Source organism: Rattus norvegicus, chromosome 7 (genome assembly GCF_021556685.1).
Source record: "Rattus norvegicus strain SHRSP/BbbUtx chromosome 7, alternate assembly SHRSP_T2T, whole genome shotgun sequence".
Lineage (NCBI taxonomy): Eukaryota > Metazoa > Chordata > Mammalia > Rodentia > Muridae > Rattus > Rattus norvegicus.
This window is the reverse complement of record NC_141540.1, coordinates 142,626,433-142,696,000: the sequence shown is the minus strand read 5'-3', so window position 1 is coordinate 142,696,000 and position 69,568 is coordinate 142,626,433. Positions and strand designations below refer to the sequence as shown.

Sequence of the window (69,568 nt, the reverse complement as noted above, 5' to 3'; positions counted from 1 at the left end):
GTAGTCCTGGAGTCTCAGGGTGCACAGTTGGGGTCATGCCAGAGTGGGAGCTTAAATGTCTTGCTTTCCAGTGTAGTGTGTGTCCCTCCATTGTCTCAGTAGGAGCACACAGGAAACCTGAGCGTTAGGGCCTGCCTGATGTGACCAGAGATCTGGAGGGATCCTTTCTCTGCTGCTAAAAGTAGCCCAGTTCCTATCAGGATCCTTGAAGAAACCACGCACCATCTGCTTTGTGGCTGTGTATGCCTGACCCCAAATATGCTTCCAACGTCTTGCCTGTCCATTCGGTGGGCATTTGGACTCTCAATTCAGATATGACCTTCCCTGACAGTCCCTGGAGTCTGTACCTGCATTTCCTGACTCTACCACAAGGCCCTCAACCCTTAATCCACACTGAGCGAGGTCAGGACCTGTGTCCCTGTGCCTGGCAGGGGAGGGGTGGTCTTGAATACCTGATGTCTAAATGGAAGGGAGGCCTGTATGCATTTCCTTTGCCCTCTGAAGCGATGGCTTTCCTATCCACAGAAGCTTGGCAGGGAGTGAGTGTGCGTGCATGCGTGTGCAGGTGCATGAGTACTCACATGCTTTTGAGACCAGAGGCAATCTTCTGTAGAGGTTGTATGTGCACAGGCACAGACAGGTAGAGGCAGGCACAGACAGACATGCTCGCACTGAATCAGGAAGCATGAAGCTCTGGGAACAACGGCAGATGTGTGAGAGAGACATTTGTTGATGTGTTACTTGCACAGAGAGAAGCACTACATGGGGCACTACCAGGAGTATGATGTTACTGAACCCAGATCCCGAAGGGGTATCCAGCCCGAGGCCTACAGTGGGGCTGCTACACTGTGTTGCTTGACTGACAGTCAGCACTGTGGAGGGCAGAGGAGCCTCACACTGTTACCTAGTGCTGTTCAAGGGACTTTCCTGACTCTTGAAAAACGTGTTTGTGTGTGTGTAAGTGCATGTGTGTGTATGTGTGCACATGCACACGTGTGAATGTGTATTTGTGTGCATGTGTATGAGTGTGTGTATATGTGTGTGCCTGTGTGTATGTGGGTGTGTGTATGTGTGTGAGAGTATGAATGTATGAATGTATGTACGTGCGTGTGTGTGTATATGTGTGTACATGCATGTATGAGTATGTGTATATGAATGTACATGTGTGAATGTGTGTGTATGTGAGAGTATGAATGTATGAATGTGTGTATGTGTATGTATATGTGTGTGAGTGTGTGTATATGCATGTGTATGTGAGTGTGTTATGTATGTACATGTATGTACGTGTGTGTGAGTGCGCGCGTGCACACATGCACATGTGCCCATGGAGGCCAGAATAGGGCTGTTGGATCTCCTGGAACTAGTGATTGAGAGCTGCTTGATGTCTGCACTGGGAACTGAACTCTGGTCCTCTGGAAGAGCAACAACTGAGCCATATCTCCAGCCCCATTTCTTGAATCTTGAACCCAGCCCTTTCTGATTCCTCTTCTATCATTCTGTTATTGTGTGTGTGTGTGTGTGTGTGTGTGTGTGTGTGTGAGGGTGTGTATGTATGAGTGTGTATATATATGTACATGTGAGTGTGTATATATGTATGTGTGAATATATATGTGTGACTGTGTATATGTGTTATGTATATATGTGTGTATATGTGTGCATATGCATGTGTATATAATGTATATATGTGTATTGAGACTGTGTATGTTTGTAGTTTGTATATGGTGTGTATATGTGTGTGAGCATGTGTATATGTGTATGCAAGTGAGTGTGTGTATATATGTATGTATGTGAGTGTGTGTATATATGTATGTATGAGTGTGTGTTTATGTGTGTGGGAGTATGTATGTGTGTATGTAAGTGTATATGTGTGAGTGTGTATATGATATCTGTGTCTGAGAGGGAAGAGAGAGAGAGAGAGAGAGAGAGAGAGAGAGAGAGAGGGAGGTCGGTCGGTCTCGGGGGTTAATTTTACCCATTAAGTCATCTTCCCAAGTACACTTTTTTTTGTTATTCTTAGGATTTCTTCATGGCCAACTTCTTGGGCAGCAGGTCTCAGCAGACCTGTTACAGTGCCTTGGTTCTCATGACTCTATGCTTCTCCTTTTCCTGGTCCAGCGGCTGCTGGTCTGGGACAGGACATTGCTTCTGGAGGGATGTCTCCTAGGCTTAGCATAGCTTTGAGTGTTTGTTTTCTGTTACCAGGGAGCTTCTTGAGACTGGGGTGGGGGAATCAGCATTAGTGGAGAGGGGTCAATCAGAAGAAAAGGAAGACCTCAGGGATAGGGGAGTTCTGAGCTGAGTGGCTCCTTCCTGTGGGGCTAGTCAGCATGGCTTCTCCTTCAGGCCCCCAACCCTGCTGTCAAGGACTGTTTCCCCTCCCACCACTGGCCTGCTGACAAGGGCCAGCCCATCTGGCCCAGGCCAGATGCTGAGGTGGCAGGCAGAGGAGGGGGTGGGACTGGCGACAAGCTGGAGCTTGGGCAGCCTGCCCAGTGCTGAGCTGGCAGCTGGTCCTGAGAGCAGGTGGGGCCCCACCCAAGCAGGCCGGGGCAGGTAGGGCAGGCCTGTCTCCAGCAGGGAGGGAAGAGAGGTGATGGGGCAAGTCTGGGCTCTGCTTTGGCAAGATGGAAGAAAGGTTGTGGGGGCAGCAGTGTGTCCTGTAGGGATCCCTTGTGTGTGGGGATGAAAGGCTTCACGTCTGCAGTCTATGCCCACTCATCTTTGTGACTGTCCATGCACTTGGTTCACATGTGTGTCTGTAGTCTTCCTGTGCTGTACCCAGGCACCAATGGGTCTAGGCAAGGAATAGTGGGTGTTATGTGAAGGTCTGGAATGGATGCTGGTCTGTGGAAGGCCAAGTACCCAAAGGACTGTCCTGTGTGCCTTTCCCCCCCCAAAGACATATGTGGCTTTTGTATGTAGTGTTCAGTGAAGACACCCATGGGAGCCAGTGCTCAGATGGTTTTTCTAAAGGCATGTGTGTGTGCACGTGTTACACATATGTATGTTTGTATTCGAGTGTGCATGCATGTGTATACATGTATGTGTGTGTGTAAGAGTATATGTGTGTGAGTGTGCACGTGTGTATGTGTGTGCATGCAGACCTGTGTGCCACTCCAGAGGCAAGAGCTGGCTGTGGTCTCTCATGTGAGTTATCTGGAGAACAGAGTATAAGATTTTAGGCTGAAGCTTGAGTGGATCTAGCCAGACACAGGACCAGTTTATTCCTGTGATTTCCAACTGCGATAGTCTGTCATCCTTCTGCTGGCTCTGTGTGTGTGTGTGTGTGTGTGTGTGTGTGTGTGTGTGTGTGTATGTAGTCAGAGGTCAGCGGCAGGTATTTTTCTCAACTGTCCACCTAGTTACTTTTTGCTTTACCTTTGTATGCAGTGTGTGTGTCTGTGAGGTGTGTATGTGTTGGTGTGTGTGTGATGGGTGTGTGTGAGGTGAGTATGTGTTGGTGTGTGTGTGATGGGTGTGTGTGAGGTGTGTATGTGTTGGTGTGTGTGTATGTGTGTGTATGAGGTATACATGTGTTGGTGTGTGAAGTGTGTGTGTATGTATGTGTATGTGTGGTGTGTATGTGTTGGTGTGTGTGTATGTGTGTGTGAGGTGTGTGTATGTGAGGTGTGTGTGCATGTGAGGTGTATATGTGTGGTGTGTATGTGTGGTGTGTATGTGTTGGTATGTGTATGTGTGTGTGAGGTGTGTATGTGTTGGTGTGTGTGTATGTGTGTGTGGTGTGTATGTGTGTATGTTGGTGTGTGTTTGTGTGTGTGAGGTATGTGTGGTGTGTATGTGTGTGTGTGTTGGTCTGTGTGTGTGAGGTGTGTGTGTATGTGTGTGTGTATGAGGTGTGTGTGTGTGTGCACTCACATGCATGTGTAGTCAGAAGTTGACAACACGAATCATCCTTGATTTCTCTCCACTTTGTTGACCAAGGCGGGGTCTCTTGCTGAGCATGGAGCTTCAGTCAGGCCAGCCAGGCCCTTTGCCTCACGGATCCCCGATCTCCGCTTCCCACAGCCTGGAGGGATCCTTCCTGGGGACTGATGGAGCTGGGCTTAACATAGTCCACCAAGACTGTCCTCTTTTCTTTTTTAATGTAGGTTCTGAGGATCTAAACTCTGGACCTTAAACCTTGCAGGGGGCATTTTACTGGCTTTCCACCTCTTTTTTTTTTTTTTTTTTTGAGGCTTCTCAGTGAACATGGTCTTGCTAATCATGCTAGGTGGGCTGTCAGGGGGCTCCAGGAGCTGTTTGTCTCCACTTCCCCTACATACTCTTGCTACAGCCAGTTTTTATTTGTGCTCTGGGGATCTGAACTCAGGTTCTTTGCTCGGCAAGCGCTTTTCCCACCGACCTCCCCCTTCTGCTTGGTCCCTGCCTCCCATCAGGGTTTCCCTTTGTATCTTAGTCCAGAACCTAACAGCTCTTAAAACCTCTGTGTGTCATGTGGAACATGCATGTGCATATGTACTTCCACACGGCCTCTAGACACTGATGTGTGTGTGTGTGTGTGTGTGTGTGTGTGTGTGTGTGTGTGTATAGGCTGAGCTGAGTTGATATGTCCTCCCTAGCTGGAGATTGGGCACATCCTGTCATCTCCTCCAAAGACCGCATAAGCTGGCAGGTGGCTTCTTTCTGTCCCCTACTCCATTCCCTCCATCCTCCCTGGGCATGGAAAACCAGGGTAAGGCTGAGAGTGGTGTCCCCAAGCTTGCTGTAGTGTGATGGGCTGGCTTCAGATGACCACTAGCTAGGAACCTGTGCAGCCAAGGCAGTGAAGGAGTTGTGCTATAGAGCTTTGTGGTCCTGGGTTAAAACTAGACTTCTCCTTCTCTTGTTTCGTGTGGCCTGGGACGGCCACCTTCTCCAGCTGAGTTTGTGAAGTGGGCCTGGTTCTCATTCCAGTGGGAAGATAGGATGTTCGAAATGTACCACGGGGTTTGGTGCCGAGTACCCAGGGCAGTTGTGAGTCCTTTTCCTTCTTAAGTGATCCCCTGTTGTTGTGCTTTGAGATTACATCAAGATGTTTTGGAGTCTTGCAGGACTGGCTGGCCATGAGACTGGAACGGACACCTTGACTCTAGGTTATGGTATACAATCTGGCGTGACCTACAAGCGCCCTGGCAACCCGGAGGGAGGTAGAGTCAAAGCAGAATTCCTCAGAGAATTCCTCCGAAGTAGGCAGAAAGTCGGTGTTATGGTAGAGAGTGCAAAGTGAATCTGAAAACTGAGGCCATGGAGCGGCCACAAAGGAACCATCTGTAGACTCCAGAAAGCCAGCCCGGGCCTGCAAACCTCAAGGGGGCAGACCGAATACCTACGGTACAAGCCCACCCATTTCAAAGTAACTGAAGCCCCGTTCCCCACTCCCCAGAGCCACTGAAACCCTTTACCCCTCTCAAGGGTAGGTTAAACTCTCCCCTTCCCCCAGAGGTCCGGACTCGCCACCCCCACCACCCTTGGGCGGCTCCCTGCTGACTCAGGCTGGCTCGGCTTAGCGGGCGGGCCGGAGTGGGAATATGCCGGGCATAGGGCCAGAGCGGGGTGCGGCGGCGGGTGAGTCATCCGGATCGGCGCAGTGGCGCCGCCCGGCCCCGGCGGCCGTGGGAGCGCTCGGGCACAGCCAATGGGTGACTGCCACCCGGCCCGCTCCGCCACGCCCCTCCGCGGCATGCGGTCTCTGGTTCCCAGCTCCTGAGCCCCTCGACAGACCCCCGACCCTGGGGACCTGCAGATCTTGCAGGACTCTGCCTTCCTGGGGCGGCTGCAGGGAGCAGCGTGGGGCTAGGGAGTTGAGCGGAGAGCTGCTTCTGTAGTCCTTTCTGCTACAAACCCCGCTGGTGAGGGCTACTCCAAGTCTCCAGGAGGCCCTGCACCACATGGGGGCTCTGGGTTCTTAGGTGTCCACAACATCACTGATTAGTGCAACCTCACGTCCCCAGGAGGCCCTGTCCCACTTGGGGGCTCTGAGTCCTTACTGTGCTTGAGACACCCTCTGGTTAAGGCCTGCTTCCCCAGGAGATCCTGACCTGAATGGGGGGGGGTGTCAGAGTCCTCACAGCACCCCTCTGGATCCTTTCCGGGTAGTGACATTGGGGTACTCATTACCTTCTCAAAGGGGACAGACTCCCTTGTTTCCCAGACTGTGCTGGTTGAACCCTGGCATAGTCTCCTTGGCTAAAGTTTTCTGTCCCCAGACAGCCACACCACCGACTACTTTCTGCTTCAGAAAATAGACACTGTACCAAGAAGTTTATGTTCCTAGAACTCTAGTGACCCCAGATGTTGGCCAGCCTTCTCTGGCCTACACTGATACACACACACAGGCTCATCAGCACAGAGTCCCAGGCAAGTGCAGACGGCAGGCCCCTATTGTCATATGCTCTATACAAGTACAGGAGGCCCATAACACAGGGAGAGACAGAAGACCTTTCTCTTTTTCCTGTAGATTCCTATGAAGGTAAAGAAAGTGTCTGGTAATTGGCAAATCTTCAAGAAATGTTAGGTATGACTCTCTCTCACACAGATACAGCCCCACAAACACAAACACACCCCCCCACTGAGAACCTCAGACACGCACACACGCTCAGATACACATCGTTACAGACACATCTGCACAGATCTGCAGACACAACTAACCCCCCACCCCCACCCCCAAACCAGGAAAGCAGCAACCCCCACAGCAATCATAAAATCAAGTTTTACTGCCCAGGGTGTGATGGGAACCAGCAGCCAGCTGGGCGGGGGCAGGAGGCCTCAGCGTCTGGGCGGTGCCTGATCTGCCCCAGCTCCCACTCAGCCCCAGGGTCAGGACGCCTTCAGTTTTTTTTCTGACACGCCCTCCTCTGTCCCCAGAGCAAGTCACCCCATCCTTTCTCCACTGTTGCCTAAAAGCACTCCACACCCTCTTGCGACAACTGAGCCCTAGGCTATCTCCCCCCTTCCACCTTTCCCCCTGTGTGTACCTGCTAGCAGGGCTTGACAGCTTTCTGGGTAGGTTTGGGGTCTGCAGAAGTATTCTTTCCCTGACAGTCCTCTGGGCTGAGGGTTCAGCTCTGAGGACTTGGCTGCTTAGCCCTCTTCAGCTGGAAGGGAACAGAAAGGACTTCAGTCCCTGCACAGTTCCCAGGTAGCCTCTCTCCATTTTGCCTTGTAGTCCCTGCCTGTGGGGCTGCAGAAACTTTAGAGTCAGAGAGAGCTAGGAGGAAGCCCCGAGTCTGGGCCTGGATTAGCGCCTCTCTCCTGATGAACTTAGGCCACATTGGCCTAGTCTTCCATTTAGTATTTCCCCATTGCTCTCATACCCACCCCCGCCCTGCAATGGGCACCAGAGTCTGGCAGAATGGCCCCCACCTCACTGCTGGCCCCTACCTCACAGCCTGGCCTTGTGAGGAAGAGACTCACGGGTGTGTGTGTGTGTGTGTGTGTGTGTGTGTGTGTGTGTGTGTGTCACACAGAGACTCTTTGGGAATCGGCTGGGATTAAGAGCAGGGCTCTGGTCCTTGTGATTAGTAAAGTCCTGAACGCTAGCATGTGTCTGTTCCTTCCCAGTCCCCGGCCATTTTCCCGTGAACAGATCTGTGTCCCCTGTGGTCTGACTTTGCTCGGGTCTGGCACGGGAGATGAGATCCAGAAGGACTCTGGCCTTGACTTCTGCACCTACTAAGAAATGAATGTCAGATACAGTGATAATATCAAGTGTCAGGGGACACAGGTCCTAAGAGGTTTGCTAAGAGTCACCTAGAAAAGGGTTCTGAGGGAGAGGGGACAGAGCAAAGGAATGCCTAGTCTGCATGGCCAGGGGCCTTGAAGAAGGGGACAGTACTCATTCTGCCCCCTTTATGGAGCACTCTGTGGCTTCTAGCCCTATGGGCTGGTTCTGAAGGTTGACCACAAAAGGGGCCAGGTGAACTTTTGATTAGAAAGCTGAATAAAGGTGAAAGGGCCAGGTGGAGTGCAGACGCCATTCTCACGCCTGGTCCTTGATGTTTTATCTATAGAGCAACCTCCAGGGCTGGCTGGACACTGGTCAGGGTCTGGACTCCCAGAGGTTCTGGGACTTGGAGAACATTCGACTTTGCTCTTTTGCTTCTCAGCCAAGCTCTGCCAGCCTGTGGACCCCTGTCCTGTCCTACCAAAGGGCCCCTGGGGAGCTAAGAAGGCCCCCTCCAGTATTTGGACCCTAAGCAAGCCCCCTTCTTTTTTGCCTTTAGATTTTCTGTCCCCCCCACTTTGCCCCAAAGGCTTGGATGAGCCAGAAGGGTGGGGCTCCCCTGTTGGCAAGACTCAATTTTGCTGGCTGGGAGATTTTCAGAGTGCTAATTAAAAGGAACCACCCAGAGAGAATGACTTCACTTGTTCACACACACACCCTTCTGCCCTGCCCTCTCCAGTGGCCCCATTCACACACGGGAGCTCACTGAGGTGGAGGAGCCCACGGCAAAGGCAAGATCCTTTGTGTCTGTCCATGAGCCAAGTGCAGGCTCAGAGCATTTTTAGCGTTTCCCCTCCTAGTCCAATGTTGCTGTGGCTGCATTTCCCTAGCTCGTCCCCTCCCAGGTGAACTAGACAGGCAGAAACTGACTTTAGGTGGGAAAGAAGATGGTGTCTTCCTAGGTCACACGCACCCCCCTCCCGCCCCGAACTCTCCCAAGAGATGTGCGCCTATGAGGAAATCTTCCCCTGGTTGGGATTCTGTCCAGCTCTCGGGCTTCATCCCCATGTGGAGTGGGCCTCACTGGAGAGAACTTAGTAGGGCTACCGTGTACTGTGGTGTGAGGATCTCTTTCCGAATTACCTACTCTCTTCTCTGCTCTCTAAACTCTTCCCAAAGTGTGGCCACAATTCCTTCCGCTCTGGACTGCCGGGTGGCCACAGGAGCCTAAGGTGGGCTCTAACACCCATGTTAGAATATTTAATAAAGGTTCTTAGAGCCCAATGCTCCCAAATACTCTTGCATTGCCTTTTGGGAAGACCACACTGACTCACTTGGTCTTGGTTATTTAGTGGAGGGGTGAAATGTAACTTTCTGGGCTGACTCCGGATCCGGGAGATCCTCGGTGCTAGGCAGCGTTAGAGCCACTGGGAGGCGAATAGCCGCCATGAGCAACCCTTGAGTGGGGAGAGAGGAGGAGCCAGGTCTTTATTTCTCAGTCTCCCTGCATTCTGGGATTGCCCTGTAGGGGTCGCCCTAAGCCAGGTTTCCACAGATAGCGGACGCCCATTGCTTCTTCAGACTCTGGGTCGCATTTGCGACCCTCTGTCCCCCAATTTGAACTCTTTCTTTCCTCCGGGGTCCTCCAGCAATCAGGAGCTCAGGACAGGGCATGAAGCAGGGACGGAGAGAGCTTGTGACTTAGAGACTCTGAAGTGACAAGAGTGACAAATGTCGGTGGCTAGAAAGAGTACATGCAAATGACATGCAAACGAGCATCGCTGGACCGCCCTGGGTAGCACCCGCCAGTCTGGGCCCAGGCAGGCAGCCTTTTCCTAGCCCTAGGTGAGGATAGAAGCGCCTGATTCTTTCCTGACTGTGTAGACATGTGCTAAATGCTTCGTTACCCTCCTTAATTGCCACTATAACCCAGGCAGGGGCTATCGTCCTCATTTTACAGATGGCTCCTGTGAATGTTTTTGTTTTCTCCCCTTTCTCTCCTACAAATCTGATGGCAAGTGAGTTTGGGACTAATCCAGCAAGCAACCCTTCTCTTCCAGTAGGGTCTTCCCGAGAGAGTAGGAATGAGGCTTTGCTCTCCGGGGCAGAAATACCGAGCACCCCCAAAATGCCGCAGGAAGGGGAGAACGATGTCGCAAGGGGTGCCAGCTTTAGTCTACTTGGGTCCTCTGCCCCACTGCTTGCTGACTTAGTCTCTCACAACGGTGGTCACTTGTTCAACTTCTATCCCTTTGCTGGGTCAGTTGTACCTTATTCTTTGTGTTTGTGGTGGGGTCTGGGGTTTGGAATTGTCCTATCTAACTTATCAGACTTGTCTTCAGGAGTCCCAGGGGCTGTAGGTGGCATTCCAGGGAGGGAGAAGGACCTGGTGGATTTTGGCATTGCTTTTTCCTTACACTCGGATGGGCGGGGATCTCAGCCCCCATCATAGTGAACTTTGTTCTACCTTGGCCTTAGTGAGGAGTCCATCTTTGGTCCTTAACACCATTAAGGTCTCTAGCATCCTCCATTTTCTGGGCCCTGTTCTTTCTTCCCCAACAACCTACTCAGCCAGGTCCCCCTTCTCAATGCCACTCCTTTGGTTGCTGAATTCCCCTGAGTGTTTTTTCTCTCCCTAGGATTTACTGTTCCTGGGGACAGGAAACCTGAGGTGCATGATGTCTGAATGTTACCAGTGCTTGGGCCTCTATAGGCCCTAGACTCCTGCTCGAGCGCAGCTGTGAGGATGTAGGCTCAGGACTATTTGGGGGCAGAGATGTTGCAAGCTGGCTTGAACAGCTGCATGTGTGTGCACGCACATGTGTGTGTGTGTGTGTGTGTCTGCGCGTACGTGTGTGTTAGGCACACACCCGCTTTCCATTTCTACCCTGTCTGCACCCTACACAAGCCCCTGTAGCCACTGTTCCCACAGAGGTGACCAGACCTTGCCTCCTCAACCGTCTCCTTCATTCACACACCTCCGTCCCTCCTGAGGTCATTCCGTACACCTTTGTCCACTGCGCCACCTAATTCTCCCCCAGGTATTCCATCTGGTCTGAGCATGGCTCTTTCTTTGGGCTTCCCCCAGCTCCCCAGAGAGGGGAGCATCAGTGCCAGTCAGAGGGCAGACAGACGTAGGATTTGGAGAGGAATTACAGACAACTGCAAACTCCAGCTCAGCCCCCTTTGGTTGTGGGGATCTAGGACAAGACCTTTAGGTTTGCAGAGCCTTAGTTTTCCCGGCTACCATACCAGGCTAGCCAGAGGTGTCCTACGCAAAGCGCCTGGCAGAAGCTAGCTTCACATCCAATGGTGATCTTCATGCATGGTATCAACCCCAAAAGTGACTTCCTGGAAGAGAGGCCATGAAGACTGCCCCTCCCCCCCATGTCCTCTTAGTGCCCTTTCCTCCTTGAGGGTGACTCCCTTAGCTCTTTTCTTTTCTTTTTTTTTTTCCTTTTCTTTTTTTCGGAGCTGGGGACCGAACCCAGGGCCTTGCACTTGCTAGGCAAGCGCTCTACCACTGAGCCAAATCCCCAACCCCCTTAGCTCTTTTCTTACTTTGCTTCTGGAGATGTGGGTGGAGCAGAGCCTGCCCCTGGAAGGGGATGGTGGTGGGCTCTGAAGGTCCCGGCCAGTTGCCCGTAGCAGGAAGTGGTCCTGCCTGAGTAGATGGTCTGAGAGGTTTTCACAGCCTGGAGGGGGCCTGAAACTCTCAGCCAGTCCTTCACAGAAGCAAGGGTGGAGAAAGGGCACCAGCCTACGGGGCTTACCCACAGAGAGCATCCCATGCAGGCTGGCTCTGGTCTCCTTCCAGTTTCGATCAGAGGGCGGTGTGAGGCTGGGAGGGGTGGAGTTGGAGGCTTTTCTTTGGAAACCCTCAAAGCTTAGGAGGAGAACAAAGTCAGGTCAGGGATTGTCTTACAGCATGGGACCTTGCTGTCTGTCAATGACAAAGCCCTCTTGCCAAGTGCTATGTGTCTAGGATGTGTGTGGGGAGCCCGGACCTCCACACACAACCTAAGATACCAGCCCTCGCACAGTCATAACGTCTGGCCCTGACATGGCCCTCCCACATGCCCTCCATCCCGCACGCCCCTCTCACACTCTTTACACTCCCAATATGCAACTGAATGCTGCACACACTCAGGCCACGCCTTTATATATTTTCTCTATTTTATTTTATTTTTTTTCTGGAGGCAGCTGGGTGTGTAGCCCCGGTTGGCCTCAAACACCTCATCTTCCTGTTTTAGCCTCCTGGGTGTTGGGATCTCAGGTGTGATCCCACCATGCCTGGCTACCCATTCACTTACACTCTCATGAGTGCACACACACACACAGTTTCACACACGCACAACCGATATCATGGCATGTCCCCATTCATGCTTCTCACAAGCTCCCTCAGAGCCAGAGGAGTCCCGGGATGGCTGGTATCAGATAGGGCAGGCCTGGTAGGTGAGTGAGGGGTAAGGACTTGAAGTTAATGACCAAAGCAAACAGCTCAGTGTCATTCTGAGGGCTCTGCAGGTGTCATATACACTGTGTTCACAGGAGAATTGTTATTCCCCTGGTCACAGACGGGGAAGCGCAGGGAGGTCAAGCCTTTGGCCGCAGACCCCACTGTCATTGCTCTGTGGAGACAGTACCTGACCCTCATCCTCGGACCACGGAAACCCGTTCTGTTGACACTCAGCCTTACTTAGCTCCTTGCTTGAAATGCTACTAGGATCCCTGGCTTCAGCTTCCTGAGAATCTAAGTCTTGTGACTTTACCCAGGATCAGCTGCGACAGTTAGGTCCTGAGGAGAGTTACCTCTCTCTTAGGCTCCTTTGTATCAGTGATTGGTTCTGGTATCAGGCATCCAGGAGCCGGTGGGGAAAAGGGTTCTCTGGAAGACCTTGCTTCATTCAGGCTCCCAGGATCGGTTGGGTTGCAGGAGCCTAGGCTACCTGCAGGGGGAGTCGAGTGTGGGAGAACCCTGCCCTAGTTTGGAATTCTGGGAATGAGTACGGCCCGGATGGCTAGGACCAGGATGGGATTGGGACTGTGCTGCACCGCCCCCACAGGCTCCCGTCTGCGTGCATGTCTGCGTGCGTGTCTCTGTGTGTGAGAGAACACTCAGCCATGCGCTGCGATTTACACGACACAGCTAGGGAAGCCTGCGGAAGTCTTCATGTGTGATCTCACTATTCATGATGGTCCCACTGCATGAGAGGTGGTACCACTCTAGACATATATGCACATACTTAAGCACAGGTCATAGGCGTGATTATAACACGTAAGACCCGTGCCGGCTCTCTTTCCTTCTCTCTACTTTTTCTTATTTATATCCAAGGTCTGGTGCATGCTGGGAAAACACTACTCCCTGAGCTGTGGCCTCAGACCAGGCCTGGCTTTACAGCTGTACCTCCAGCTCAGGTAACATCCGGCTCGGAGTAAGTTTATAAAATAAACGTGTGTCAATGGTAGGACGTCGATAGTTTGCCTTTGTGAGTTCCTGGAAGGCTACCTTCAGGGGAATCTAATCTTTGGAAGAGTTTTGTTTTATTTTATTTTTTCTAATTTTACTCTTAATTATTAAAAGTGTATGACAGTTATTTATGTTGTTTTTATGCATGACTTGTTGAGTGTATGTGTGTGGGCATCCACAGATGGAGGTCAGAAGACAGTTTATTATCTTTCCTTCTACCTCGGAGTTCCTGGGATTGAACGCAGGTTTTCAGGATTGGCAACAAGCTCTCTTTTGCCCACTGAGTCACCTCTCCTGCACCCCCATTTTTTCAAATGTTATTTTATTGTCTGTTTTTTTTTTTAGAATGTGAACAATGGGCTTGTGTTATTTGTATCCAGGACAGGAAACACAGGCTTAGTCCCGGGTCCCCTATCCACATTTAAAATGATACGACTATACTTAAGGAGTCAGGCATTGGGGTTGGGGATTTAGCTCAGTGGTAGAGCGCTTGCCTAGCAAGTGCAAGGCCCTGGGTTCGGTCCCCAGCTCCGAAAAAAAGAAAAAAAGAAAGAAGTCAGGCATTTCGGGGGAACTGTTTGTCCCTTCAGCCCCTCCACCAACTTCATCCTTCATCAGTTCCTTCCAGGCTCCTGCCCACAAGCTGAAGCTGGTTCACCTCCTGGAACCCTAGCAGGCCATACAACAATGGGTTAGCTGAGTCAGGAGTTGGGAGAGGGCCCGGGGTAGCATAGGCTGGGCCAGCAAGAAAGCAACTAGTTCTTGGACTGAGAGGAATCAGGCTGATGTTGCAGCAGGAAGGATTAAGGTTAGATAGGAGAACTTCCTGACTGGAGAGGAGGCTGTGCAAGCTAGTGAGGTCACAGAGCTGTCCCCACTGCTGGAGGCAGCAGGTCCATTCTACCTCGGTCACTGGAATTGAAGGACCCACAGTGCTTAGCTTCCAGATGGTGATGACAGTGAATTTGTCCGAAATAGCGGCGCTGAGGTCCCCCTCTGTGGACCCCACCTCAGGTTCCTCCAAACGGCAGGATGAAGCAGACCTGGTCTATCAAGTGCTTGTTTGATTCTTGCTATGGGACCTTAGCAGGCAGCTGATTCCCTCTCGGGGCCTCATTTTCTTCTGCAGTGAAACAAGGGCACTGCCCAAAGTCATTTGTTGGGTCTCTCTGCTCTGTCGCTTGGCCACTGGCACACGTCAGGTTCTCTGGGACAGATTTGCTGCCAGGTGGGCTCCAGTTATATGGTGTGTTAGACCGGATTTCCTAAGGTCAGACATCGTGCCTGCCAAGATTTTAGGTAGCCACAATAGACCCTTGGTTTAGGGTGCCGCTGTCTGCTGCCCCAGTGCAGAGTCTTCCCTGGTCGTGCCGGTGACCTGACTACAGGTGTGATTCAGCTGGGGAAGGAGGGTGACTGGATGAAGAGCTCATGTTTGCCCTTTGAGAGAGTGAGTGGGTTAGGGGTTACTTAAGAAATTCGGCGGGTTATTTCCTAACGTCAGAGCAGTTTGGAAGCAGTGCCTCAGCAAACTGTTCCTTCAAGCCTGTTTCTCTCTGTCTCTGTCTCTCTGTCTCTCTGTCTCTCTGTCTCTCTGTCTCTCTGTCTCTCTCTCTCCCCCTCTCTGTGTCTCTCTTTCTCTGTTTCTCTCTCATATTAATAAATAACAATAACAATATAATCATAATAATCATAATAAATTTGAGACTGAGTCTCAATATGTAGTCCTAACTGACTTAGAACTCTCCTTATAGACCATCAGGCTGGTTTTTAATTCCCAGAGATCTGCCTGCCTCTGTCTCCTAAGTTCTGGGATCAAAGGCATGAACTACCACACCAGGCCTTCTTATCTCTCTATGAAGCCTGCTTTTAAACTTTTTCTTTTCTTTCTTTTCCTTCCTTCCTTCCTTCCTTCCTTCCTTCCTTCCTTCCTTCCTTCCTTCCTTTTTCTTTTTCTTTTTCTTTTTCTTTTTGAGATAGGTTCTTGTAGCCCAGGCTGCCCTCAAAATATGTAGCTGAGGATGACCTTGAACACCTGATCTTCCTGCGCCTGCTTCCACCTGGGATTCCCGTGTGTAGTGCTAGGGACTGAACCCAAGACATGGGTTGTACCAATTTTACTATCCCTTAGGCCTTTGCCCCAGGCCTGTCACCAAATACTGCTTTTATGTAGCCCAAGCTAGACCCAGGGTCTATCTATACCTGTTTGCTGAGTGTTAGGGTCACACTTGGTCCAGTTCTTATTTTCTAGGGTTTATGTGTGTCAGGGGTACGTCCCTTCACCTCTATCAGAGTTTCCCAAGCTTTTATGGGACAGTGACACCAGTAATAAAGTTATTTACATCACAATTGTAGGCTTACTTTTACAGACGCACCCCAGTGTGCCGTAGTGTGGCGTCATCCTTCGCTGGCTTCATCCTTTGGACACTCGACTGTGTCCGTTAGTGAGCTGTGGGTTGCTCTTGTAGTTTGAGTTTCATGCCATGACAAGACGGGGCCCTTTGTATGGCTTAGGGGGATGTTTGGAGAGCTGTTGGGGGGGGGTCTATCCCGTGGTGCCTCAGCTCTCTCCTAACCATTTTGGTCATTCCTATGTACAGGAAGATTAGGGACATTTCCCCAGCCGCAGCCAGGCTGCCTCTGGGTATTGGAGGCTGTCCTTGGTAACTTGCCTCACAATATTTACTGGGCCAGGGCTGTTGCTAGCAGTAGGGCACTCAACCGGCAGAACCTGATTGGGTCACCGGGGCAGCACTGGGGGCTGGGCCCACATGGGCAAGTCTGGGCCCTCAACTTAAGTCTTGTGGTCTGTGGTCTGAACATGCTTCCCTCTTCCCTCTCAGGGGCCTCCAAGTTTTTTCTAAGAACATATGTGATGTCCCAGCCTCCCAGTCTGTCTGGGACAGCCATCCCGCCCTTCTTTCTCTCTCTGAGTGTGTGTGTGTATGTGTGTGTGTGTGTGTGTGTGTGTGTGTGTGTGTATGTGTGTGTGTGTGTATGTGTGTGTGTATGTGTGTGTGTGTATGTGTGTGTGTATGTGTGTGTGTGTGTATGAGTGTGTGTGTATGTGTGTGTGTATGTGTGTGTGTGTATGTGTGTGTGTATGTGTGTGTGTGTATGTGTGTGTGTGTATGAGTGTGTGTGTATGTGTGTGTGTGTATGTGTGTGTGTATGTGTGTGTGTATGTGTGTGTGTATGTGTGTGTGTGTGTATGTGTGTGTGTGTATGTGTGTGTGTGTATGTGTGTGTGTGTATGTGTGTGTGTATGTGTGTGTGTGTATGTGTGTGTGTATGTGTGTGTGTGTGTGTGTGTGTGTGTGTATGAGTGTGTCTGTGTTTGGTGTAAGGAACAAGCAGAAGAGGGAACTGTGGCCTTACTTCCCACCTCTGCCTTCAGTGGCATCAAAATATTCCACAGTCAGCCACAGTGGACACATTCACGGCAAACAGACGTTGTGCTTCCCGCTGTATGGCAGGCTGAGCCAGGAGGATTGGGAAGTTAATGCTAGCCTGGGTTTCAGAGTGAGCTCAAAAGCAAGTCTGGGCAATTTGGGTAGACCTTGACCCAAAATAGAAAGAGGAAAGAGGGCTGAGGGCACAGCTCAGTGATACAGCATATCACAGCACTCGAGTGGCTTTAGCTTGGATCCCCAGCACTGCAAAAATCAAAAAGGAAAGGAAGAGAGAAAATGGCAAGTTCTGGGAATGCCTCAGGATGCCTCACAGACCAAGAATGAGGAGAGCTAGCTGTTGGACTGGAGTCTGCCCCTGCCATGCTGCTGGGCACTATAGGGCAGAGGACAACACTGTATTCTCCCTGGGCCTTCTTCCCCAGAAAGCACAGGGGCAGCCAACTGCCTCAGGAGGCACTGGGTCCCTGGAGGCTTCCCAGATTGAGTTTGGAAGACCCTTACCTTAGGTCTCTTGGGCAATTGTTCTGATTTCTGTGTAGAGTGGCTCGTCCTGCTTCCTCGGGAGAGGGATGAGGATGTGGAGGAGCATTGCTGTGAGGCAGCCTGTAAATGTGTGATTATCACCCCAAAGTTGGGTATCAGCCCTCAATCCCACTGTCCCTCAGGACGCAAGTCACGGGCTTACTCTCAGTTTTGCAAATCTCTTCTTGAAGCGTCCATCTTGGGAATGCTCTCCTTGGTTTGGGGCCTTGCTCTGGTGAGGGATGGCACAGACCTCAGAGGGGCTCCCTGAAGTACACCTGTTCCTAGTTGCAATGAATCCATCCCCTAGGGATTGCTGCCATTTTCCTGAGGTGAGGACAACATGGCTTCCTGTCCCTGGTGAGGCAGGAGAGGAACCAGGGCAGCCAATGGGAGCTTTGCTGTCCTGCCTAGGTGGGTGAGCTGTACCAAGAGGACATCAGTACCAGGCTAGAAATGGGGAAGTAGTGTCAAGGGTCAGAGCCTGGATGGCATCCACCATAAGCCAGCTTTAGTCATCCGTCCTAAGGCAATTTAACAAACCAGTCTTTTCCTGCTCGTTGACTGTGGGCCATGCTGGGAATGTGGGCAATGATCCCCTGGGAATGTGGACAACCATCCCCTAACTTCGTCTTTGGGTCCTGGCATAGGTTTAAGTTTAAGCAGGGTCTATGCATCACTAGTCCGTCCTGGCTAGTGTGTGGTCCCATCCCTGAACCAACATTGTCTAGAAGCCATAACTCTTAGGGAAAAAGACTCCTCCCTCCCACTCCACACCTTGTGGCTGGCCCAGGTTTTAACCCTTTCTTCTCCCAGCATGAGACTCCTGGGAATTCTAATTTCTTGGAATTCAAGAGTCTGATAGCCAGATAGGCTGGTTATAGGTAATAACATCTTGCCTGGGCGGGCCTTACCGCCTTGGGGAGTCTTGGAGCCTTCTGGTACCTGTGTAGCTATATTAACAACACAAGTGTGTGTTTCCCCACAGGAGACCAAGGTGGCCATAGACAGACCTGTTACATATTAACAATCAAACTCTGTTGGCATATTCATTAAAAATTAGAATGAACTCCTTGATGTGCAGCTTGTGGGGTATAATTGTTTATAGTCTGGCCAGGAGAGCAAACTGGCTTGAATTCCATTCAGTACTTGGGAAGCAGGAGAACTGGGGAGGGAGGTCTCTCTGGGTAGCTTGGCTGTCCTAGGACTTGACATGTAGACTATGCTGGCTTCAACCTCACAGAGATCTGCAGGCCTCTGCCCCAGGAGGAGTGTCTTGAGTTGAAGACTGGGCTACATAGGATACCCTGCCTCAAGACAATGATGATGTTGTTGTTGTCGTTGTTGTTGATGATGGTGGTGGTGGTGGTGGTGATGGTGGTGATGGTGGTGGTATTGGTGTTGGTGGTGATGATGATGGTGGTGGTGGTGATGGTGGTGTTGGTATTGGTGATGGTGTTGTTGGTGGTAGTGATGATGATGGTGATGAAGAGTGCCTGTAAGAACTCCTGGCAAGTCCTCAATGACTGATCAAAGCTGGGGCATTCTGGTACCGGGCAGATGCAAATGATGGGTGTTCGGGAGAGTCAGGATAGCAAAGATTAGAGTCTGGCTCGTTTCTCAGCTGCAAAAGTCAAAGTCCAGACCATGGTGAGCAGCGAGCAGAAGTCACAGCACCGTCCATGGTGGATGGGAGGAGATGGCCAGGGAGAGGCAGGATGGGGGTGGGTCCCTCAAACAATAACCAGCCAGGGAGGGGAAGGGAGCCTAAGTGAGTGGTCTAGCCTCTAACCAGGCCCAGCTCCATTTTCACTGTCTCTGCTCACAGGATCTGAGGCTCTACCCTTGAGAAGACCTGGGTCTCCTGGATGTGGCCAGGAGCAGCACCCTCTGCTGGTGTTGCTTTAGGAAGACCCTGGCTCCTGCCAGCTGGCCTGCTCTTGCTCCAGTGACACTCCTGTAACTTATTTAAGCACTTGTTCTATGTTGGGTCTCCACTCCCTCTTCTTTTTCATCAGAGACTGTCACTAATCTGCCCTTGACCTGGTCTGGCATGGTGTCTTGAATGTGCTATGTGCTTCATAAATGTTGCCAGAATGAATATATGTTGAGATGGGATTTCAGTTTTGGATCTGCTGTGTGGTCTTAGGTTAAGTTGACCTGCCTCTCTGGGCCTTTCCTGGCTAAAGTATCCTCCTTCAACACTGATATTCCTGGGTTCCTGGGAGCAGCACTGTGTGGTGTTAGGAGCAAAGACTTGGGGACCCAGCGACACAGAAGAAATTCTGTCTGTGATTTATAAGCTGTGCAGTCTTCTGCAAACCAATTGTTCCCATAGTGTGCCTCTATTCTGTAGGTTTCTCTTCTGTGAGATGGTGCTAGGAATAGAAGCTTCTTCCAGGGAGCAGGGACCAAAGAGTTGTTGGCATGTTAGCCCACATGTGAATGCTTAATATATGTGAAGTGCTATGTAGGCTCATTAAGTTTTAGTTGTTGGAGTCAATAGCTCATTGATATTCTCCTCCTCCCCCTTCTCCTTCTTTGCAAGTAGTCAGTGGAGGTTTCCTTCCTACAGTTTGGGAGGCTGGAAGTCTGAGAACGGGTTGCTAAGGTGCAACTCCCCCATGTTGCAGAGCATGGCCTTCTCATGCAGAGAGCAGTCTTCTCATGTAGAACACAGTCTTCTTATGAAGAATGTGACCTTCTCATACAGAGCCCGGCCTTCTCAGTGAAGCTGCACATGGTGGAGGGAAAGCAAGGTTGCTCCTTTACTGGCCCTGAAGAGCCAGGACAAACAGATGGGCTAAACAGCACAGGAAGCAAGTGTGGGCCAGCAGGCAGGAGCTGGGATCTTCCTGAAGCAACACCAGCAGAGGGTGCTTCTTCTGGCCCCATCCAGGAGACCTAGGTCCTCTCAAGGAGGTAGAGCCTCAGAGCCGGTGAGCAGAGACAGTGAAGATGGAGCTGGCCCGGGTTGGAGGTTGGACCACACTCACTCAGACTCCCTTTATGCCTTTAATTCTTCTATTTTAAAATCCTGATACCAAATGTTTTATGCATACACCTGTAATTCTGATACATGGGTACAGGAGGCAGGAGGATGATGAATTTGACTCCAGACTGGTTGACTTTAATTTTTCCTTTCTGCAGCATTGGCTTTTCTCTGTCTGTAAGATCAGCCCTCTTCTACTCAGCACATTGGAAGACTCATTTGCTTTTATATAATGAATGCTTGTCTACTTAGTCCAGGGGATACAGTCCAACATGGGTGAGGAGGAAGGGCATGGTGGCCTACTGTGAGGCACCTAGTCAGGAAGTAGAGTGACAGAGGTAGCTCAGACAAGGGTTCCCTAGGATCCAAGAAGCCAGTGACTAGATGTTGTCTTCTAGGCGAGTTAGGACAGCATGGCTGAGTAAGACCATAGCTGGGTGAATCCCGGTGGGGAGGTACCTAGTGATGTGGTGCCACAGGGCCCTGTTCCCATGTTCAAGATTGTGTTAGTAGACTAACCCCTCCCCCTCTCCCTTCTTCCTCCCCATGCCCCTTCCCCCTCCTCTCTCTTCTTCCTCCCTCTCCCCCTCCCCATCTCACCTTACAAACAAAGCAGTTCCACCCATGCCCTTTCCACTTTTGATATTTTATGCTCATGAGTGTATCTTCTGTGGGGTCAGATATTCTCTGGTTGCAAAGAGGCCCTATCTATCATGCACCCATGCACAAACGCACACACATGCACACACATGCAGATGCACATTTGTCCACACACATATACAGGCACATACATGTATATATATGTACATATGCACATACACTCATGCATGGGCACACATATGCACACATGTATGAATGCAAGTGCAGGCGCCCACGAATGCACACACACAGACATGTATGCAAGGGCTCATGCTCAATCACATGTCTCATGTTGGGGTTGCTTCTCTGCTCAAGAGGGTCGGTGGGGTCTGGGAACAAAGTTAGGCCCTCAGAGTGAGACCCTACAGGTTGGCAGAGGCTAAAAGATACATGGAAGTCACAAAACGAGACTGGGTTGGGATTTCTTCAGTCATCAAATTTTTACTGAGCCCTTGCTAAACATCAGCTGCTGCTCTAGGTGCAGCTACAGAAGGGAGCTACAGGCAAATCCCTGCCCCTGTGGAGCTCAGGGCTTCACGTCAGGATGTTGAGAAACAGACGGAGTCAGTTTGACACAGGATGTGGTAGGGAGCAGGGAGGACACAGGAAGTGGGCGAGGGTGGATGGGCACAATGCTACCATTTTGCTTCAGGCTGTGCAGCCAAGTAGGGAATTCCTTGAACACAGGACTGAAGGCAGCAAGGGAGCAACCGGTGTGGCCATCTTGGGAGGGGCCATCCAGGAAGGGGAATAGAAGGTTCTGAGACACAGTGATCCTGGCATATTCCAGAGTAAACGAGGGGACAACCTGGCTCAGAGCTTTTATATGTTCTGTTCTTTCCTATTCATATCATAACTGTACTCGAAGACTTGTTTAATTACCTATTTAATGTCTGTTTCTTCATTTTGGGGTTTCGGTCTCAGCTAAATTCTCAGCACAGGGCTTGGCGCACAGTAGGTGCCCAGCCATGTTTGCTGAATGAATCCAACTGGGAAAAATAAAACAACGACGACGACGACGACAACAACAACAACAACAGCAACATCCCTACAATTGCATCAAACCAACGCCACCCCAGTGTCTGGCCTGGAGCAAGGGAGGCAGAGGACAGATGTCACACCACCTACGTGTGGCTGCACTGCTGGGCTGGGCTGAGCACCATGGTTCAGTTTGGTGATTCCAGCCAGTTTCTATTTTGCTGCTGGTGACCCAGGAGCTTCTGCTGCATCTTGCCCCTCCTCCAAACTTTGTGATTTTATTTTCTCCTTCCGACCCAATACCCTCTCTTGTTCCCTTCTCACACCGACGGATCTCTTTTCTCTTTCAACTGGTCTCCTTCCTTTCATGTCTGTTTGGTGGTGTTTCTACCCACCCCCTAACTTGTCCTACCACCGTGTACCATGGACAGTGCCTGGTCTTTAAACAAAAGTTAATTATGTGTGTATGTGTGCATATGTGTATGTGTTATGTGTGTGTACATGTGTGTATATGTGTATATGTGTGTGCATCTGTGTATGTATTATATGATGCACATGTGTATATATGTATGTATGTATGTGTTCATATGTGTATATGTGTACATGCGCATACATGGGCATGTGTGTGGGCACATGTGTATATGTTTATATGATGTATCTGTATCTATATCTGTATCTGATGCATGCATGTGTGTATATGTGCATGTGTGTATGTGTGCACTGGTGGAGGTGGGAAATTAGCTTGTGGGAGTCAGTTCTCTCCTATCCAAATGGGTTTCAAGAACAGATCTCAAATTTTCAGACTTTTGGGCAAACCTGTATATAAAGATCTGTCTAATAACTTATTTAATGTCTGCTTCTCTGCCAGATTCTGCCTGCTGAGCCATCTTGGTGGGCTTGTATTATCATATAAATGCCTTCCCATTTGTCACCGGGGGATTCTAGAAGGTCCCCAGTGTGATTGTCAAAGATCAACATTTTCTAGGCCTGGCAGTGTAGGCTGGTAATCCAGGCTACTCCAGACACGGAGGGAGGATGATTGCCAAGTTCAAAGCCTGCATCTGGACTACAGAATTCGTTCAAGGTAACTTAGGCAACTGAAGGAGACTCTGTCTCGAGATAAAATAAAAAAAGAGGGATCAGGCTGTAACCCAGAGGTTGAATGCTTGCCTCACATTTAAAAAAGTCATGTGTTCTTGGTATGAAACACACACACACACACACACACACACACACACTTCAACTCTTCAAACTAATACTGTCGGATGCCTAGTGAATGCTACCCCTCATCTGGCTGGAGGGCAGGCTGGCAAGCATGGTGGAGTGGTAGGGCCTTTGAGGGTTTGGTTTGCTTCATGAGGCAAAGGCAGAGGCTCACTTGAGCAGTTTGGAGGCTCCTGGAATGAGGTGAGGAGGTGCGCTGGCTTCGTTCCCTGTTCTCGCAGTGTGGGTGTTGTTGGTTAAATCCCTTAGATCCTAGAGTGAGTCCTAGAGCAGACATCATATGAGTTCAGCTGGTGCAATCTCTCTGGTTACTAAGGAAGCATGGCCTATGCCTGCCCCACACCCTCAGGAATGTGGGCTCAAGCGCAAAACAAAGGTATTAGATTCTGTGACCTCAAAGCTTCTCGAGGACTTCATGTTGCATAGCATAACAGGCACGGGAAATATCACAGACATGGATTTGACCCCACACTTGGTGTGACATTCATCCTTCTTTAACATAAAGTGAGAAAAGGATGTTTGATCCCAGTCCCTGTGGGACCCCAGAGGTGTACTTAAGCAAGGCCCACTGAGGAGCCAGGCAGGGAGGCCCCAATTCTTTTTTTCTCTTTAAAACAATTTAATGTCATTGGGCATGGAGACACACACCTTTATTCCCAGCACTCAGGAGGCAGAGGCAGGTGGATCTCTGAGTTTGAGGCCAGCCTGGTCTACAGAGTGAGTTCCAGGACAGCCAGGGCTACACAGAGAGTCCCTGTCTTGAAAAACTAGAAAAAGGTTGTTTTGTGGTTTTTAGTTTTTTCTTTTAAATTCATACAAGAACATCATATCTTCGTCACTTTCGCCCCCTCCGCTCCCCCTCCAACTCCTCCCATGTCAACTCCACATTCATCGTTCCTTCTTTAGTCATTATTGTTAAATTGAATTGATTTAGCTCTGTTCATGTGTACAGGTGTTCAGTGCCAACCCCTGGGGACTGGACAAACTATGTGGGGCTCACTTTTGGAGGGGCATGAGTCCCCCCTTTTAGCAGGCATTGACAACCCGTAGCTCTTCATCTAGAGGTGAGACCGCATAGAATTTTCTTTTTTCTTTTCTTTTTTTTCGGAGCTGGGGACCGAACCCAGGGCCTTGTGTTTGCTAGGCAAGCGCTCTACCACTGAGCTAAATCCCCAACCCCAAGACTGTGTAGAATTTTTCCTGTCTGCACTGCCCACACTGCCAACTGATGTTGTCATGGTGCTGTCTTGTTCAGGCAACTGGGTGGTCGAGAGTTACCGTGCAATGTCCTTATCACATAGAGAAGATGCTACCTCATGGCAGATGACCTGGTCCCCTGGCTCTTACAATATTTCTGCCCCTTTCATGGCTTTCCCCAAGCTTAGGGATTGTGTTGCAGACATATCTGTTAGGGTTGGGCACCCCACTGTTTCTTTTTCTCTGCACTTAGACCTCTGGTGTACCCCTGTAATAGTTTTCACCTCTTGCAAAAAAGAAAGCTACTTTGACGAGGGATGAAGGCTACATCCCTCTTTGTATATAAGCATATGTATTTAGAATACAGTTAGAATTAAATGGGCTTAGGAACTGGCAATGTGGCCTTTCCAGCTATGGGTTACAATTCCAGGTATACGTTCCCTCCTGTTGAGTGGACTTTATGCCCAATTAGACAGCGTTGGTCACCCTAAGATAAAGGTGTCCCTATTGCACCATCACGGAGATCTTTCTGGTCCAGTCATTGTGATCGGAGGCTTTACAGCTGGGTAGGCCTGGAGATTGCTTTCCCCTTGGTGGCATGTGTAGCATTCTGCTGACACAGGAACGTCCAGAAAGTTCCTCCAGGTCCCGTGCCCTGAGCGTGCGAGCGTGTGACATCTTCCTCAACAGGGTCTTACCTCATTTATTGCCTTCTGTGAGGCGACAAGGGGCAATGCCGACAGCCGGTGCTGTTTTGAGAGTCTCTTGAAGTGCCCTGAACAAAAACTCAGAGGGAGGTTTCCCGAGCTTGGCACCATCTTTTTTTCTCTAGATGGTCTACGACTCTCAAACAGAGCCACAGTGTCCCCATCAGCGTCATAATTCTGTTTAGTTACTTATGTATGCGTACAATGCACTGATGCATCTTTAAATAAACGTAAAATAGTGCTTCCCTAAGCCTTTTCAACCATCCTTGGTGTTTTCTCTCCGTCTTCTCCCCGCCTCACTGTTTTCTTCCCTCTCCCAGATGAAGTTCCCCACCCCATTTTCCCACTTCGTGGAACTGATATCCTACTATCTCCCTCGCTATAGCCTCCCCTACCCCCATCCCGGCACAGACCCTTTTTATTTTCCTGACTCCTGCGGTTACTCCAGGTTCTATACATGTAAAGATTCAGAGCTAGATTCCACAATGAGAGGGAATGTGGCATTTGTCTTACTGGGTCTGGGTTACCTCGGTCGGTTGAAAGTGATCCAGTTCATCTGTTTCCTCGGAAAGTTCGTGGCCTCAGTTTTCTTTACAGCTGTGTAGTATTCCACCGTGTCTATGCATCACCCACCCACCCATTTGTTGTCTGCTGTCTCCTCGATTTTTCACATCTTATCTGTCTGTCTATCCATCTATCATCTATCAGTGTCTGTCTGTGTATCTATCTATCTATCTATCTATCTATCTATCTATCATCTATCTACTTACCTATTCATCCATCCATCTATCCATCTATATACCTGTCTATCCATCTATCCATCACATATCTATCCATCCATCCTCTCCCTCTCTCTTTCTCTCTCTCATCTACCCATCTATCCATCTATCCATCTATCCATCCATCCATCCATGCATCTATCTATCTATCTATCTATCTATCTATCTATCTATCTATCTATCCATCCATCATCTATTTGTGTATGTATGAATGTGTGTGTGTATGTATGTGTATGTGTGTATATGTATGTGTGTGTGTATGTATGTATGAGTGTATGTATGTGTGTGTGTATGTATGTATGAGTGTATGTATGTGTGAGTGTGTGTATGTGAGTGTGTGTTTGTGTCTGTGTGTGCATGTGTAGCATGCATATACAGAGGGAGAGGGCAACCTGTGCGATTTGGTTCTCCTTGCTGCCATGTAGGTCCCAGCAATTGAACTCAGGTCCCAGAGCTTGGCAGGACCACCTGCTGAGCCATCTCACTAGCCCCTCAAAATGGTTTAATTTGCATTTCTCTAATTGCTAAAGGTGTTGAACACTTTGGGATATTTAGTAAGCATTTTATCTCTTCTTTTGAGACCCCTCTGCAAGGAACCATAGCTGACTTTAAATTTTTTTTTTCTTTTCTTTTTTTCGGAACTGGGGACTGAACCCAGGGCCTTGCACTTGCTAGACAAGCGCTCTACCACTGAGCTAAATCCCCAACTCCTTAAATTTTTTTTAATGGGCTCATTTGTTTTCTCAGCTCTGCTTCTTTAGGTCTTTATTTTATACATTCTGGGTATTAGCCCTCGCTTGGATGTATGGCTGGGAAAGATTCTCCCCCACTCTGTGGGCTCCCTCTTCATTCAGTTGATTCTTTCCTCTGCTGGGCAGAGGCTTTTCAGTTTGGTGAGGTCATATTTGTCAACTGTTGGCCTTAATTCCTGAATGGAAAAGTCTTATTTAGAAAGGCCTTTTCTACACCCGTATCCTATAGGGTGGCATTTCTGTTTCCTTCTAGCTGTTCAGAGTTTCAAGTTTCACACTGAAGTCTACTCGGGGCTGATTTCTGTGCAGGGCGATAGACATGGATCCTGTTTCACTCCCCTACACGAGGGCAAAGCTTTCTTTTACAGTGCCTCTCACCGTGGTGGGGATATTTTGGAGATGAGGTTTTAGTGGGATCCAAGTAGATTCCAGGCAGCCTCCCCTTCCTGCAGCACAAGCAGCCTTTTCTGGGGTCTTTTCTCTCCACATCCCTGGCTTACCTGACCCCTTATATCTTGCTTAAACGTCTTTGCTACCTTGGCCTCCTCAAAGACTTCTTTATATCCCTTGAGGTGATGCCAGTGGCTGGGGGTAAGGAGGAAGGGGCTTTTTACTCCTGGAGGGAGCAGAAACGTGCTTGTGCATGGTTGTCTGGCCTGGGTGGAGAGCCTGTGTGGCTGTGCTAATTGCCAAGAATGACTTCCTCATAGCATCTCTCGGGTGTTTGGTGAGTTTCTGTTTGTTCTTGTTTGGAGTAGCATCCTCAAAGACCCCAAATATCCCACCTTCAGAATTCACCAGGTGCTAGGAGAGGAAGTGAAACAGGACCACTGCTGTCTCACTAGACACAACCCCATGAATCAGAGATGAGAGGCCCAGCGATCTCCAGGGAGGGTGAGGAGACCCTGCCTTCAGACTGAAGGTTGGACCACAGTATTAGGTAAACACTAACATTAGGCAAACGTCCCTGCTAGACCAGAGATGGGATCCATCGTGGGTGACTCCCAGAGCCCCTGTTTCTGCTCTCCACCTCCCAGGCACAGTTTCCTAGATGCACAGTTTATTTTGGAGTGGGCGCCATTCATTTATCCGCTGGAGGGGCTTCGGCTGGCCCCAGCTGGAGGGGTCTGGCGTGGTGTGTTGGGAGGAATAGGGCCACAGGATTGGCTGCTGCTCTGCAGATCCTGGCTAAAGATACCTGCTCGGCGTGGGGCAGGTGCTGACTCTCGCATGATTTCTGGGTTGGGCTGAAGGAGGGACTGGGTGCCCTGCTTTTCTATGTATTTCCACACTGTGGAGCGTCCCGGATGCATCACCTCTGCCAGCCTGGTTGCTCAGGGTCTGTGCTGCCTCTGTGAGGTTGGATCTCACTTTGGGAGCTGCAGTCTTTCCTGACCTGCTGTCCCCAGCGCGCGCGCCCCTTCCCCGCTACCCTCTCCTTGGCACAAACTCTTCTCACTCTTTCCTTGAACACCCTCAGTGATGTTGATACCTAGAACCGTGGCTCAGGTCTCGAGACGCTTCCTTGTCTTTGGCTTCTAGGGCAGGGACTGGGTCTCCTACCTCAAGCTTTGCACGTGCCACACACCTATTCTCCAGGTGTGTCAGAGCAGGTCAGCCGCAACAAGCGGCAGACACAGTCAGACTGAGAACATCTTGCTATCCGAGGCCCAGCCCAAGGACGGGAGGGGATAAAAGTCTCGTGCCAGGGCCCCAGGGCAGAAGCACACACACCGTGACCATCTCCAGTCTGTCTGAAGCTGCGGGCCTGCTTGTCTCTGCCATGTCTCTCTCTCCATGCCGGGCCCAGAGGGGCTTCAGCGCTCGCTCAGCCTGCTCTGATTTTTCGGGGGCTCGAGGCAGGACCAGCTTCAGTAGCAGGAGCCTTAGCTCCTCCAGGAGATGCAGAGGAAGCTCTTGTGGGAGGGCCTGGGGGGCAGAGACCAGGCAAGGAGTACGGTTTGGACAGGGTAAGGGAGGGCCTGGGCTTTCTCAGTGCCCTCCAGGGGGCATCCAAGCAGTGACCATCGACCAGAGTCTGCTGACCCCACTGAAGATCGAGGTTGACCCCCAGTTCCAGGTGGTGAAGACGCAGGAGACTCAAGAGATCAGAACCCTCAACAACCAGTTCGCCTCCTTCATTGACAAGGTGAGGGTAAACGGCCTTGCCCCTGCCTCTGGGCCTCCCACAGACAACTGCTCTAGTGAAGAAATCCAATTTTCCTGCCACTTTTCCTAATCACCTCAGTGGCAAGGATGTCCTCCCGGGGTCTAGCTAGAGGCTTTCTGGCTTGCTGATGCCCTGCGATTCCACAGCTGGGGCCCAGGGACACAGAGCCGCTGGCTAGTGATGAGAAGTCTGACCTCTTATTTCAGCCAATCAAGGATATGCCCAGGTTCTTGAGGGAGGGCTTGGGGTTCCTTTGTATGTGCAGGGGTGGGAGGCAAGTGGCCCATAAGAGGGTCTCTGAGGCTTCCCTCTCCACAGAGAGTGCCAGGGGAGTCCCAGGAGTCTCAGGACCCTGTGTCTGGCTATAGGTACGCTTCCTGGAGCAGCAGAACAAGGTTCTGGAGACCAAGTGGGAGCTGCTGCAGCAGCTGCAGGGGAATCGTAGCCCTCAGGGCCTGGAATGTGTCTTCGAAGCCTGCCTGGCCCGGCTCAGGCAGCAGCTGGAAGAGCTGCAGAGAGAGCGGAGGGCTCTTGACTCTGAGCTGAAGACCTACCAGGACCAGGAGGATGAATACAAGACCAAGTAGGGCAGATGTTTCTGTGTGGTATCTAGGGGGTGGTGCGTGATGTGCTCTGTCAGGCTGAGGGTTTCCTGAATGTCCATCACCCAGTACTGCACGGCTGACCTCCCTTCTAGCTCTTGACTTCCTCTCTCCTCATTCACAGTGGTTACTTGTAATATGTACAGGAGACCCCTCCCCCTCCAGGCCCAGAGAGACCTGGGAAAAATGTTGAGGGCTCTCTCCAGAGAGCCGAGGCCTAGCCTCAAGGGTCCATGGGTCTGGTCAGGACTGGGAAGGGCTTATTTGAACAGCATCTTGATAGCTTTCTCGAGAAATTCCTGTTTAGCAGGCTGTGGGGCCGATGTGACTCAGACACGCTCCAATCTTGGGCGGAGGAGAGTCACTTTAGTACATCCATCTCCAGATCCATGGTGCGATTCACAGCCAGACTGTGGTTCTAGGCTCTCTACCTTTGCAGCTTGGTGGGGCAGACAGCTCTGGGCTGAGGGGTGGTGAGGGCTGGAGAGCAAGGGCAGGCTTCCTGCTTCTTTCTCCCAGCCATGGTGGTTTCTACTGTTAACATTCAGGGAAAAGGTCATCTTCTTTTGTGGTTTTCAGTGTTAGTAGGGAAGCAACAGGGCGGGGGCTAGGGCATAGAGGAGGAGGTGCCTGAAATTCCAGATCAGCTGTGAATTATCCTATTCCCATGATTAAATGTCCCTTTTCCTGCTCAGAGGCCTCCAAGTGCTTGGGAAACCGGGGTATAGATAGGGCATACAAACCCTCTGACAGAAAATGGGAGAAAGGTCAATGGTGGCTCCTGACTTGAGGCCTCTGAAGACAAGGACACTCAGGGTATGGGGGTGGGCTCTGACCTGTGCCTGACTCCCCTCTTCCATTCGCAGGTATGACCAGGAAGCATACAAGCACGCCTCGGTGCAGAATGACTTTGTGGTCCTTAAGAAGGTGGGAGGGGCTCAAACACTCAGGAAACCCCATACTATGCCCTAAACCTGGTCCTAGGCTGGGAGGCCAGAGGGTGGAGGTGTGACCGCGGACACGTTCACACTCTGCATGTAGTCAGCAAGAGGTTATGAGGCCGGGATGGAAGTGGAGGCAACACAGAGGGTTGGGGTTAGCCAGGGATAGTGTCCTGCAGATAGTGCTGAGCAGGGTGGATGGGCAGAAGAAAGGGGTCTTCAGACACAGCAGCACGGGTGTCATGAGAGGAAGTGGGGGATGCATGGTTTCTGTCTCTTGTCCTCAGGACGTGGATGAGGTTTTCCAGAGCAAGATGGATTTGGAAGGCAACCTGGAGTCTCTGAGAGAGCACGTCTGTTTCTTGACACGTCTGTATGAGGAAGTAAGGACTCATGAAGAACAGGGAGAAATAAGAAAGGGGTCAGGATGGACAGCTCCCTGTGTCCAGGAGGGGAGCCACTAGGAGGGGGAGACCTACTGGAATAGCTTTGGTTTGTGGTCACCACCTGACAATCAGCTAACCAATACCAGCATGAGAAGTCATCAACTAAGAACCGGATGAAACCCTCATGGCGCTTCTATCGGAAGTCAGACAGAAGCAGCAGTCTCAGGAAAATAGAAATCCTGTCCTGTGCTAGAAGGTGGTAGACATTACGGAGGACAGGGAGGGTTGGAAATACAGACAGGTGGCCATTGCAAAGATGCCGGATGTGAAAGGCAAAATCAGGCTGAAGTGTGGAGGGAGGCGCTCTTCAGGCAGGTAGTTTCTGGGACTCTGGCAGAGGTGGTGTCCTCAACCAGAGGAAATGTGAGGTGGCCAGTGTAAGGGTGGCCAGTGGTGGGAAGACTGTGTGGGAAGGGAACTGATGAGGGGTGAGAGGGCTTTAGGGACAGGTGACCTGAGGCCTTGTTGGTATTTTTCCTTTACTATCTACATTTCAAAGGTCACCAGAGACTAACTCAGTGGTCCTTACTCTGCAAATCTGGACCACCCCTGGGTGATGGGCAAATGGATGGACATTGAGGTACCCTTCTCCCTCAGGGAGACAGAGGTCAGGGAGCCATGGTGGTAGACACTGAGCTTGTCTCTCTCATAGGAACTGGGACAGCTGCAGACACAGGCAAACGATATGTCCGTGGTGCTGTCCATGGATAACAGCCGTTGCTTAGACTTCAGTGACATCATCGCTGAGGTCCGCGCCCGTTATGAGGAGATCACGCGGACTAGCAAGGCCGAGGCTGAGGCTGTGTTCCAGACCAAGGTGCTGTGGCCCTAAGAGCAAGCTGGGAAGGGTCGGGTGGTCCTATTCACACACCAGGGAGGTCACCAACTCTGGTCCTATTGGGGCAGCTCTGATAACAACCATGACGTTTGGGACTTAGAGGGCAGGGCTGTGTCCACAGTGCAGGAGGGGGACAATGGTCAGAAACAAGGAGACAGGCTTGGATCTCTACCAGGCATATCTACCATGTCCGGAGCTCAGGCAGTTGACTGGCACTGGGAAAATGCAGACATCGGGAGGCATCTATCAGGGTGGGAAGACGGCATGTCCCCAATTCTTGGGTCAGAAGTAGCTGTGACTCAGCCAGTGGTGTTACCTTTGTGCCCTCAGTACCAGGAACTCCAGGAATCAGCCCAGCTTCAAGGGAACAGCATGAAGGAAGTGCAGGTGCAGATCTCCCAGCTCCGGCAGGTCATACAGAAGCTGCAGAGTCAGATTGGGAGCCTCAGGAAGCAGGTATGCTGTCAGTCTCTACTGCTGCTTCGTGTCTTGTCCCTCCACCAACTGTCTGCTTCTTAGTTGGGTTTAGATGCACAAGTGTGTGTGTGCATGTGTGTGTACATGTGTGTGTGCATGTGTGCACGTGTGTATGTGTGAGTGTGCATATGCATGTGTGAGTATGTGTGTGTACATGTGTGTGTGCATGTGCGTGTATGTGTGACTGTGCATGTGCATGTGTGTGCATGTGCATGTGTGTGTACATGTGTGTGCATGTGTGCACGTGTGTATGTGTGAGTGTGCGTGTGTGCATGTGTGTGCATGTGTGTGAGTATGTGTGTGTACATATGTGTGTATGTGTGTGTATGTGTGCATGTATGTGTGCGTGTGCATGTGTGAGTATGTGTGTACATGTGTGTGTGTATGTGTGCGTGTGTGTATGTGTGACTGTGCATGTGCATGTGTGTGCGTGTGCATGTGTGTGTGCATGTGTGTGCACATGTGTGTGTGCATGTGCGTGTGCATGTGTGTGAGTATGTGTGTACATGTGTGTGTATGTGTGTGTGTATGTGTGCGTGTGCATGTGTGAGTATGTGTGTGTACATGTGTTTGCACGTGCATGTGCATGTTGTGCATGCATGCATATGTGTGTGTCTGGATAAACAGGGCTCCAGATCATTTCATGGCAAGGCGGAGGGGTTGGAGACAGATCTTCAAGTCATTTCTGAACTGCTCATTCTCTGTGAACTCCAGTCCCTGTGCTGTTCACTGCAAGGAGGACCATCATTTACAGTCCACACGCAGGCGAACATCTTGCTTTTGCCTTTCTTGGGGAGAGAGTTACTTTAACTCTCATCTCATCTCTTCTTTTCCTCCACAAGCACACAGGGACTGGATTTAGGACTCACACTAAGTACCATGTGCTATCACGAGAAGTTTAATTGAGTATTTCAGTCAAGACCTGCTTCCAAAAAGATCATGTCCTGAGGTTCTGGGTAGACACAAAGATGCTGGGTGTTCTTACTGAGCCCTCTGCCACAGGAAAAGAGACTGTTAGGCAATGTTTTCCCTTAGGATGGGGGGGGGCAGGCATGGGTATCATGTGTAACTTTGAGTGCATGAAATTAGGGTCTATCTGGGTCTTCAAATTATATCCATGGTGGGTGTTTTGAGAGACCCTGTTATGTTTGCAACCGCTCTCTCCCTCATTTCTACTCCCCTCCAGAATGACAGTCTGCAATCAGCCATTGCTGATGCCGAGCAGCAAGGGGAGATGGCTCTGAGGGATGCTCAGGCCAAGCTGGATGAGCTGGAGGGTGCTCTGAGAGCAGCCAAGCAGGACATGGCACAGATGCTCCGTGACTACCAGGAACTGATGGGCACAAAGTTGTCCCTAGATGTGGAGATTGCCATGTACCGGAGACTGCTGGAGAGCGAGGAGTGCAGGTGGGGGAAGTGGGGAGTACCTGGGGATGGGAGGCGGGGTTTGGGGAGGACGGAAGGCTAGTGTAGGCTTCTAGGGGATTGTGAGAGATTTCCTGACCATGTCGGTCACTAAGGACAACCAACTCTGCTGGGAGGGGTTTAAAATGGGAAATTATAGTCTTCACAGCCTTTCTTAGCATCTCCTGTCTCGTTCCTCTTCTTCCAGGATATCCAAGGAGCACACCAGCCAGGTCACTGTCTGTGAGTATGAGGGGATTTGAGAGTAGGGGTTCCCTTGTAGTGCTGAAGACCCTGCTATGACACCAGTGCATTTTCTTGGCAGCCATAGAAGAAGGCAGCATTGTACCTGGAAGAAGTTGTGGAGGCCAAGTGGTCATCCCTGGAAGAAGTTGTGGAGGCCAAGTGGTCATCCCTGGAGGAGTTTGTAGTGGCCAAGTAGTCATACCTGGAAGAAATTGTGGTGGCCAAGTGGTTATCCCTGGAAGAACTTGTGGAGGCCAAGTGGTCATCCCTGGAAGAACTTGTGGAGGCCAAGTGACCATGCCTGGAAGAGAATGTGGGGGCCAAGTGACAGTGCCTGGAAGAGAACATGGAGGCCAAGTGATCGTGCCTGGAAGAGAACATGGCGGTCAAGTGACGGTGCCTGGAAGAGAACATGGTGGTCAAGTGACGGTGCCTGGAAGAGAACATGGTGGTCAAGTGACGGTGCCTGGAAGAGAACATGGTGGTCAAGTGATGGTGCCTGGAAGAGAACATGGAGGCCAAGTGACCATTCCTGGAAGAGAATGTGGGGGCCAAGTGACCATTCCTGGAAGAGAATATGGGGGCCAAGTGACGGTGCCTGGAAGAGAACATGGTGGTCAAGTGACGGTGCCTGGAAGAGAATATGGGGGCCAAGTGACCGTGCCTGGAAGAGAACATGGAGGCCAAGTGACCATTCCTGGAAGAGAATGTGGGGGTCAAGTGACCATTCCTGGAAGAGAATATGGGGGCCAAGTGACGGTGCCTGGAAGAGAATATGGGGGCCAAGTGACCGTGTCTGGAAGAGAATATGGGGGCCAAGTGACCGTGCCTGGAAGAGAATATGGGGGCCAAGTGACCGTGCCTGGAAGAGAATGTGGGGGCCAAGTGACCGTGCCTGGAAGAGAATATGGGGGTCAAGTGACCGTGCCTGGAAGAGAATATGGGGGTCAAGTGACCGTGCCTGGAAGAGAATGTGGGGGTCAAGTGACCGTGCCTGGAAGAGAATATGGGGGTCAAGTGACCGTGCCTGGAAGAGAATATGGGGGTCAAGTGACCGTGCCTGGAAGAGAATATGGGGGCCAAGTGACCGTGCCTGGAAGAGAATGTGGGGGTCAAGTGACCATTCCTGGAAGAGAATGTGGGGGTCAAGTGACGGTGCCTGGAAGAGAATATGGGGGTCAAGTGACGGTGCCTGGAAGAGAATATGGGGGTCAAGTGACCATGCCTGGAAGAGAATGTGGGGGTCAAGTGATCGTGCCTGGAAGAGAATGTGGGGGCCAAGTGACGGTGCCTGGAAGAGAATGTGGGGGTCAAGTGACCGTGCCTGGAAGAGAATATGGGGGCCAAGTGACCATGCCTGGAAGAGAATGTGGGGGCCAAGTGACCGTGTCTGGAAGAGAATATGGGGGCCAAGTGACCATGCCTGGAAGAGAGTGTGGGGGCCAAGTGACCGTGCCTGGAAGAGAATGTGGGGGCCAAGTGACCGTGCCTGGAAGAGAATGTGGGGGCCAAGTGACCATGCCTGGAAGAGAACATGGTGGTCAAGTGACTGTGCCTGGAAGAGAATGTGGGGGCCAAGTGATGCTGCCTGGAAGAGAGTGTGGGGGCCAAGTGGGCACTTGTGACCACAGAGGCTGGAAAGGTAGCTTTGGGTCTGGAGGCTGCTCTAGCATTGTAACCGGTGGCTTTGATGTCCCCCAGGGGTCTGGGTACAGCCCCATCATGGGTTCCTGTTCTGTATCTGGCTCAGGCTTCAGCTCTGGCTCTGGCTCCAGCTGCCGCACCATCCTGAAGAAGACAATGGAATCAAGCCGGAAGACGTCTGTCATTTATTGAGTGACCAGGCAGTCACATCCCTTCTGAGCCCAGTAGCCTTGCTCTGAGCCCATCCCCCATGTTTAGTACCCACAGCCCAAGGCAGCTCACTGGGCACTGGAGAAAGTCAATAAAGTCAGGCCTGCCTGCTGTTCTGAGTGCTCAGGGGCAGGTCCTGTTCTGCACACTCATTTGCATCTCATTTGTGTGTGTGTGTGTGTGTGTGTGTGTGTGTCCCCTACATGGTGCATAGGCTCTGCCCTCCAGCCAGAGTTTCTACTCCCTGGTCCATGGTCCTCAGGCTGGCCTGGAAGACTAGGCTTTGGCAAGACTCAATCTCTAGTTCAAATACGCTTCAGTAGGAGGGAGTGTCTAAATGGAAGGTGGAGACCATGACTCGGGAGCCTGCTTGGTCCCATCCCCTACCGTCCTGCCTTCTGTTTCTGTCTTGTGAAGTGTCACAGCACCCAGTCCCTGTCATCTCCTTCCCCTCTTCCCAAACTATGTTCAGAGCCACAGTCTGATGCTCCTCTGACAAGTAGTGGGCCTGCCATTCTCCACGTCTCTCCTGCTCTGTCCACTCTGGCCGCCCCCAGCACAGTCCCTCCCACCTGTGACGCTGGGCTTCTTTCCGGCCACAAGTTCAGATGTCCTGTGTTGCGAATGGGGGTTTGTGGGAGGTTGCTTTTTGTCCTGTCTCCCTTTCTATGGCTCAGTGATACCTAGGGCAGCCAGCCTGCTTCCTGCTACCCCTCCCACTACCACCTCAGAGCCATGGCCTGGCTGTGGCACTCCTGGCTAGGAACATCCCAGCAGGTGCAGTCCAGCCCAGATGCTTGGCAACAGCTTTGAAATGGGTTCCAAGGGCGTTTAGAGGCGAGGTTGAAGGGCAGAGACCAAGGTTCCCCACAGCAAGTGTAGATTCTATGCCATGCCTACCTGCCATTCAACTCTGCCCCCCTAACCAGAAGACCACAGGCTGTGCTTCTCTCCAGCCCATTCTCCTCGGAAGGAAGCCTGTGACTATGGACAGTGTCAAGTCTGTCTGATGGCATCTCCCTGGCTTCACAGCTATCTTATCAGGGAAGCTCCTTAGGGCTCTGGTGTGTTCTCAAGGTGCCCCTTGAACATACTACTCCATCTCCCATGCCCCAGGATGTCTGGTGGCTCCCACAGCTTGTTCCCCAGTTAAGGCTGTCTGCTTAACCTTGCTCTGGTTCTGACTTTAGGCAGTTCTCTGCTTCTTCTTCTTCCCATGTCTGTATTAAGTTTTCCCTCCTTCTAGAAACCTTTCTTACAGTCCCAGGTCTGAGCTGTTGGACCCTTTCTGTGCCCTGCACATTCTGGTGGCCCTGTTGTAGTCCCTGGTTATATATTTGGTTCTGATGGGGGACCCCATGTCTCTATGAGCCTGGCACCACTTGGCCATTTTTTGTCCCCGTGTGCACAGGAAAGGGATCCCATGGGGATTTGGAATGATATCCCTAACCCCAGTGGATCCCTGAACCTATCTGGATTTGAGCCTAGAAATGTCTTCTCTTTCAGGAAGCTCTGAGGGAAGCTACTCGTACGGGAGTCAGGGTTGGGGCTAGGAGGTTCTGGGAGGATTGACTTCTCCACCCACTCTGCATGCTGTATGAGTCTCTTTAATGTTTCTTCCCTGTTCCTTCCCTGTCTTGGGCCCTGGAGAGAGGCAGCTTGGCTATGCTGCCAGCTCTGTGGCCAGGCTTGAAGTTCTGCTGCTGTACCAGGGAGAGGGCAGCTGCAGGATTCCTCATTACTTATCTGGGAAGAAGCCATGCATGCCTACCTGTGTGCAGCAGACATGGGAGGGTGCTTGGGTCCAAGCGCTAACACTCCTGGTGATGCAACCTTGACTCCAAGAACCCAGAGTGGTGGTGGTCTGTAATCTCAGAGGCCCAGAAAGGAGGATTGCCATGAGCTCAAGGACAGCCTAGGCTACATGAGCTCCAGAAGCCTGAGCTAGACCCCATCTCAGGAAAGACAGACAGACAACCACAACAACAGCAGCAGCAGCAGCGGCAACAGCAACAACAACCACTACCACAACCACCTCTCACTGCCCCGCACTACCCCACAGTAATTCAACTGAGCCCTAGTGATGATGTATACATTCACTCTCCCTCTCCACTCCAGGGCAATTTTCTTTACCACAAAGGACTCAGCTTCTTACTCCTGCTTTGGTGAGGGTCTTGGTGAGGGACCCACAGTCTAAAACAGCCTGGGGTGTTTGGGAGGTGAGTTCTGAATGCACTGTGAGAAGCATAGGTATCACAGAAGCCAGTTTGGAAGTGTCCGTGAGTGCTGGGGCATCCATCGTACTTCCAATGTTCAAAGGTTTCTTTAATTAAATAATTAAACTTGAGCATACAGGGTGTTACTCTGAAGGCTGGCTTGGAACTACGTACACCAGGCTATTCTCAAACTCACGGTCAACCCACCTTAGCCTTCCAAAATCTGTGATTACAGATACGAGCCACCACACCAACCGAATGGAGACGTTTTTACTTTATTATTATCAGTGTGTGTGTGTGTGTGTGTGTGTGTGTGTGTGTGTGTGTGTGTGTGTGTGTATGCTAGGTCGGGTGACAACCTTTAGGACTTGAGGACTCGATTTTCTCCTTCTCAGGTGTGAGGGAAGGGAATGAAACTTTGAACTCTGGGTTTATGCAGTAAAGTGCTTTTGTTCACTGAGCCATTTCCCTGTCCCCAGATGAAGAACTTCTTTATGGCCTTGTCCTGGAGCACATGGTGGGTCCAGCCCATGCAGTGAACCATGCTCAACCTTTCATCTCTTTTCCCAACCCTGATTCCTTTATGTGTTGAGAGATGAAGTGACCTTACAGGAAGGATTACTTCCCGAGGTTTACCAAGGACCAGCAGGCCAGGCGAGCTGGAAAGCAGCCACCAACCCCTCTAGCGAATGGGTTAACTGTTTCAATTTACCTGAGACCAAGGAGACTTTCAGTGTCAAACTACACAGGTCAAGGAGGAGCAGGGTATCAGTTGTCCTGCCTGGAGTTGAGGAGACTTAAAAACTTGGTACAAGCAGAGAATGGTTTCTGGAACAGTTTGAGGGACCCCAGGGAGAAGGGTGATGCTGCAGGGTGAGGGTTAGCAAGAATCTGCATTTCTCTCCCTTCTGAGCTCCTCTTTGGTTATCCTCATTGGAAGAAGGAAACAAGAGAGCAGTGCCCAGCTGTGAGGAAGGTGGGGGTGGCTCTGAGGTAGCATGGAGACAAGGGAGAATGACCAGAGCTGGGGGAAGGCGTCCAATCCTACGTGTAAGGTGTTCAGGGCACACTGGGTCACACAGCTGGCTCTTGGTATGTGCCGATGATAACATGGGGTCTTACTAGACTGGAAAGTCCTACTTCTCTTGGGAGGCCCCTTTCCCTGTGTTCTCCGTGTAGTTCAGCATCCAAGCTGTTAGGTATTGAGGGATACAAGCTACCATTATCCGCCATTCTGACCCATGCTTTTGGAGGCAGCAGCATTAAATCTCCCAAGCTCTTATCTCCTGCTAGGGGAATGCGAGCAAGTGAGTCTCCATTTGGAGGCCCTTGGTAGCTGGCAGTGGAAGAAGCAGTAGGCTGTAGTTCTTCCTTTGGAAACCCCCTCCCTGGACCTTTCTCCACAATGTCTGTGGGAGGCCGCAGATGTGGATCAAGCTTAGGCACTCACTGCCCATGGATCAAACCTTGGCAGGAGGCTTACCTCCTAATTAATACACGGTAGCCATTAAATCACTTCTTAACTACTCTTCTGTTTCCCAGAGTTGCTGTGGCATCCTGGTATCAGCAGGAGAGATTCCCCCTGGTTGCTTGATTCATGGATCTTTATTTTCTTTACTCCTGTTCTGTTTGCAATCATTCCTATAAACTCCGCTAGTTAACAAAGGCACGGGGGTTTCTTCCTGAAAGATTCAAAAAGCCAGGTGTTGGTGGCACACAGGGGTCACTTCAGAGCGTGGGGGATCAGGAGTTTAATGCTATCCTCGGCTACACAGAGAGTTTAAGGTTAGCTCGGTCTACGCAAGGTCAGGGTATGTGTGTGATCTGCATAAAGACTTCCAAAGAACGATCGAGTTTGATGCCTGAAAACAGCCACAGAGGCAGAGGAGGCCAAGCGACCTCACAGGACCCTGCCTGAGGTGATCCGTCTGGCTGGGAAGGGAAGGCTGCCTGTGAGTAACAACTGTGTCTCCCAAGAGTGCGTCTGGGCTGCATAGGCATCTGCCACAGGCTCCCTAGCTCCTACTGCGAAGCCTGGCACAGAGAGTGTGCTAGGAGACACACACACACACACACACCACACACATACACACACACCACACACACATATACACCACACACACACACACACCACACACACACACACCACACACCACACACACACCACACACACACACACCACACACACACACCACACACACACACCACACACACACACCACACACACACACACCACACACACACATACACACCACACACACACACTACACACACACACCACACACACATACCACACACACACATACACACACACCACACACACACATACACACACACACACCACACACACACACACCACACACACACCACACACACACACATACCACACACACCACACACACACACACACACACCACACACACACATACCACATACACACACATACACACCACACACATACACACACACACCACACACACATACACACACACACCACACACACATACCACACACCACACACACACCACACACACACCACACACACACACCACACACACACATACACACACACACCACACACACATACCACACACCACACACACACACACACCACACACACACACACCACACACACACACATACCACACACACACATACACACCACACACACACATACACACCACACACACACATACACACACACACACCACACACACACACCACACACACACATACCACACACACACACATACACACCACACACACACATACACACACACCACACACACACATACACACACACATACACACACACACACACCACACACACACACACACACACACACACACACACGAATCGCATGTCTGAATGCTAGCCTTTGAGTGAGGTGGGGTATGTTTATATTTACAGCTCGACTCCCACTCCCACCAGCCCAGCTACACAGTGACTCATAGTTGCTGCCTGACATCACCTTCCTGCCCAGAGGACCATGGCAGCAGCCTGGAGGCTAGGCCTCACTCACAGCTATCTCTTCTCCCACGCCGTCAGGCAGAGATAAGGGAGCCTGAGAAAGTGTTCTCAGCCCGGGGAAAGGAGAGGAGGTTGGTTGGTGGGAGACGATGGCTCATCCCAAGGGCAGTGTTTTCCCAAAGCACTTCTACAGTGGGTCATGCTTAGATGAGGTTCAGAGAGGTGGAGAGTTGTCCCAAAGGCACACAGCTTGGCGAGAACTGGCCTTTCAGCCAGTTGGTGTCCAAACTCCAATCAGGGAAGGCAGTCTTGTTGGTGGCATTAAGGGGCTAGTTCTGTGGCTCTTCATGACTGGTAGGAGCTGGGTCCAATGCTTCAAGTGAATGGGGGCTACTAGAATATCCCAGTGGCCCTAGGGAAATACTCCCAGCTTCCTTTGGAGCCTAGAAGCCACCATCGTCACCGGGGTCCTCTGCATCTCTGTTGAGATCCCAGCTCTAGCCTGGCAGAGTTGACATTGCTCTATCTTTGCCTTGACTCTGCTTGTTGAGTGGCAGAGAGATGAGGAGAGCCAGCCTCAAGGTCTGCTCCCACTGTTTGCAATCCTGTATCTGAAGTTTCTAAGGCTCTGCTCGGGCTGTGTTTAGTTCTAGAAGCCTGGCTGGGAAGAGAGCGATGATCGGTGTGAAGTACTTCTGAACTGAGCCTGGTGGACAGGGAAGGAGAAGGTTGAAGCAGGTATAGGATGGGCCATTTGGGGCTTCTTGGATGTGTGTGCATCTCCAGTTATTCTAAAATGGCTGGGCTCCACTGGGAAGGCCCCACCAAGGAAGAACTTAGGGATGGTCACTGTTCCTTGCCTCCCTCCAGCCCCAGGAAAGGCAGTTGGGATCCTAAGTCTCAATACCCTGCCTGTGGAGACTGGGCATCTCTTGTTTTTGTTTTTTTTTGTTTTTTTTTTGTTTTTTTTGTTTGTTTGTTGTTTTTATTTTTTGGTTTTGAGACTGGGTGGTCTTGAACTTTTGACCCTCCGCCCTTCAGCTCCAGAGTGCTGGGATATAGGTGTGCACAGCCATGTCTGGTTAGAGCCAAAGCCATCCAATCCATGTTGTGTGCCCAGCCAGGCCTATGGCTGGGCCGGGACCCTCCTCTCGTCCTTGGATTCTCTTTGCCCCACGCAGGGTTCCCACCCAGCAGACACCTGCCGGTGTAGATAGAAGAGCAACTACCCCACCCCTGCCCTGTCACCTGTGCCCCCCACGCTGGACCTGCCAAGAGACAGGAGGCTGTGGGCTGGGAGGGTGGGACTGGAGCAGGCCTGGGCACCCTCTCTACAACCCATTTCCCAATGCACCTTCCCTTGCCACCTGCACAGCACTGGGCCCTGGGGCCTTGGCTTACCACAAGGCCCTGGGACAAACCCCACAAAACAGAGCTCCATTGACAGCAGGCCATCAGGGCTGCGTAGGAGGAGACCAAGCCAGCCACTGGGTGGTGAGGGTAACTGTAGGAGCCCTATCATCCTGTTCCAAGTGAGGAGAGCTTACAGGGTGGGGTGGGAGTGGGGGTGGGGGAGTGGGGGGGTGGGGTGCTTCCCACCTCAAGTAGTCTCTGGCTGGGCGATGCCCTCCCACATTGGGGGGGGAGGGGTTCCCCCCCAGGGCCCCTCCCTCTCACCTGTGGTAATCACAGCAGGAGCGTGTGGAACCCATGGCCAGCCCAGCGGGGGGGGGGGGGGGGGAAAGATAAAAAGGCCTTTGGTGGCTCAGCAGCTCACAACGGCCCTGCTTCCTCTCGCTCTCAGCTGACTTCTCTCTGACAATCATGCGGTCCTCCTTGTCCAGGCAGACGTTCTCCACTAAAGGAGGCTTCAGCTCTAACTCAGCCAGCGGAGGTGGTGGGAGTCGGATGCGAACCAGCTACAGCTCAGTGACTATGTCCAGGAGCAGCGGCGGCAGTGGCGGTGGCGTCCGCTCCGGGTCCAGCTCCGGGGGCTTTGGCAGCCGGAGCCTCTACAACTTGGGAGGCAAGAATATCTCCATCAGTGTGGCTGGTGGGTCCTCCTCTGGCCGGGCGCTAGGAGGCTTTGGCAGTGGGGCCTACGTTGGCCTAGGGGCTGGCAGGCAGACATTTGGACCAGTCTGTCCTCCTGGGGGAATCCAGGAAGTCACTGTCAACCAGAGCCTGCTGACACCTCTCAATGTGGAGATTGACCCCGAGATCCAGCGGGTGCGCACTCAGGAGCGCGAGCAGATCAAGACCCTCAACAACAAGTTTGCCTCCTTTATTGATAAGGTGGGTGGGCAAAACCGGAGTGGGGTCAGGGGGAAGCTGAACTTTTTTTTTTTTTTTTTTTTGGTTCTTTTTTTCGGAGCTGGGGACCGAACCCAGGGCCTTGCGCTTCCTAGGTAAGCGCTCTACCACTGAGCTAAATCCCCAGCCCCGGAAGCTGAACTTTTAATGGGGGGGGGATCATCTGGGCAAAGGCAAGTTTTTACTATATGCACTAGGTGGGCAGGGCGGGGTGACCGTTGCTTCTGTCTACCTGAGGTTGGGGCTACAACCTGGTGGCTGGGGTTTCTTTCTTCTGTGAATGAGGGGCCCAGCCCAACTGTGTTGGAGCCTTTCCTGTGGTGTCATTAATACCGTTAAGAAGCAGCAGCCTTACTTAATAGATGTGCTGTCCCTGGTGTTTCTGTTAGGGAGTTGGCCTTTAACGACTTGAGTCATTTTATAGCTGTGGGTAATCATGCATGGCTCAGGAATTCTACAAATCACCCATGCTTGGAGCCTTGGAATCCTGTCTGTCCTCTCAAGCTGAAGAAGCCTCGGGTCAGACACAGTGAGAACATGGAGGGCAAGAGGAAGCCCTTTGCTTTCCCTTGCCTGGCTCCCTGGTCCAGCCAAGACGCTCAGTCTGGGGTGGACCAAGAGGAGGGTGGCCACCATACAGTTCGAATGTCACACTCTGGAAGTGTTCTAAACCCTGTCTCACCTCCGGGGTGACTGGGTCACTCTGGCGTCATCTCTATCACGGCTTTCTCCATCCCCTCAGCACTGTGTACCTTGGCTCCGAGCCTAGGCGGCGGGGTCAGGCTGAGGGATGATGATTTGAACTTTTAACACAGAAGGGCCCTACCCCCTTTCTCGAGTGTCACCCTCAGGGTTCCATGAGGCTCCAGGGCAGGTGATGCTCCGCCCGTTTTTACAGTATGAAAACCGAGGCTTAGCGTGGTCCTGAGACTTGCCCAGGGTCACACAGGTTGGTGAGGCAGGGGCATAATGTTGAAGAAGGCTGTAGAGCTCCACAGTCCTGGGCACCAAGGTGTACCTGCTACAGGGCTCCGGGCCAAGTGACTAGGCCTGGGGTGCTGTGGAGGTGGGATCTGGAGGGACTAGGAAACAGTGTAAGGGAAGTCGTGCCACCCACTTCTCGGCCTTTCCCCTGGTGACTTTTGGTTCTTTCATGAGCTGCTGTGTGGGTGCTGGAAATCAAATCTGGATCCTGTGGAAGAGCAACAGTTACTTTTAACCTGGGACCCATCTACAGCTCTGTTTCTCTGATACTGTTGATTCGTTTTATTTTTATTTTATTTACGTGTGTGTGTGTATGACTGTGCGAGGGGGTCGAATCCTCTCAGAGTTAGACAGTTGTGAACTGCTCTTTGGGCAGTTGGATTTGAGCCATATATATCATGATTTTCTTTTTTTGAAAGCCGGGTTTCTCTGTGTAGCCTTGGCTTTCCTGGAACTTGCTCTGTAGACCAGGCTGGCTTCAGAGACTAGCCTGCCTCTGCCTGCCTCTGCCTCCTGAGTGCTGGGATTAGAGGCTACCGCGGGGCCTCTGTGATATTTTAAACAGTTAACTGATGCAGAATTGGTCTCATAAACACCGGCCTCATCCAGTTTCAACCGGGACAAGTGGGAAAGTGAGACAGAGAACAGAATGTGTAGCTCAGCTGACCAGATGACCAGTCCACATGTTTGTTAACTCTTCAGAGTTCTTTCAGTCTGTCTGGACTGTCATTTGAGCAGGATCACTTCCTCCCAGTGAGAAGCAGGATGCTACCCTACCACAGCAATGCTGGCCTGTGGTGTCCTGGGCTCTGCTCCCCAGGTGACTTCCATCCACCTTTTCTTCCCTGGTCAGGTACGCTTCCTGGAACAGCAGAACAAGGTGCTGGAGACGAAGTGGGCGCTGCTGCAGGAGCAGAGCCAGAACACAGGGGTCGCCAGGAGCCTGGAGCCTTTCTTTGAGGGTTACTTGAACACCCTGAGGAGGCAGCTGGATACCAAACAGAGCGAGCGGGGGCGGCTGGACATGGAGCTGAGGAACGTGCAGGATAATCTGGAGGACTTCAAGAACAAGTGAGGGACACGCATGCTGCCCTATGAGACAGAGCATGACACTGTGGAAAAGACCGCCCTCACCCAGGCAGAGCTGCTCCTACTGGGGGCTGGAGCTTGGGGGCTGTGTGTGTGTGTGTGTGTGCATGCGTGCATGTGTGCGTGCGTGCGTGCATGTGTGTTCATTTGTTTATTGGTTGATTTTTGTTGTCATTGTTGTTATTATTGTTTTCAGACAGACTCTCGGTGCTCTTCTTGCTCACCTCAGGGACTATGTGTGTGGTAACCCAACCGAGCTTAGTAATTTTAAGATGTCCTTTTTAAAAGGTGGGGAGGATTGTGTACTGAACCTCATGTTCTAGCCCTCCACACCCAGCTCAGCCAATCTCACTCTGTCCCTCTCTTTTTCTACCACCTCCCTTCATGTTTCCAAGCCAGTCTAGTTGTCTTGTCACTTTCTTCATGAATATGTGTACTGGGTAGGTGTGTGTGAGAGGTTTGCCCTCCTGAGTAGGGGAAGCTAGAGGAACTGGGTGGCCAAGCATGAGGCTCATTTGCTTAACTTGTGTCGACAAAACTTAAGCAAAATAATAAAATGTTCAACGTAGTAATTCCTCGGCCTCATGGGATACCTAGTATGGAATTTTCAATTGCTCCATAAATATAAATTTAGAAAAAACAAGTGTTTGTTTGAATTGAGATCCAAACGACCTTCCCACCACATGGTTGACAGTACACATATTTATGACATGAAAGTGTAATTTTAAAATAACTTTTCCTGTAACTTGACACTGGCAGTTTCTAAACCTTAGCTTTAGCAGAAGTGGTCGGGAAGGGATTGATTGTTTCAAATGCCAGTGTGTTGTTGAAAGTGGAGACAGAGGTCAGCCATTGTTGGCACACTTGTTCTGTCTGGGACAGCCTTCAAGGGCTCTGAGCCAAAGAGGTGGCTTACTATGGTAGTGTCTGAATTTGGTAGCTCTTTCTTCCAAAAGAGGAAGGAAGTATTTAAACAATGGCACTCTCCCCCCAAACGTCTTCACTGTTGACTGCATTAAAGAACTGTTCCGCAGACATTTCCGAGTGGTGGCAGAGTTCATCCAGGCTTCCTGGGAGCCAGGTGAGCCCACCACCTAAAAGACAGAACTGGCCTGAGCTGGCCTGAACCTTCCTTGTATTACAGGTATGAGGATGAGATCAACAAACGCACTGCCTTGGAGAATGAATTTGTGTTGCTTAAGAAGGTTCGTGGGGTGGCTAGACTGGGGGAGGGGGTCCTTTGGCTGCACAGGGTCTGGATGGATCTGGGGTGTGAGCACTCTGCTTGCTCTCCCCCTCTTCTCAGGATGTAGATGCTGCATACATGGGCAGAATGGATCTGCAAAGCAAAGTGGAGAGCCTGATCCAAGAGATTGACTTCCTGCAACAGCTCCATGAGATGGTAAGGAGACAGATGGACAGACATGATCTGCACACATTTAAGTATCGCTGGAGAGTTACTCATGGAGGTGTGAACCCATTAGTGTTACGTAGTTGGGAAAAGTTTGGAGCCTACAGGATGGGGCGGGGTGCGGTAGCGCATATCTTTAATCCTAACATTTGGAGGCAGAGGCAGGTAGTGTGAATTTGAGGTTCTAGGCCAACCATGGTGAGACACTTTCAAAGAAAAAAATGTGGCCCCACCTTTTTCATGAGTAGCACTGAGGCCCTGAGCCAGCTTAGTGCTCTCAAAAGCTCCACAATGTAGGTGCTATCTTGCCAATTTGAGAACCAATGGTACTGTGGGTCAGAGTAATTAGTCCTTGGTCACAAAACTAGTCAGAGGCAATGCCCCCCTTGATTGCTCAGTTTGAAATGGGGCAGCAGAGACTGTGAAGTTGGTGAGGTAGAGTAGTGGGTGGTTCAGAAATTCCAGGACAGGTCTCAGGAGACAGGGAATCTTGCAGACTGGGACATTAGGGCTGAGCTTAGGGGGATTTGCTAGAGAAGCAGATATTCCCAGTATATCCCCAGCAGGGTTCTCCCAGCTAATCCCTCTGTGCCAACCAGACAGGGGCTCATGCAACCTCTACTTGGTCCCCCAGGTGCAGGGTGCACAGCTGTTGTTGTGCGAAGGGCTCTGTTAAAAGGTGACTTGAATCTTGTGACAACGAACAAAGGAGGCATTGAGAAGTCAGGAAATAGGACTCTCAGTGCTCAGAAGACAGATGGGTGGGGAAGGCAAGGGACATTTATTCACGCACCTCAGCATTCCTTTAGTTCATGTACACTTTTAGGTAACACCTTATCCTGGCGCTTAGACAGTCTCTGGAGTTTTTCCACATGAATGCTTTCAAGAGAGGTGTGGACATGCTTTTCTCCAGTACTTAGTTGAAAAAAAAGTGTGTGTGTGTGTGTGTGTGTGTGTGTGTGTGTGTGTGTACATGCATGCTTGCATATATGTATATGTGTGCATACATGTATATATGTGTATATGTGTGTATGTGGTACATGTATGCATGTACGTGCATGTGTGCCTGTGCATGTATGTGTGCTTGTCTCATTTTTGGGATTTCTGAACAGGAGTGGTCAGATAATGTCCATGGCCATCCAGCAATACGCTCGGATGTGAAAACGAAACCTATTTGGTTTCGTGTTTCCTCAGGTGACTCTTGGCAGCTCTGTGCCTCCTCCCAGGTTTTATAATTAATTCCTTAGCCTTCAGGACCTTGATTCCTTCCCTCAGAGGAGCAGGGCTTTGTTTTTGGGCTCTGGACTCCTCATCCTTGTTTCTTTGGGATGGTTCAATGTTCATCCCCTTCCTCTTCCCTGGGCCTCCTAGGATCAGTCCCTCTGGGCTAGACTCTGAAGTTGCCTGGGTCAAGGCCCCCTTTGGGCCTATTTTCCATATTTCCCGTTTGAAGACTGCTCTCTGTGAAGGATCCATGGCAGATGACACAGCCGTTAGTTGTTGGCTCCTGGGTCTTCTGCAGGCACTAGCCCAGTGTCTCTTCTGTTTTCTTGTGTTCTCAGCTCTTTTGCTCTCTTCTGTCTGCTTAGCCAGAAGAGATTCTTACCCTAAAGGATTCTGGGTGTTTCCTGTTTCTCTTTGCTGGGATTCGTGGTGGTCTCTCAAGAGTTAGGACTTCCCTGTCCACCCTCATGCTCTCGTGTTTCAGGTTTGGCTCTGCTCTACCCAAAGCACAGAGCAGGCTCACCCAGCATCCCTTTCTTTCATTCTACCTCACTTACTTAACAAGCATTTATGGGGTTCCTCCCACATAAAGTTCCTGCCCTTAAGGTCAGGTTCTTAAGTAAGGAAAGCCCTGTTGGGACAGGTTCAAGGTGCCAAGGCACACAGGGAGGCTGTGGTGGGGTTCTTTTGGAGGACAGGGGAGGGGAGGCCCTCTGAGGACACACCTGCCATGGATCTTAAGGAGGAGCTGGCACTCAGAAGCAGGCAAAGGAAGGGCTCAGCTTAGCAGGGCCTTGGCATCAAAGGGCACAGTGTCTGTGGTGGCAGGAAGTTGGCAAGTTGGGCATTGAGTAGGTGGGAGATTTAGGTGAAGATGTGGAAAGGAAAGGTAACTGTGGACCATGCTGGGGGATTACTTCCTGTCAAAGGGCTTCCTCATCCATCAGAGTCTACTCTCAGGGAAAGAGGGGCAACAGTTCTTTCCCCATTCATGATGGCCAAACTGGCATTCAGGAGTCAATTCCATGCTCTGGGTTTGGCCAGGACACCTCTGGAGGGTGACCTCAGGACCCTTGTCCTCTTGTCCTTCTGCCCTTCAGTGACCCATTTCTTCCCACCCTTATGCTTAGAACATAGTCAACATCCCAAGCTGTCAGATAGGGTTTTGGACTCCATATCCATCTGTCTGTCTGTCTGTCTGTCTGTCTGTCTGTCTCCCTTTACTCTTTTCGATCTGAATCATTTCAGGTTCTGAAATCAAGTTTCCAAGGCTTAAAAAGGGCTCTCCTTACTGCTTTTTTGATTTGGTACAAGTGACTTAATCTCTCTGTGGAACTAGTAAAGGAGGGTCCTGAAGTCTAACACGTCATGCTTGCTGAGTGGCCAAGCTGGTGCCTGAACCATAGTAGCTACTTAGAAAGTGAAGGGTGTTGATGTCTCTTTTCCTGTCAGCCATATTCTACTGGGCTCTCTGTGTGTGTGTGTGTGTGTGTGTGTGTGTGTGTGTGTGTGTGTGTATGTGTGTGGTGTATGTGTCTGTGGTGTGTGTGTGTATGTGTGTGGTGTATGTGTCTGTGTGGTGTGTGTGTGTGTTTGTGTGTGTGTGTGGTGTATGTCTGTGTGGTGTGTGTGTTTGTGTGTGTGTGGTGTATGTGTGTGTGTGGTGTGTGTGTGTGTGGTGTATGTGTCTGTGTGGTGTGTATGTGTGTGTGTATGTGTGTGGTGTATGTGTCTGTGTGGTGTGTGTGTGTTTGTGTGTGTGTGTGGTGTATGTGTCTGTGTGGTGTGTGTGTGTGTTTGTGTGTGTGTGTGTGTGGTGTATGTGTCTGTGTGGTGTGTATGTGTGTGTGTATGTGTGTGGTGTATGTGTCTGTGGTGTGTGTGTTTGTGTGTGTGTGTGGTGTATGTGTCTGTGTGGTGTGTGTGTCTGTGTGGTGTGTGTGTATGTGTGTGTGCTGTGTGTGTGTCTGTGGTGTGTGTGTGTGTGTGTGTGTGTGTGTGTGCGCCAGCGTGTGACATGCTAGGGTCACAGTGAGAATATTGAAGGTGACTTGACAGTTAGAGTTGAGGGCAGTGTGGTAGGAGCTCAGGGAGTCAAGGGATGGCATCGGCAGAGCCCTTTGGGAGCCAATGTCGCAAGTCAGTGAGCAGATCACAGACCCTCAACTTCCTGTTACCTTTACATCACCTTCCTGGTCACTAATGCATCTTTAAAAAGGGCAGTAGCCATAGAAACGCAAGGAGGACTTGAGGACACTGTGTCTAGTGCATTGACCGGTTTTGGTGCCATCCCCTTTCCCTTGTACCTGCCTGGTACTCTGGTAGGTACTCTTTCCTGCCAAGCCTCTCTCCTCTTTTGTCATCAGGGTCACAAGAGATGGTGGAACAGTTAGGTTCCTGAACATGCCACCTTCCCTGAGGGCACAGAAGTAGCCTTCATGCTAGCTGGGGAGTGCCTGTCTCCAGGGAATGTGATGATTACAGAAACCAGTGAATGTGCTCGTGCAGAGCCAGGGTGGCACGGAGCAGGGAGGCACAACCCCCTTGTTCCCTTGACCTCTCAGCAGAGGACCGGAGGATCAACAGGGAAGATGTATGCCTGCCTCACAATGGGGAGATGGAGATTCTGTTCCCAGTGGTAGATTCTTTCTAGGATGGATCCCGAGGAAGCCTAGGATGTCCCTCTGAGGCCATGCGAAGGTCCTGTTCTGCACACTTTGCTTCTGCCCAAGGCATAGGGCAGGACTCTGGTAGCAGCTGCTCTTATGCCTACAGGAGCTGAGCCAAGTGCAGACCAGTGTGTCTGACACCAACGTGATCCTCTCCATGGACAACAACCGCAGCCTGGATCTGGACAGCATCATCGCTGAGGTCAAGGCCCAGTACGAGCTGATCGCCCAGAAGAGCCGGGCGGAGGCTGAGTCCTGGTACCAGACCAAAGTGAGTGGATGACCAGCTTGGGTGTACAGGCTGGGGTGGACCTCCTCCCCTGGAGAGGCCTGGCTCACCCGACCATCAGAGCTCTAGGACTTGGTGCACTCAGCTCTCATGGGGTTTCCAGCAGAGGGTGGGCTCTGAGACCAACAGTTATCAAGCAGGTGAGGGTTCTCAATATTCATTGGCACCCTTTTTGGCCTCCAGTATGAAGAACTGCAGGTGACAGCTGGGAAGCATGGGGACAGCCTCCGAGACACTAAAAATGAGATTTCAGAACTCACTCGCACCATTCAGCGGCTGCAGGGAGAGGTGGACGCAGTCAAGAAGCAGGTGGGTCATGGGGTTAGCCTGGAAAACTCAAAGTCTGGCTAAGCAAGATCAACCTTTTCCTTTTTGGGAAGGAGCTCCCAGGAGAAGCGAAAGGGGGGAAGACTTGTCGCAGGTCACACAGTGGTATGTGTGGCAGAGCATGTGTTATGACTTCTTTCAAAGGGACAAGTCTATGACATCCTATTCCAAGATGGCAGTGTAGGGGAAGGGCGGAGGGTAGAGGACGCTGATTCTATGTATGTATGACCAAACCATGTGGCTTCTTTAAAGATTGATTTATTTTACATATGAGTACATGTTGCTGTCGTCAGACACACCAGAAGAGGGCATCAGATCCCATTACAGATGGTTGTGAACCACCATGTGGTTGCTGGGAATTGAACTCAGGACCTCTGGAAGAGCAGTCAGTGCTCTTAACCACTGAGCCATCTCTCCAGCCCCAGAACAAGGCTTTTGCTGTCCTGGTTGTATTATTTGTTTTATTTCGTCCAAAGCCCTGGGCGATCTGCGGGAAGAACTGAGATTTATGTTTTTGTGTTTCCTCACTGCTTCTATTAAATTCCCTTTCAGTTCCGTTGTCTCTTTTTCCCCAGATTGTTTGGGTAGGGCGTGGGGCTCCCGGCTTGGGAGCAAAGGGGTGAGAATGGGTTGATCCTGGAAAATATTCCCAATACTATTTTCCTGTGGGCAGTGCCAGCAGCTGCAGACAGCCATCGCAGAGTCGGAGCAAAATGGGGAGATGGCGCTCAAGGATGCTAAGAAGAAGCTTGGAGATCTAGACACGGCCCTGCACCAGGCCAAGGAGGACCTGGCCCGGATGCTGCGCGAGTACCAGGATCTCGTGAGCGTTAAGCTGGCCCTGGACATGGAGATCGCCACCTACCGCAAGCTGCTGGAGAGCGAGGAGAGCAGGTGGTAGCCCCTGTGCACACCCTTCGGAGACCTGGGATCTGTTTGTGGGGCAGATGGCGGTGGTAGTAGTCTAGACTGTCTCTCCTAGCTCTCCCTGTTTCTGCTGCTCATTTCCTGGATGGATTGGCCATCCCTTGGGGTGTCCCAGCTGCTCAGAAGCAAGATTTGCTTGGCCGGGTCAGATTCAACTTCTTCCTTTGAGAAAGGCTCTGTCCTTAGCGATACCAGAGTCTGTCATTGGTCCCACAGGAAGCAGGGAGAGAGGGGGAGGCTTTAAAGCCTCCGGCAGAACGGCCTTTATTTTGGAAGGCCTTGAGTTCCGGATTACCCCATACTCCTACTACTTATAACTCTGGGTCTTGCCCTCTGGCCTTAGTAAGGAACTGAATGAACATAGAGGCAAGGGGCTGGGAGGGAAGATTTTCACATGGGTTTCCAGATCGCTGAATTCTCTGGACCCTTGTTTCCCCTAGGATGTCTGGAGATTGTCCCAGTGCAATCAGCATCTGTAAGTATCCACCATCTGTGCCCCACACTTCTCGCTTCTTTCCCGCTCCGCCCTGCTCCGTCCCGCTCCGCCCCATCCCGCCCCGCTCCGCCCCGCCCCGCTCTGTCCCAGGGTTTCTGGGCTCCCCTACCCCTTCCTAACTCGACAGTTCCACTAGTCCTGAGCCTTTACTTTGTTTGCAGCGGTGACCGGCAACTCTACCTCGGTGTGCTCCGGCGGCGCAGCTGGCTTCTCTTTGGGCGGGGCTGGCGGGGCCAGCAAGGGAGGCTACAGTACCAGTGCGATTCATGGCTCTGCTAAGGGCGGTCAGGTCTCTGGGGGAACCTCCATCTTGCGGAAGACCACCACGGTCAAGACCTCTAGCCGGCGATACTAGCAGCAAGGCTTTGCGAGTTGGGCCTTGGTCCTCACGTTGGCCGTGGCTTCTCAGGACCACAGAGGCTGAGTATTTTTAGTGCACAATTTACATATAATTTGCATTTGGGAAAGGGCTCAAATTTACCCAGGTTTTTCTCCTTGGTTGTGCAGTGGAATGGGAGGGAAGTCAGGATCACCAGCTGGTTGATTTGGGGGTGACTTGACCATTTAGAGGGGGTAGGATGTCCAGTTCTGCTTTGTCACCTCAGCAGATTTGCTCTGAGTTCAGGGCAAGCTGGAGGAGGGAGAAGGGGTTGCCAGAGATCTGCAGCTCTTCTCTCTCTCACCAGAACAGCCTTGTCACCTCATGTCCAAGTCCCTGTCTGTGCCTGTGATGTGTCTCAATAAACAGTAACTGCAGCAAGCTGTGTGTGGCTCCAGTCTGTTCTCCCCCCTCCGCCCCGCCCCCCCCCCCCGCCCCCGCCCCCGCACCCGCACCCTGGGGAACAGGAACGTGACAGCTGGACAGCACTCACCTCTGGGGTGCTGACCTAGCTCACTCAGCAGACTCCTGCACAGCCGCCTCAGAACCAGGCGGACTTTGGGTAGATCTCACCTTTTGCCGCTATTGACTGTGTGAACTTGGGCTGAGTCCTGTTCATCTCCAAGCCTAGTTTCTTCCTTGTAGAAAAGGGTGGCTGTGAGGCGGACATGAGAAGCTCGTGAGTCCTCCCTCCCCTCCCCTTCCCTAGACTTCAGGATTCTCTGCACAGACTTCAGGTGATTTCTCCTCAGAGCCCCCCACATCTAGCCACCAATATGAACACACATTTAATTGGATTGTGTATTTTATAGATACATTGATTTGCCCCAGAATTCAACAGGGACACAGGGTTCTCTCTCCACTTTCCAACTTAGAAAAATGGAGGCTTCTAGGCGTTAGCTTGCAGTAACCCTGTAGGACAGATGATGTGGTGGCTAGGGCTTTGATTTCAAGCCCTGTCCCTTTCCTGCTGAAGTTCCCTCCACTCTCCCTGCTTCCTGTGTCCTAGAAGACTTCCTTTCCTCAGCTGCCTGCATCTCCTCCCCAACCTGTACTCCATTTCTCACTGACGTACAAAAGGCTGAGGTCCAGCTATTTCTACTCTACTCCATCTTGCCTACAGTGCAGTCAGAGCCTCTCCGCCTGCCTTAACACCGTTGGGCACTCCAGGCAGAAGCTTAGGCTCTCAATTTTGCTCCCCAGAGGACTCAGGAAGGTGGGTACAAAGGTTGGAGGAATACAAGCAGAGATTCTGAAACAAATCCTGTCTGGGGACATGGGGCTTTGACTTGGCAAACAATGCTCCCTGAACCCCCCCCCCCAATGCACCCCTGAGCATTTTCTCCAGGGGCCTCACCAGCACTTGTAGACCTTTAGGGTTGAGATCTCAGGTCCTTGGATTCTCTGACATGTCTCTTCAACAGCCTGTGATCCAAACATTGTTAACCCCATTTCCGCTTATTATATTGTGTATACTAAAGCACAGAGCAGTTAGGTAACCTCTTAGGAACACAGAGCACTTCATGTAGAATCAAAAAAAAATGTTGCCCCAAAGTTCAAGCCTGTCACTGGGTTATGCTACCTACGGAGAAAAAGAAATCAGCAGGCAGTCTAAACTGTTACTTCATAGGATCGAAACCAGGCTGCTGGTGGTAGCGGGAGACTGGAGGGAGCTGCATGCTTGAAAACCACAACACATTAACAGCAGAGTCAAAAACACCTTCTGGGATGGTAAACCAGGGCTTGGAAACTGAGCGACATGGTTTGTCCAAGCTCAGAAGTGACTTTACCGACCCAGAACCTTCCCACAAGGCACTCCCAGTTGAGGGATTCAGGGGGTGGGGGGTGGAAGGCCACCTGCAAGGGTGGGGCTGGTGTGCTATGGCCTGTTTTCTCTCTCTGTTGCACCAAAAGCTTCATCGAATGTGCTTTGGCAGTCGGAAGTGTTGAAAGCCCCTGCTGGCACACACCAGGGGCAGGAGATGGAGCAACTGATCCATGGACTTTTCTGGCTTTCCTTCCTCCCAGCTCCCTGGGTCTCCTGAGCATCTCTGAACCCTTGGTTGGCTCTGGTTCCCTCAGAGTGACTCAGGCCATGGGGCAATTGGGGTTAGGTGACCCAGTGGAGCAGGGGCACCCACCTGACCAGGGAGAGCAAGGCATTTTCCCACACTGTTCCCCAGGTTAGGGCTGACAGTGTTGGAGGCCTCAGCATCCGTAATCCCTAGTTGAATGGGAAGGCTTCGCCTCCTGCACTCGGAAAGCTCCGAGCGAACACACCCTCCCACTCCTATTCCATGCCTGACAGCAACCGGCTTACTCCTCAGAGCCTGGCTTGGGCAGGTGGCCAAAGGACTCTGGGTCACCAAGGACAGCAGCAAAAGCAAGAGCTGTGTGTGCACAGGGCTGCAGTGGGAGTGTGGGACTGACTTTCAGCTGTCACCTCCTGGTGGACAGTTGTCTTTGCCCCTCTTCCCACGGGGCCTAAAGACGGTCTCACTTGGGAAGTTCTTGCTTGCATCTACCTGCAGTTTCTTATCTCCAGGGTGAGGATTCTGTAAAGCATTGGCAATTCTGATTTAATAAACTCACAGGATGTGGATTGAGGCCAGAACATTTTTTGAGCTGGATTTAGCATAAGATTCGTGACTATATCAATTTGGAATTAGCTGATTGGAGGGCACAAGACCAGCCATTGAGGACCATATTGTGACTTATTGAGGACCTCTTAGGACAAGGTCACACACAAACGAAGTCAGTGATTGTAGGGACAGAAGGGAGCTGAACTGGAACATTCTGTGTTCCCCCCAAGACTCTGCTACTGTTCTGGTGGGACATCGACTGTGCGTGGCTGAGAATTCTGCATGGTGTAGACATCCGTACAAAACAATGTCTACTCAAAGGTTAAGGTCATGAACTTTGAGGTGACGCCTTCAGCACTGGCTTCCTAAAATCCATTATTTTTGAGCTGTTGTATCTCAGGCTAGTAACAGGACCTTTCTGAGCCGTTTTGAGTTAGAACTGCAAAGAATAAAACTGTCCCAAGGAAAAGCCACCATTGTCCAGCATGTGGCAGGCATTCTAAGAGGCTTGCTTCTACCCAGAATGCACTGGGCTTCCCCCCTCCTGCTTTTGTCTGAAGGGATGGGGCACATGCTTCACGTAACCGCCAGGGAGGTCTTTGGTCATGACTTTGTCATTTGGATGACCCCAGGCACAAAATGAGACTGCTCTTGCCATTTCTCTGAAGATGTCCACCTCCCTCTAGTCCTGGAGTCCTTTTTGTTCAGTACTTGACATGACCATTGATTGTGTCAGTTCTCCCAAACTTGGAGTATTACAGTCTGAGATACACGACTTAGTGATATGGCGTGAGTCCCCCCCAGGCTTCATCTGTCAAATCCCCGTCAGAGCCTTAGCACCCATGGAGGACAGAGATGTGGGGATGTGTGCAGAGAGAAGCTCTCAGAACACCCCTCAGGGGGCCCTTGACATCTCCAGTTGTTGTTACCTTCCTGATAGGGCATGCCTACTCCCAGACTTGGGGTGGACACACAAAAGCCTGATTGCTATTGTCCCACAGTCCCCATGCCCTTTGAATCACCGAGATTGACTCAAAACTGGTGCCCAGCAGACACTGGGGGTGGTGGTGGAGGGGCAGCACCTCCTCACTCTGCCGTGCTTGCCCATATGCAGCTTTTTTCTGCATATGCCGTGGGTCTCGGCTCTAGCCTCCCCAGCCCTCGAGCAGGTTTACAGTGGGCAGCTGGACAGTGACAGGGCAGAGGTGGAGGGGAGACCTGGAAGGACTGTTGGTTGGGTTCCTGGACTGTCTGGCCTTCCCTGTGTCTCCATCCCTATGGCCTGACCTGTGCTCACCCTCACCCTAAGTTCTCTGTATATCAAGGAAGCTTTTGGGGGACATGGGTGTGGTTCAGGCCAGTGGGGTTATCCATGTGCTGGTGGTTGCTCTTTCTCACATCTGGGTCATTTTCTCAATGATGGACTTCCTAGTCCCTGGACAGGAGAGAACAGGTGACTTTGGTCTCCTATGTGTTAGACACCTTGGATATACTGTCTTATCAACTATGCACAGGGACAGGTCTTGTTTTATCTATAAGGTCTCAGAGGGGTCAAGTGACCCACCCCAGACTGCAGAGTTAGTTAGGGAGAGATGAATAGACTCTGTCTAGGCCAGTCGCCCTCAGCTAGGAGGAACCCAAGTACTAGGAGCAGAACTACGATTTTGCATCTCACACATGGCCCTGAATTACCTACCATCAGTCTGCCAAAGCAGTCCCCAGCATCAAGGATGTTAGGAACCTCTTTCTAGAATTCTGGGGCCACATCAGTAAAACCAGACGTGCTGTGTTTTGGGGAAGCCCCAGGGTGGCTATGGGCCACATAGTGGAATCCAACCAGGGGCTCCTCTGGGTCTTGGTTGGAAAGGCTACGTAGGTGGATCTGTAAGAGAAGGGCCTTGTTTCATAGGTGAACAAAGGGTTAGGAACACCCGGTGGATAAGGATGACAGATAGAGGCCCAAGAGCTGATTCTGACAGCTTATCAAGTGCCCATCCACGATCACAATCTCTCTTGCCTTGAGAGGAAAGGTAAACATTTGCATTCTTTCCAATTTATGAGTACTGATCTCAGGGAGCAGTTTGCACAGGCCAGGGTGTGTAACCAGGCAATGCTAGGCCTGGAACCCAGGTTCTTAGGTTCCAGCATCCCCGGCCTAAAGTAGGGGTGATCAGACTAGGTGTCTGTAGCAGGAGCCCCATGAGGCTGGGAAGGAAGGAGGAAGGGCAGTGGGGCTTTGCAAGGCTGAGTCAGGTGGGCTGTGGTACAAGAGGCCCTGGGGCACTGGCTCAGGGAGGGATGAGACGGTAAGCTGTGCCCTCTCAGTGACTTTTCTAGGTGTGCTTAGTGACATGTTCAGCAGGTGCGAGAGAGATGGGCCGTTGCCAAAGGCCCAGCCCAGAGATACTTCGGATTTTTCCCTTTATGCCCCTGCAACCAAGCCCTGCCTCTCCAGCGCATATAAGCTGCAAGGGCCACGGGTTCTGGCATTGACATTCAGGACCTAGCTCTTGCTTCGCTTCGGTTCTACGCTCGTCGCAGCTGCCTCATCTCTCAGCCATGATCTCCAGACAGTCAAGCGTCCGCGGAGTCTCCCGGGGCTTTAGCAGTGGCTCAGCTGTTGCCGGTGGAGTCAAGCGGGTGGCCTTCAGCTCAGCCTCCATGTCTGGGGGTGCCGGGCGCTGCTCCTCTGGGGGTTTCGGCAGCAGGAGTCTTTACAACCTCGGGGGTCACAAGAGTATCTCCATGAGCGTGGCTGGGTCCTGCCAAGGCGGTGGCTACGGCGGTGCCGGAGGCTTCGGTGTTGGAGGATACGGTGCTGGGTTTGGTGCCGGTGGTTTTGGCGGTGGCTTTGGAGGCTCCTTCAACGGCCGAGGCGGTCCTGGTTTCCCTGTCTGTCCTGCTGGAGGTATTCAGGAAGTCACCATCAACCAGAGCCTGCTGACACCTCTTCAGGTGGAAATTGACCCAGAGATCCAGAAAATCCGCACAGCAGAGCGCGAGCAGATCAAGACCCTCAACAACAAATTTGCTTCCTTCATCGACAAGGCGAGTGAGCCCGACTTTTGCAGAGGGTGGTGGGGTGAGGGTTTCTAAGCCCCCGGCCCTGGGTCTTAGGCAGGAGGTCACCTCATACCTACTTCTGACTCCGGGCGAAACTCCTTGTCTCTGAGGCTCCTTGAAGAGCAGAGGAGATGTTCTTTGCCGTTTTTAGCCCAGCTTCCATTTTTTTTTTAGGCAAGACCTGGAGATCTTCCTATGTAGTTCAATTGTAGCCCTGCATCAAGGGGTCTGGTTATTCAGAGTTCTATGGCTAGGGCCCAATGCAGGGCTCTAGCCCAGGCTGTTCTGGGTTGCTGGGCATCAAAGTTTTGGTTTCTTTAGGTGTTTGAGGCAAGAGTGAACCCCTTGGAGGAGATGAGTGGGTACACTGGCTTGAACAGGCCTGTAGTAGCTCGTGGAGGCTTTACCGCTACCTTGAGAGCAGACTTGAGCTCCAGACTAAGAGTTCTCTGTGCTCGCTGGCTGCATCTCATTTCATCTCAGCCTTTAGGTTCAGAAGGCAGGTGTCTTGTCGATTGCACGTAACATGGAGATGCTCTGCCAGACCACTCCTTTGGCTGGCCTGGCTAGGTGCATTAGAGGGTGAAGGCTCCAGGAAGTCCTTGGCAGGATGGATTCTAGCTGAGTCTTAGAACATGTCTGGGCTATTTGCAGTTAGACTTAATTGTATACAGATTCAGGGGACAAGGCTTTCCTATGTAGCTCATATTGGTTTCAAACATATCATCCTCCTGCCTCAGCCTCCCGAGTGCTGGACCACATGTGGGCATCACCGTGCCTTAGCTTACTTTGAAAGTCTTTAGTGAACTTGTCTGTCCTTCACCGTGGGTCTGTATCCTTTGAATGCAAACACCTGCCAACTGTGTGTGTACCTTGTGTCTTATTTGATTTGATTATTTCCCAGATGCTCTGTTCTTTAGCCCTGCATCTGGGCCCTTGGTCTGCTGTGGTTAGAAATGTTATGTTATGTTCTCCAAGCTCTGTGTCCCACAGACCACTATAGTCCCAGAAACATGCTTGTCATGATGGTGCTCTGGGTTTGCTATGAGGTGGTCCAAGCTGTGTGACACTTAGATGGTCTGGATGCCTGGCCTGCCTAGGCTGATGCTGGTCTCAGACACCCTTCTGCCAAAGCATATGGGTCTTACGAGGGACCTGTGTCTTTTTCAACACAGGTGCGGTTTTTAGAGCAACAGAACAAAGTCCTGGAGACCAAATGGAACCTCCTCCAGCAGCAGACAACCACCACATCCCCCAGAAACCTGGATCCTTTCTTTGAGACGTACATCAACGCCTTAAGGAAGAACCTGGACACTTTGAGCAATGACAAAGGTCGCCTACAGTCAGAGCTGAAGCTCATGCAGGACAGTGTGGAGGACTTCAAGACCAAGTACGTGGAGAGAGGGAGGGCTGGCCCACACCCAGGCCTCTCTCCAGCATCTTGGGACCTCAGGCTCTGAGGAATCCAAAGCTGGGGTAGAAAGCTCCTCTAAGCTGGCTTCCATATTCAAATGGCCACATTTTTATAGGTGGAGGCCAAGTGACCACCAGTTGCCTGAATTAGTGTTAGTTTTAGGTTCCTGGGTTTGCTGTGCACAGAGAGGTTCAGAAATACAATGGATCAATAGTAGCATTAGCCTGCTCATGGGTTGGAATTTAGTCTGGTAAATATCTTGAAAAGAGCTAACTGAATGTTGGTTAGTGTGTGGCTTTCATAGTATTTAATAGGGGTAGTATTCTTACCTTATGTTTGTGAGAATTGAGTGGAATGAGAATTATGTAGGACACACAGGGGACATACAGGGACACACAGGGGACACACAGGGACACACAGGGGTCATTCAGGGACACACAGGGACACCCAGGGACACACAGGGAACACACAGGGGACACACAGGAGACACACACTATGCAATAGCTTTTCTTTTGTCCTCTGTAGGATGAGGCTGAGGAAATGACCACACTCATACACCAAGGAAAGGGAACTGACCCAGAATTTAAAACCAGGACATTTAATCTGCCACAACCCGAAGGACAGTCTTTCCAATGATGTAATCTGATCACTGTGATGAGGTTTTTCCTTTACAACTTATCCCCTCCAAACAGTCTTTTCTATTTCATGTCTCTGAATGAACAGGGCTGAGGCTGTTAGGCTCATGGGTCGTATGTTAGGTGAATATCTACGAACACTTGATGTTGTTCATGATCTGGGCATTCCCACTCTTAGAGCTTGAGACGTAGTAGTGGACCCGGGAGAAATATCTCACGGTGGCCTTCTGTCTTCCTGTCCCCCACCCCCCAGGTATGAGGAAGAGATCAACAAGCGCACAGCTGCAGAGAACGACTTTGTGGTCCTCAAGAAAGTAAGCCAGGAAGGATATCAGGAAGAACTTACAGCAACCCCCCCTTCCTGTTGGAAGTGGTCTTGGCTTAAGCCATGTGTTTGGTCTATCTCTCTGCCTGTCTTTGCCTGCCTTGTCCTTATTTGAAATTGTGTTATCAAAGGAAGTGGGGGGGGGAGGTGTGAGATCTAAAAGAAGTAACTGTGTGAGGAGAACCCATCTGGACTGTGCTATTCTGATGGCTCTAGAGGCAGAACAAGACAAGTGTGCATAGTGACCTTGCACAGCCTATAAAAGTGTGTAAGGGAACTTAGAGGTGTTGGTCGACATTTCTGCTCCCGCTGTGATCCTACCTCCCTGTTTCTTCTCCTGCATCCCTTCATCCTCCTCCCCTTTCTTCTCCTCTACCTCTGTAGGATGTGGATGCTGCTTACATGATCAAGGTGGAGTTAGAGGCCAAAATGGAAAGCCTTAAGGATGAGATCAACTTCATGAGAGTCCTCTATGAAGCGGTGAGGCCTCCATTTTCCGTGTAGAGGAAGACAACCCCTATCTGTTGGGCTGTGGGTTGGAAGTCATGGTTCTTAATAGATTCCAGCAACTTAGGTCAAGGCAGTGGGTTCTTGGCAAGGTCTTGGCAAGGTCATGGGGAGAAAGAACGAGGGATTCCATGGAGAGTTTCTCAGAACCAGATTTCCTAGAGGAGAGGCTTAGAGCTGGAGGTTGCATGGGGGAGAGCTCTTTGTTGTCCTAAATGTTTCCGTTCCATTGCCTTCCACCCAATACATAGAGAGAGTGTCTGGCCCATTACATAGAACATTTATGGTCTCGGGAGACTCATCAGCCTCATTTCCCAGTCAGAGGTCAGGAGAAAATGACTCTACTGGGGTCTGATGTGAGACGCGTGCTTTGTAGGAGCTGTCCCAGATGCAGACACATGTCTCAGACACATCTGTGGTGCTGTCCATGGATAATAACCGGAACCTGGACCTGGACGGCATCATCGCTGAGGTCCGAGCCCAGTATGAGGAGATTGCTCGAAAGAGCAAGGCTGAGGTTGAGTCCTGGTACCAGATCAAGGTAGGCGCATGAGACGAGTCCATCCTGCAGGTGCCACCGACCCTCACTTCACCGGGGATTTCGTGGCTATCCTTTCATCTCTGTCTACCCTCACTGGCTCTGGTGTGCAACCTTAGAGTCCTGTTTGCTTGGGTATCAGGTCCAGCAGCTCCAGATGTCAGCTGACCAGCACGGAGATAGCCTGAAGAGCACCAAGAATGAGATCTCAGAACTCAACAGGATGATCCAGAGGATACGGTCCGAGATTGAGAACATCAAGAAGCAGGTGGGTGTGGGTGCCTTTGTGGTGGATAAGCACTGGAAGACTCTAGGCTTGGCTGTGGGGCCTCCGTGCATCATGACACCGATTACACAGCATACCCAAACACAGGGCTCCTGGCTAGTCTTCCCTGGCTTTTGTTTATCTTTATCTTGTTGATCTGTGAGGTTGTGGGTGGGCTCGGCAGTCTTGCGGGGACATGGATGGGACTTCCCCCGAACCCCTAGACATGGTTTCTCTGTGTAGCCCTGGCTGTCCTGGATTTCACTGTAGACCAGACTGGCCTCTCACGGAGATCCACCTGCCTCTGCATCCTGAGTGCTGGAATTAAAGGAGTGTACCACCAATAAAGGCAGGCTAGGAATGGGATGCTCAGGTCACAAAACGACGGGAAGAACAGACAGGATCCTAACATCTTAACCAAAGGAAGCTGGCCCAGGGGTGAAGTCCTCTAAAGTACCCATTAATGTCCCTGTCCACAGTCCCAGACTCTGCAGGCATCTGTGGCTGATGCAGAGCAACGTGGAGAGCTGGCCCTCAAAGATGCCTACACCAAACGCGCAGACCTGGAGACTGCACTGCAGAAGGCCAAGGAGGACCTGGCCCGGCTGATGAGGGACTACCAGGAGCTCATGAATGTCAAGCTGGCCCTGGATGTGGAGATCGCCACCTACCGCAAGCTACTGGAGGGCGAGGAGTGCAGGTGAGGGAGGTTTGAGTATTAGAAGCCAGACTCTGCTAGGCGTCTCACTTCAGGCTTCAGTGCTGGGCTGGTACGTTCTGACCAGGGCCATCAGGTTGACAGTCAGCTGTTATGGTGTGGCTGCTCAAGGCTGAGATAGCATCACATAATATCTGCAAGTCGAAGGAGGAGGGGGTTCTGTTCTGAATGGCTCATGGCTCTCTCTTCCCCACAGGATGTCTGGAGAATGCAAGAGTGCTGTGAGCATCTGTAAGTACCTTCCCCACCTGCCATCTGTCCCTCCCGATCTGGGTTGGGGACTGCTGGCACTCACTGAGAATAACTGTGGACTTTGTCTCTCCTTCCAGCCGTAGTTGGTGGCAGTGCCAGCATTGGTGGCAGCGGTGGCATCGGCCTTGGCCTGGGTAGCGGTTTTGGCTCTGGTTCCTGTTCTGGAAGTGGCTTCGGATTTGGTGGCGGTATTTATGGCAGCTCTGGTACCAAGATCACCTCTTCCGCCACCATCACCAAGAGATCCCCACGATAGACAAGACAGGATCCTGATGGCCTTCAGCCCTGATATCTCTTGTGTATCCTTCACTTCACCCCCCACCCCCAGTCTTCCTTCCTGGTGCTCATATTGTTAGTCTCCCTCCTCTGCCTTGGTTCCTCAGTTCCAGGATGACCTTCTTGGCCATGGTGTGGCCTCTGCCCTCCTGGAGCCTCGTAGCTTCTTCTCAACTTGGGCCGAGTGACCCCCCTGCATGGGAGGGGTGTCTGATTTCACCCCAATGGACAGAGGGAATGAAGAGCAGGAACTCCTTCTGCAGAAGTACAGGGTCACTCTCGGCCCCTCCAGTCACACCAGCCCCCACCTGATCCTGGACATCCATCTGCTACAACGACACTCATTCTCCATCCCCTGACAGCAACGGGCTCTGTCCGGTTGAGACAAAGACTGCTTGGTGTCCTGTTCAGCCCTGCTCCTCTCTCTACTCATCCCCAATAAAAATGCTTTTTGTCATTCATTTCTGAGTACTTGGCTCTGTTTCCTGGGAAGAAGGCTCCAGGAGCCCATCTACTCAGATAATTTAGGTAAAGGTCTGAGGATCTGTCTGTACAGATCAAAGTCGCCTACTGTTTCCTCAGGTTCCTGTTTCTGAGGTGCAGAAAGTAAGGCTGCCAGAGATGCAGGATAGGGACCCAAAGACTGCCCAGAGGTCAGGGGAACAGATTCACGAAACCCCCAACTGTATAAAGGATGCTTGTGGTAGGGCAACCTGGGGCAGGATGTCTCAGTGCTGAACCTGGGATCAGCCTGGAGGAAGAGGCTGTTTGGATGTATACAGGGCATCTGATAGTCCAATGCCTTAATGTGTATAGACAAAGAAGCCTATAGAATATAGTGTGGCCTCAGTGTCTAGCAAGCACTCTTTAGCTCATCTTTGCTGGTGCTTGGGGTCTAACCCCAGGCCCTGTATATGTGTGCTCTTTGGGCTATATACCCCAGTCAGAGGCCTTCCTATTTTGTGCAGTTCCATGTTTTGGGCTAAATATCAATGGGCTTGAGAGGTTTTCAGAAACCTATTCTGAGAACCAACAAGGTCATAAGTGTTGGATGAAGGAGAGCAGACACTGTCTTTCAGGGCTGGGAGGCTTTGCTCACTTCTCCACTTCATTGAGCTAACCAGGCTTCAGTTTGCTGCTGTCCCTGAGAGGAGGACAGGGAAGTGGGAATCTTATTGATTGGATGGTCCCTGGAAGATTCTACTTGGGGCAGTGCTGCAGGGGAGAGGGCAGTCTGAGGAGAGTTCCCTGTTTCAGTCCTGGATCAGAACAGATGGGTGACATAGCTCCCTTCTGCAGCCTGACCCAACCCTCCTTCTGCAGGTGAAGACTTTCCCCTTGAATTCTGGCTTGATGGTACCAGTTGGGAGAAATGGAAAGATTCTGCCCAAGCCAGGAGTTGCCCATGGGGTCCTCAGGCCGACCCTGAGGTTGTATGGGGTTTCTCTCCCTCTGAGATAGAACAGAGAGCTTTAATCTGGGGTTATGTTCTTGGGAGAGGTTCCTGGCCCAGAGAGATCTGTCTTTCTGGGGCCCAGCCCTGATCTCTCCATTGTCTGTCCTGGGCTTGTTGCCCTGTGTGTCATGCGTGAGCAGGAAGCAGTTGCAGCCTTTGAGCCTGTCAAGCAGATTGCATTTCTTCTCCCACTGTACCCTGCCCCTGGGAAAAGGCCCACACAGCAGTTTTTTTGTTGTTTGTTTCTGGGGTGGGGAAGAGGAGTTAAGGGTTGACAGTGAGGACAAATCTCCTGACTCTTCAACCAGAAGACCAAAGGCTGCCCTAGTCCCTTCCCCTCATGTTTCTGTTTAAGAGGAATGTGGGAGTAACCAGTCCACGGGTGCACCGGGGTCTTCTGCCTGGCCTCTGCAGGGGCAGTTCATGATCTAGTCTACCAAGGCAGCTACGGCTGAGATGCACGCGAACGTGTCTTAGAGTCAATGTACATGAAGTGGCTGTGAGAGTCTCTGTATTTCGTTTATAGAAGATTCCTGTATTTAGTAAAAGAGGAAAACCAAGCTGGAGTAGTGTGGTACACAGGGCAATCTCTGTGCTGAGGGAGCTGAGGCAGAAGCGTTGCTGAAAGTTCCAGGCCTGTCTGGGCTTCATGGAAAGACAAACCCAGAACACACACAAACAAGCAGCAATGACAAAACCGGAGAAAGAAAAGGAAGGAGAGAAATATTCATTTGTCTGTTTCTGAGCAAACGCATAGCGGAGCCTGTCCAAGGAAAGGAGATGCTGAAGGGAGGAAGCCCCTTCAACCCAATCGGAATCTTTGGCACGTTAATACTATTTACGAAGAGGCACATTGAGGACAGCGGTGTGGCCAAGAAGCCCTGGTGGGGGCTGGAAACTGGGGACCCAGGCTCACTGCTGCCTGACTCAAAGGAGAAGTCAGATAAAGATAGGCACACTAAGCAGAAGCTCTCAAAAAAAAAATGGTTTCTTTGTGTAGCCCTGGCTATCCTGGAACTTGCTCTGTCACCTGGGCTGACCTTGAACTCAAAGTTCTGCCTGCATCTGCCTCTTGACTGTTGGGATTAAGGGTGCATACTTGACTGTCACTTACTAAGTTGCCCATCAAGCATCCATCTATCCTCACATGCACTCGCCCATTCATCATTTCAACAAAGGTCCAAATTATGACTCCTTTCAGCCCAGAAGCCCTGGCTGGGTTCATCCTGATGTTCATGACCGTGTTTGCTGTTTAAGAAATGTGGATGGGGGTTGGGGATTTAGCTCAGCGGTAGAGCGCTTGCCTAGCGAGCGCAAGGCCCTGGGTTCGGTCCCCGGCTCCGGAAAAAAAAAAAAAAAAAAAAAAAAAAAAGAAATGTGGATGGAATGACCAACAAACCACTGTTGGGTGAATGCCTAGCCTGTGCTAAGCAATGGGGGTCCAATACAAACTAGTCTTTGGGGAGATTTTGAGAGCACTCCTTTCTCTGAGTGGAGCCCTGACAGGTGACAATATTTCTCTCATCTCCTAGAGTTCTGCTTCATTTGAATGCAGCACCCCTGGGCCCCAGGAACCAGGGCTTTCCTTGGTGAGGTCTGTGAATGCTCGTTCTGTGTCGGCTCTGTGGGAGGGAGGTCACAGGACATGAAGATGGGGCTGACCCGAAGGAGGGTATAGTTGAACGTGAGTATGGAGGATGACTTTGGGAATGCTGGGGGTAGACATGTTATCCCCAGACGTTCCAGAATTTAAAAGGGTGTTGAGAGCAATGGCTGATGTCAGCAAGAATCTGGGACCGTCGTGGAGAAGGGATAAGGAAGGCTCCTGAAGGAAGTGACCCCTGTCTAAATACAGAAGCTAAGGAAGCAGCCAGGTGGAAGGAGTGTAGGGCAGGAGCTGGGGAAGGGCACAGGGATGAAAGGTTTCCCAGCAGCAAGAATAGCAGAGTGAAGGATTCCGGAATGTGGCTCAGGGCTGAATGTGAGCAAGCCAAAACCAGCTTAGTGTTCCTGGAGACGGAGGGCAGGGGTAGAAACCAGTTCAGAACCAGGCTGTGCAGGGCTCTAATGTGGTGTACTGTCCAATTTGCCTGGGACTTGGGTCTGTGCCCTAAGACTAAATATAAGCTCGAAACAAGGTGCTTGAGTGCCTAAGCTCAGACAGAAGGAGGAAGGGCTCTGTGCTTGACCGTGAGGCCAGGTCCTGTTTTGGGCACACGGACCCCACTTCCCTTCTCTGCAGTGGCTATCTTGAGCCTTGGGACCACTCTGCCTCCCTCTCTCTCTTGCTCACTCTCTGGGATTAAGAGGTTGCTGTCACTCCCGTGTCCCCTGACAGAAGTGTTCCCTGTCCTTCACAGTACTTCCTTAACGTTCTCGAAGCCATCTACATTCTAGGGGCCATGGATGGTTGTTTCTGTTACTGTTCGATTACTTCCAGTGGCCGTGGCCACCTCAGTCTATACCCTGCTCATACCCTCCATGATGAGTCCGACCGAATTCTCTCCAGTTCTTTAGTGGCTAGAGATCTTTGTGCTACAAAAAAATTCAAGAAAAATAAATGTAAATTTCTTCTCCAGGTTAAATGATTGCTTCAGGATCTTTCAATCCCCACTCCCCTCCCCCTTTTTTTGGTTTCAACAACATAGCTAATAAATTCCTAAGGTCTTTCTGGAACTTCTCCACAGAGTGAGGCTGTGTTTTGTGCTGTTGAGAAACTCCTCAGGGGCAAGGTCTGGTGGGATCTGGTGCTCTGCCCAAGCTGAATGCCAGGAGTCTCACCAGGGCAGTCTCCAGCTCGAACCCTCACTGCCCTGGAGTTAACAGGAAACCTCCAAGGCTTTCCAGTAGTTGTCATAGCTCATCCTTGCAGGAGGCAGTGGAAGCCAGTTTTGCAAAGATTAAGACAAAAGGAAGGAGGGCAGAGTGGCTATCACCTGTTCCCCCCTTAATCCCCACAGAAACCTGGTCTTCTCCACAGTAGCCAGAGGGAGTCAACTCCAGCTTATGCCTTACTCATGTTTCTGTGGTTTGACCTCAGTGGCTCCCCTCTCAGTGACAGAGCCTCTTCTTGTGGCTCTGTGCAATCTATCCCAGCTACTCTCATTGGTTCCCCCAGACACTCTCCACAGTCCCACCTCAGGGCACCCATGAATCTCCATGTTTTGGGGTACCTTTCTTCCTAATGCCTTGACACTCTCTTTTCACTGTTTCCTGGACAGGTGCACAACACCACCCCATGAGGTAGTTTGCTCACCATGCTTCTCCTCTTTTCTTTATTGATTGATTTCCGTGTATGAATGTTGTGCCTACACGTTTATAAGGGTACCATATGCATGCCTGGTGCCAATGAGGATCAGAAGATGGGGGTAGGATCCTCTGAACTGGAGTTACGAAGGCTACGAGGTACCATGTGGGCGCTGAATCCAGGTCCTCTGCAACCATAAGAGAGTGCTCTTAACTGGGGGTCATTTCTCCAGCAGCACCCCCTTTATTGCTACACCTCCTTCCATAACTTCTTCTTCTTCTTCTTCTTCTTCTTCTTCTTCTTCTTCTTCTTCTTCTTCTTCTTCTTCTTCTTCTTCTTCTTCTTCTCTCCTCCTCCTCCTCCTCCTCCTCCTCCTCCTCCTCCTCCTTCTTCTTCTTCTTCTTCTTCTTCTTCCTCTTCTTCTTCTTCTTCCTCTCCTCCTCATATCCTCCTCCTCCTCCTCCTCATTCTTCCTCTTTCTCACAGTCATCTTTTCCACCTCTTCATCTTCCTCTTCATCCTCTTCCTCTTCTTCCTCATCTTTCTCTTCCTCTTCTTTCTTTCACTGGTCTTCCTTCTCTTCCTTCTCTCTCACTGCCCTTTTTTCTTTTTCAGACAAAGTTTTGCTATGCACCCACACTGACCTAGAACTCACGGTCCTCTTGCTTCAGCCTCTCAAGCGTGGCTCCACGCCCTGCCCTTCCGTAACATCTCTACTTCCTCATGGACTTATCACACGTATTTCTCTACCATCTTTCCCCCACTGCTGTGTAAACTTACAAGAAGAGAGTTTTCCTGTTTTTTTTTCTTCCTGCTTTTTTGTGGTTTAATTGATGTTTCCTGCTGACACAGGGAAATGACAAATGCAGGGAACAAAGAAGGAAGGAAGCCTTGGAGGAAACCCCAAGATGAAGTCTGTAATCACATATGATTTTTCTGGGAAGTATAAAACAAATGGATGTTTGGAGTGTTGGGTTTTGCTGAGGTCTAGTCAATGCAGAGACCTGTGAATTTCACACTATTTTGTCTCCAGGAGATGGCCACAAGTCACACAGCCACTGCTTCCTGCAGGCTGAGATGAGGGAGAACCCTAGAGGCAGATGTTGCAGGCTCCTGGCTTTGACATTATGGAATGGACTCTTTTGTCTCCAAGTGCAGCACAGAGCCAAGGACACTGTGGACACGTGTTAATTAAGTTCTGTTTGGAGGAAGTGGTCTCACTATTCCTGGATACCACTCTCCGAGGGTGTGAGTGAGCCTTCCCATCTCTCCCACTCAGGAAGCCAGAGCATTCACCACCCTTTCACTTCACCTTCCCAGAGCTGAGTTCTGCTATGGCAGGGCCTGGGGCCACTGGTAGGTAGACCAAAGCTGATGCCCTGGTTGCAGGTCAAGCACCTCCAGTTTCCTGTCTCATTGAACTGAGAAGTATTGTGCATGGGGGTGGGGCACTGCCAGGGTTTCTGCCAGGCAAGGCTGCCACTTGAACATTTGGCTTATCCTCAAAGTGTGCTTGATGCCTTGGAACAAAATGACTGCCCTTTGGGGGAAGCCCAACCCACAAGCTTTTGGGATTAATGATCTGTTCTTCCCTTGAGCCCTGCAGCTTGGACAAATGTGCAGAAAGGGATTCATTCTCCCCAGGCCTTCCATTCTCTGCACACTTCTGCTGACTCTCATG

The 69,568-nt window shown here is 51.1% G+C and overlaps 3 protein-coding genes across 6 annotated transcripts; all 3 read left to right on the top strand.

Annotated features, from left to right (window-relative positions):
* Positions 1 to 28,056: 28,056 nt before the first annotated feature.
* Krt78 (keratin 78) lies at positions 28,057 to 35,462 on the top strand. The gene is given in 9 exon segments (NM_001432506.1): positions 28,057 to 28,485; positions 28,875 to 29,089; positions 29,975 to 30,035; positions 30,337 to 30,432; positions 31,148 to 31,312; positions 31,664 to 31,789; positions 32,997 to 33,217; positions 33,423 to 33,457; positions 33,540 to 35,462. Coding segments are annotated over 9 exon segments (3,042 nt in total). The 5' UTR covers positions 28,057 to 28,119; the 3' UTR covers positions 35,297 to 35,462.
* A 4,959-nt stretch (positions 35,463 to 40,421) lies between these two features.
* Krt79 (keratin 79) lies at positions 40,422 to 52,990 on the top strand. 3 transcript variants are annotated; one of them, XR_015624380.1, is made up of 9 exons: positions 40,422 to 42,796; positions 44,652 to 44,869; positions 46,032 to 46,092; positions 46,194 to 46,343; positions 50,014 to 50,462; positions 50,664 to 50,789; positions 51,481 to 51,701; positions 52,175 to 52,209; positions 52,392 to 52,990. XR_015624380.1 is itself a non-coding variant. In NM_001432096.1 (9 exon segments), coding segments are annotated over 9 exon segments (1,587 nt in total). In that variant the 5' UTR covers positions 42,279 to 42,325; the 3' UTR covers positions 52,586 to 52,988.
* A 4,689-nt stretch (positions 52,991 to 57,679) lies between these two features.
* Positions 57,680 to 63,645, top strand: Krt4 (keratin 4). 2 transcript variants are annotated; one of them, XM_087557604.1, is made up of 9 exons: positions 57,680 to 58,239; positions 59,430 to 59,644; positions 60,557 to 60,617; positions 61,013 to 61,108; positions 61,512 to 61,676; positions 61,816 to 61,941; positions 62,418 to 62,638; positions 62,853 to 62,887; positions 62,986 to 63,645. In XM_087557604.1, the coding sequence occupies exons 1-9, from the start codon at positions 57,751 to 57,753 to the stop codon at positions 63,162 to 63,164; spliced, it is 1,587 nt and encodes a 528-aa protein (XP_087413730.1). In that variant the 5' UTR covers positions 57,680 to 57,750; the 3' UTR covers positions 63,165 to 63,645.
* Positions 63,646 to 69,568: the final 5,923 nt, after the last annotated feature.

Excerpts from the sequence above, each read along its gene's own strand:
- Krt79 (XM_087559037.1), top strand. The coding sequence starts at position 46,212 with ATGGGCAGAATGGATCTGCAAAGCAAAGTGGAGAGCCTGATCCAAGAG. Across the intron at positions 46,290-50,297 it reads TGCAACAGCTCCATGAGATG|GAGCTGAGCCAAGTGCAGAC; the intron begins GTAAGGAGACAG and ends TTATGCCTACAG. Across the intron at positions 52,210-52,391 it reads TCCCAGTGCAATCAGCATCT|CGGTGACCGGCAACTCTACC; the intron begins GTAAGTATCCAC and ends CTTTGTTTGCAG.
- Krt4 (XM_087557604.1), top strand. The coding sequence starts at position 57,751 with ATGATCTCCAGACAGTCAAGCGTCCGCGGAGTCTCCCGGGGCTTTAGC. Across the intron at positions 61,677-61,815 it reads AGTCCTGGTACCAGATCAAG|GTCCAGCAGCTCCAGATGTC; the intron begins GTAGGCGCATGA and ends CTTGGGTATCAG. Across the intron at positions 61,942-62,417 it reads TTGAGAACATCAAGAAGCAG|TCCCAGACTCTGCAGGCATC; the intron begins GTGGGTGTGGGT and ends CCCTGTCCACAG.